At 41.2% G+C, this 59,300-nt stretch overlaps 1 protein-coding gene across 1 annotated transcript; it reads left to right on the top strand.

Moving 5' to 3' along the window:
* The first annotated feature begins 10,701 nt into the window (after positions 1-10,701).
* LOC112068368 (uridine diphosphate glucose pyrophosphatase NUDT14-like) lies at positions 10,702-49,167 on the top strand. Its single transcript, XM_024135509.2, has 5 exons — positions 10,702-10,858; positions 26,647-26,690; positions 30,198-30,262; positions 32,659-32,965; positions 39,735-49,167. The coding sequence occupies exons 1-5, from the start codon at positions 10,778-10,780 to the stop codon at positions 39,982-39,984; spliced, it is 747 nt and encodes a 248-aa protein (XP_023991277.1). The 5' UTR covers positions 10,702-10,777; the 3' UTR covers positions 39,985-49,167.
* The last annotated feature ends 10,133 nt before the right edge of the window (positions 49,168-59,300 follow it).

Genomic DNA, 59,300 nt, shown 5'->3' with positions numbered 1-59,300 from the left:
CTACAACCAGTAAGAATTTCCGGCTCTCACAGACCTGTTAGTTTTTTCTTTAAGAAGCCCTCCTGTTCTCCACTCATTACCTGTATTAACTGCACCTGTTTGAACTCGTTACCTGTATATAAGACACCTGTCCACACACTCAATCAAACAGATTCCAACCTCTCCACAATGGCCAAACCAGAGAGCTGTGTAAGGACATCGGGATAAATTGTAGACCTGCACAAGGCTGGGATGGGCTCAGGACAATAGGCAAGCAGCTTGGTGAGAAGGAAACAACTGTTGGCGCAATTATTAGAAAATGGAAGAAGTTCAAGATGAGGTCAATCACCCTCGGTCTGGGCTCCATGCAGAGTTCTCACTTCGTGGGGCATCAATGATCATGAGGAAGGTGAGGGATCAGCCCAGAACTACAGCGGCAGGACCTGGTCAATGACCTGAAGAGAGCTGGGACAACGTCTCAAGAAAACCATTAGTAACCAACTACGCCTCATGGATAAAATCCTGCAGCGCACGCAAGGTCCCCTGCTTAAGCCAGGCATGTCCAGGCCGTCTGAAGTTGCCAATGACCATCTGGATGATCCAGAGGAGGAATGGGAGAAGGTCATGTGGTCTGATGAGACAAAAATAGAGCTTTTTGGTCTAAACTCCACTCGCCGTGTTTGGAGGAAGAAGAAGATGAGTCAACCCCAAGAACACATCCCAACCGTGAAGCATGGAGGTGGAAACATCATTCTTTGGGGATGCCTTTTCTGCAAAGGGGACAGGACGACTGCACCGTATTGAGGGGAGGATGGATGGGGCCATGTATCGCGAGATCTTGGCCAACAACCTCCTTCCCTCAGTAAGAGCATTGAAGATGGGTCGTGGCTGGGTCTTCCAGCATGACAACGACCGACACACAGCCATGGCAACTAAGGAGTGGCTCCGTAAGAGAGCATCTCAAGGTCCTGGAGTGGCTAGCCAGTCTCCAGACCTGAACCCAATAGAAATCTTTGGAGGGAGCTGAAAGTCGTATTGCCCAGCGACAGCCCCGAACCCTGAAGGATCTGGAGAATCTGTAGGGAGGAGTGGGCCAAAATCCTGCTGCAGTGTGTGCGAACCTGTCAAGAACTACAGAACGTATGATCTCTGTAATTGCAAACAAAGGTTTTCTGTACAAATATTAAGTTTGCTTTTTTCTGATGTATAAATACTTATGTCATGCAATAAATGCAAATTAATTACTTTAAAATCATACAATGTGATTTTCTGGATTTTTGTTTTAGATTCCGTCTCTCACAGTTGAAGTTACTAATGATAAAAATACAGACCTCTATCATGCTTTGTAAGTAGGAAACCTGCAAAATCGGCAGTGTATCAATACTTGTTCTCCCCACTGTATGTGTAACAGACCTCTACATGCTTTGTAAGTAGGAAAACCTGCAAAATCGGCAGTGTATCAAATACTTGTTCTCCCCACTGTATGTGTGCTCTACAAATGGTTTGTCGTTTCTTTTGGATGCAGAGAGAGAATTCTGATACGTTAAAACAACCTGATTTGCGAAGTCCACGTCTTTAGTCTCAATCAATCACACACAACACAGAGCTACAGCGGTGCAGTACAGTTACCGGTTACATTGGTGCCTTCTAGACCCAGTCATCGCGACGCTGCTGCTCTAGAGATTGTTTACAACATTGAGTTACGCAAAAAGCGGAACTGCAGTCTATTTGTGTGAAAAAAAGTTCTGAATTGGGCTATCTGTGTAAACGCAGCCCTCAGCTGGGGAAGCTGAGGCTATTTGTGACGATGGTGATGGGCTTGTCCTGTCTGCGGTGAACGGCCAGCTGGATAAGACACTGCCTAAAGTGGCAGAATATTTGCTGGTACTGCACATCTCTACACTTTGTAGAGCCACCTTTTGCAGCAATTACAGCTGCAAGTCTCTTGGGAAATGTCTTTATAAGCTTGGCACATCTAGCCACTGGGATTTTTGCCCATTCTTCAAGGCAAACTGCCAAAACTGCCAGCTCCTTCAAGCACTGAAGTTGTGGTCCGGGCAATTCATGGACATCATTTACATTCAACTTCGGCAACTTCGACCCAATCGTTCAGTCTTTTTGTTTTGTATCGAAACACGACACATCTACGACACATCTACTACACACATCTCTTCACCTCAACACCTGCTGAGAATACCAAGTTTCCTGTAAGTTTAATAGCAGACACACTTATCCAATTTACTCCTCTCGTGTACCGAGTTCCAAACTGCCTCTGGAATCAACGTCGGCACAATAACTAGCTGCTAGTTAGCTGCCTATCAAGCTGCTAGCTAGCTGCCTAGCAGGGTTTTGTGGCTGGGACCGTGGATGTCACTGAGTAGGCTGATACCCGGACAGGCTACTGCATGGTCGTCTGCGAGTTTGCAGATCTCTGCCGTGGCTGCATTCGCTGGCACCTCCATGATGGAGGCTATTTGTTGTCATTGATACAGTGTGATCCATGTGTGCTGATGGCCAGAGAATTGATCTCTGCCTGTCTGCCTGTCTGCTCCCCGCCTGCCCTGGTCTGTCTCTCCCATTCTTGTACAGGTGCCCTCGCCACTTTCTCTCTCTCTCCCTAGACCTTTGTTCGCCTACATCGCTGACTTTTTATTGATCAGCGGTTGAACTATTTGATTAGTGACTTTTAGGGCATTTAACAAACATGATGCTGTTGTTCATTTTGCTGGTGTCTACTCTTGGCTTTTACAATGTTGGCGATACTTTTGGAGCCCGTTGCACTGTGAATGAGGAAATATATGATTGTTTCTCCCTCGAGTATTGTGAGAAACCCCACGCTTGCTCCGGAAATGCACATGAGAACTATGCACATTTCTCCCGAACAATTTGGGAGAATCGTACTCTCTGCGCTTACATGTTCAGGTCTGTCTCCTTGGTACTTAACCATGTCTCTGACTCTCACACCATTCGCCTGAAATGTTTGTGTTAAAAGACTTACTGGTGACTAATGGATTCTCCTTGTTCAAGTGCTGTCGTGTAAGTCCAATTGTTGTAACCCCTAGAATTTCGTAGACTTGCCATTATCTTACTGCTTCTATTGTCTGGAAATGTCCAGTCTTTAATCCAGGTCTCCTGACTATTCTTACCGTCTGCCTGTAATTTATAGTAGTCAAAGTGCCTGTTAGGTTGCATAATAAATGTATTAGGAAGTCTTTACTGCACGAGCTGACTTTTGTGATATAGGATAAAAACTGCCGACCCATGGTGTAATTTAATGCATTGTGAACACTGGCTTTAAAAAATCTATTAATGACAAAAATATTGGCATAAATGGTTTACAATGTGTTTCGTACTAGATCGTAAACTCTAAGGTTGTGTGGGGTTGCTGTATAAGGGTAAAAGACAAGTTCCTCGGTTGGTCGTTCTGAACCTGTTATCTTAAACCTAAGCAATTTAAATTATCTGTCTTTGAACCTAAACCTTGTCTTATCTTTAAATATTGTTGTTATCTTGTTGTTTTTAGACCTCCATCCTGCTACTGTTGCGCTCCTCTGGATTGTAATTTTCAAAATCTGTTAATCACAGAATAGTCAGTTTCTAAGTTTGTCCTGATGGGTGAATCTGTAATCAGGACTGGCGGTAAGCATCTTAGCTCGATCCAACTCAAAAGTCTGTGCAATAGCCTATAATCTCACTCAGATTGTCAACAGTGTAAGCAGGTAGAATATAAAAAATATCCCTGAAATCCTCTTTGATTGGTTTGATTCTTAACCAATACTCCTTCATCATTTCAATGCTTCTGGTATTTTTCGCAATGACCATAAGTCTGATCGACTGGTGCTATTGAGCCTGTGTGAGAGACTAGGTAAATATTCCCGAGAAATCTCCACCGTGTTATTACGAGGAAAAGGATAAACTGATAGCGGTTTGATCAGATCCAAAGGTCTTGTTACTCATTAATATGTTCTAAGCATTCGATGGAATAGATGGAATTAATCCCTGATGTGAAACTAGCCTTTCTTTATCTTCAAAGCGCATTTCCAGGATGTAGCAATAGGCATGCGCCCGTTAAAAAAATTCAAGGTGTACGATCGTCTTCTTGAGAGAGATTGAACCAAGGCGCAGCGTGTGCAAAATACATCTTCTTTTTTATTAAAGAAGAGAGAAAAACCAAGTAAACACGAACTAACCTAGTACACAAACTAACAATAATATTTCAAACTGAACGACTCGGTGATAGCTATATCATATAGGAATATTGTGACCTGACTACCAAACCTTACACATAGACAATTACCCACAACCAGCTAAAGCCTATGGCTGCCTTAAATATGGCTCCCAATCAGAGACAACAATAACCAGCTGTCTCTAATTGAGAACCAATTCAGGCAACCATAGACTTTCCTAGACACCTACACTGAACACTAAACCATCTACTCTACTTAACCCCCTAAACCATACAACACCCTAGACAATACAAAAACACATACTACACCATGTCACACCCTGACCTAACTAAAATAATAATGAAAACAAAGATAACTAAGGCCAGGGTGTGACATCAGGATTAAGGGCAGAGAGAACCCTTGGTTTACTAAGGAACTTACAAAAATGGGAACAAAATGCTATGTGGGCTAAAGCAAGAGGGACTGGTTTGGCAGATGATTGGAAGGCTTTTAAACATCTTCGAAATATGGGTGTGGCTATGATCCGTAAATTGAAAGCAGACCACCACCTGAAATCTACATCACAAAATTTAAATAAACCATTCAAATGTTGGCAAGTAGTGAAGGGTGCAAAAAAGATACACAGCTTCCCAAACAATTGTTGGTCGATACACAGATTGTAACTGAGAGAACCTCCATTCTGAAAGCCTTGAATCAACATTTTTTAGATGCAGGCCGTTTCTTTGAAAAGGTCAAAGGTATAATTGAGCCCCTATGAATTTACCTGACACCCCTGTGCACTCCTTCACCAGGTTCTCCTTTTCATCCTTCTCTGTTTCAGAAGTATGTAAAGCCCTGAAAGAAATTGATTTGAAAAAAATTCCCTGGCCCTGATGAACTAGACCCCCGCCACCTACACCTAGCTGCAGACATCATTGCTCCCCCTTAACATGTATTTTTAACCTCAAGCTTGATGTTAAAATCCCCAAGTTATGGAAATGTGCTTTTGTACTGCCTCTCCTGAAAGGTGGAGATCCTTCACTACTTGACAACTATCGACCCATATCAAAATTGTTTGTACTGTCAAAGGTACTGGAGTCCTTAGTTAGTAGGCAGCTAAAGGTCTACTTCCAAGAAAACAACATCTTAAATGGATTGCAATCAGGTTTAAGGTCTGGCCACAGCTGTTTCAGCAACATTGAAGGTTTTAAATGACATCCACTGTGCTCTTGATAAGAAGTTGCATTGTGTGTCTGTTTTTATTGATTTGTCGAAGGCTTTTGACACCGTGGACCATGCTGTGTTAGTGCAAAGGTTAAAATGTTGTGGAATTACTGGTCATGCTCTAGATTGGTTTATAAATGACCTATGAAATCGTACACAATGTGTAATGGCGGATGGTTGTAAATCTGAGTCCATAGAGGTGTGCTCAGGTGTTCCGCAAGGTTCTATTTTGGGCCCACTTTTGTTCATTTTGTATATCAACAACATTGGGGATCTTATTGAAACAGCAGATGTTCATTTTTATGCAGATGATACTGTTCTTTATTCAAGACATCCTGTAACTCATATAGCCTCCCCAGTGCTCCTTGCGTGAGTTTCCCTGGCAACAACATTTTAATGAATCTAACCTCCCCCTGACAGCAGCAACCATCTTGTCAGCAATTAAAGGCTCAGAAGTGGCTTTGACCGAAACTTGACCTTTCATCACAAGAATAGAGTCATAACAAGGTGAACAAGTCTAAGCATCTTCTGACAGGTGGCTGTTTTCATCAGGCCTGCGGCAGCCTTGTGTTCAGAAAACCAGTCGTATTCTCAGAACCTCAGACAGCCAGGTGGGGCCCAGACAGGAGGAGTCTGAGCATAGGCGGTTTCCGCCTTCTGATAGTGTCTGAAGGGCTCAACACTCAAAACAGGTGTTAACTTCTTTGGGACAGGGGGTCAGTATTGAGTAGCTTGGATAAAAAGGTGCCCAGAGTAAACTGCCTGCTACTCAGGCCCAAAAGCTAGAATATACATATAATTACTAGATCTGGATAGAAAACACTCTGAAGTTTCTAAAACTGTTTGAATGATGTCTGTGAGTATAACAACTCATATGGCAGGCAAAAACCTGGGAAAAAATCCAACCAGGAAGTGGGAAATCTGAGGTTTGTAGTTTTTCAACTCTTTGCCTATCCAAGATACAGTGGAAATGTGGTCATATTGCAGTTCCTAAGGCTTCCACTAGATGTCAACAGTCTTTAGAACCTTGTTTGATGCTTCTACTGTGAAAGAGGGGGGAATGAGAGCTGAATGAGTCAGAGGTCTGCCAGAGTGGAATGAGCTGATCATTCGCTCTCACGTGAGAGTTAGCTGCATTCCATCGCATTTCTACAGACAAAGGAATTCTCCGGTTGAAACAGTATTGAAGATTTATGTTAAAAACATCCGAAAGATTGATTCTATACTTCGTTTGACATGTTTCTACGAACTGTAATATGACTTTTCGTCGGAAATTTTGCCTGGACTTGCCCGCGCCTCGTGAGTTTGGATTGTGTACTAAACGCGCAAACAAAAATAAGGTATTTGGACATAAATTATGGACTTTATCGAACAAATCAAACATTTATTGTGGAACTGGGATTCCTGGGAGTGCATTCTGATGAAGATCATCAAAGGTAAGTGAATATTTATAATGCTATTTCTGACTTCTGTTGACTCCACAACATGGCGGATATCTCTATAGCTTGTTTTGTTGTCTGAGCGCTGTACTCAGATTATTGCATGGTGTGCTTTTTTGGTAAAGCTTTTTTGAAATCGGAAACAGCGGTTGCATTAAGGAGAAGTGGATCTAAAATTCCATGCATAACACTTGTATCTTTTAGCAATGTTTATTATGAGTATTTCTGTAAATTGATGTGGCTCTCTGCAAAATCACTGGATCACTGGATGAACTACTGAACATAACACCCCAATGTAAACTAAGATTTTTGGATATAAATATGAACTTTATCGAACAAAACATACATGTATTGTGTAACATGAAGTCCTATGAGTCTCATCTGATGAAAATCATCAAAGGTTAGTGATTAATTTTATCTCTATTTCTGCTTTTTGTGTCTCCTATCTTTGGCTGGAAAAATGGCTGTGTTTTTCTATGACTAGGTACTGACCTAACATAATCGTTTGGTGTGCTTTTGTCGTAAAGCCTTTTTGAAATCGGACACTGTGGCTGGATTTACAACAAGTGTATCTTTAAAATGGTGCAAAATACTTATATGTTTGAGGAATTTTAATTATGGGATTTCTGTTGTTTTGAATTTGGCACCCTGCAATTTCACTGGCTGTTGTTGAGGTGGGACACTTGCGTCCCGAATATCCCAGAGAGGTTAACACACACACACACACAGAGGTCTCCTAAAGAGGAGACCTTACGGTTTATCATAACACAATTTATTAACCCTTTAAAAGGTATGAGGCCTTGGTTTAACTCCTTCACAACTAATCATAGTCTTAAATCCATCGGACCCTGCACTCAAACCAGCCCTTGCAGGGAAAGATTGCCCACCCCTTACAGTAGGTAGACATGGGGGCTAGGAGTTGATTGGGGATTGGTCACACCTTATGCCTTTTCACACTGAATTTTTCTAAGCCCTGGGCTATCTTAGCCCAAAGATGGAATGGCCCTGGGCTAGATTAGACTGTGTTCCCACAAGCATTTGTTAACCCTGAAGTAAGCTTTAGCCCTGGGCTAAGGATTCACACTTTCCAAAGCCCTGAGCTAACGGACAAACACAACATGCGACCGATGTTATAAGCATTGACATTTATCAAGACATTATTTCTCCTTGCTTCTAGTCTAGCATTTGATTTCCAACAGTGATGATTTGCATAAACCTTGTGTCTGCCTGTCTGACCTTTTGAAATTCGATCTCTCCCTTTTAAAAAGAATGCTATGCATGTTTTCTGAATCTCCGAATCCAATTAAATGTCAATGGAAAAGCTATGAAAACAGACAAACATGTAGTGCTCATAGAGATCCTATAAAATTATTACTGGGCTATTTTAATTCTATGCGTTTGCTCCCCTTCCAGCTGTAGAGTTTTTGTAACTTTAGTAGGATTTTATTGAGACGACATTAGCCAGCCTGCATAGCAGCTATTTTTGAAAGTCATAGCAACCAATGTTTTTGCACAGAATAAATTATTTTGGTTGGAAGGATGAAAGTATGAATGCATCACAGGCATCACGAGCATATGTAAATTAGATAACAGTGTAGCTTTTGTGATTGGACAGTGAGCACTCTAGGCGTTGTGAACACTCGCTTAGCGCCGATCTAAAATCTTCCTTAGTCAAGGGCTAAGGTTTGAGGCTCTTAGCTCTGGGATAAGGTGCAGTGTGAACGCCCTTGTTTACCCAATGCTTACCTGCACCTCCTGTATTCTGTTCTCTGTTTTCCAGACAAAAGAAGTCAAACTCTTTCGGCATGCAGTCGGGGAGGGACTGAAGCTGGCTGGCTAAACAGGGGGCGATAACAGCCCCGGACAATGACCTTGAGGTCCTCGAGGTCAAGGCTTCGGGAAGGACCTGGTGGCCACGACCACTAATGGTCCTCCATCTAGCTCAAGTTGTCAAAAGTATGCATCCATCCTCCCCCTGTTTCCAAGTGACAAACAAACCCTAATAAATGCTTCAACATTGAGTCTTAGGGGTCTTTTCAATCCATATCGCGGAAGTTCAGCTTCACAGCGTGATTGAAATTTAAAGGCAATGTTCCCCCATTAGCGGAGACTGCATTCACGCTAAATGCTGTAGATGTCGGCTCAATTGGAAAATACCTTAACATTTCTTTTGCATAGTAACACTTCAGCGATACAGATTGAATAGAGCTCTTAATTATGCCAAAAGGAAACAGAACAGAACTCGAACACCTCTCTGCCTTATTCCACGACTACTTCTACCATTTGTCAACACAAATGTAATTCCAAACAAAATATGTAACAGAATGTATTTTATTTATACTTTTATTTTATTTATTGGCTCATTACATTTTTTTCCCTGTATTATAGCATGCTTTCTCTCTTCTCTTTGTTTTATATTACTGATGCCTCCGGAGCGCTTGAGTGATCTGCCCACACCTGTAACGCTCGTCTGAAGAAGTAGACCAAGGTGCAGCGTGGTAAGTGTTCATGATCTTTAATACTCAGAACACCAAACAAAAACAACAACAGGAATAACGAACGTCACGTTCTGCAGGCTTCACAGAGCTAACAAAAAAAACAAGATCCCACAACATAGGTGGGAAAACAGGCTACCTAAGTATGATTCCCAATCAGAGACAACGATAGACAGCTGCCTCTGATTGGGAACCACACTCGGCCAAAACCAAAGAAATACAAAACATAGAATGCCTACCCCACATCACACCCTGACCTCACCAAATAGAGAAATAAAACGGCTCTCTAAGGTCAGGGCGTGACAACGCCAACCCTCACCACCCAATAAATAAAACCTGTGTTGAAAATCTGACATGCGTTAATAATGAGCTCAACTTACTATCTTATTCTAATATAAAGCATAGGTGCATAGCATAGCATGACACGCTTTATGGGGCAGTTTCTTTAGGACACAGATTAAGCATAGTCCTGGACTAAAAAGCTAAATAGAGAATCTTCATCTGAAGTAATTATATATATTTTTGGCCTAATCTGTGTCTGGGAAACTGCCACTGATTTTTGTTAGTCCTGTCGTGGAAATACTACACAGGTACACTCAAAGTCAATATTAAATTAATCATCCTTTATTGTCAGTGCGTTGGAGAGGTTCCAACCAACTCAATACACCAAGTGCACATGTCGATCAGGAGCTCCGACGGGAATGTCCCATTAGTTCTCTTATATATTGGTTATAGACACGTTACATAGACATAGTTCATAGGGTTGGTTCCGGCATGTCTGGCTCCGTCTCCTATCTTAACTTCTGCCAGATGGTCCAAAGGAGGAGGTCATGACGGCCTCCCCTTATATCTTTACCAGGCTCAGGCAGGAACCAAAGATTGGTTATGACACCAAAGTCAAGATGAACATTTTCAAGATGCCAAAAACTGATATACGTTTCAGTAAGATTGGATTTTTTGCATTCATAGCAATGGTTATCAGCTGTACTGGAAGTCGCAGAAAATTGAGGTTGTGATGGCAGATGCAGAGAGGTATTTGGGTGTGCAAGACTTGACATCAGAAGAGTTACAGGGTGTGTTAAGTGGTGATGTCCTATCCTTTCAGAATGATGGCATGAGGTAGGAATAAATACATTTAATTAGTGGAGAAGGGTGGTGTTAATTTTATTTGATATAATTTAGAAATTAGTGAGTGTAGTGTTAGATGGTAGGGTATTTTTTTAGTACATTTAAATTTTTCAAACAAAGTATAAGGGAGTTGTACTCCAGTCTAGTACGTAGCGGTAATGCAACAAATTGGATGCCAACCGCCGTTAAATCTCATAAAAGAAGAATAAGAAGACTTCCAATTAAAAACGAGTGTATTTTGTCCTTACTAGGGAACCGTAGGCATTTGTCTCATTCTCCACTACTACCTGTGGTTTGTGCTATTTGACGTGAGATAAGCACCGGTGGAAAGCTAGCAGTCTGAACTATGGAGCAGATAAACGATATCCAGGTCGTTCCGTGCACCAACTCCAATTATCTGAAACCATTCAGGGTGCAATATAGCCAGGTGAGTCAAAATAGCTCACTAGCGTTATATCTAGTCTGAATTCCCGGACACATTCATTTCTTTTGCTAGTAGCCCAACCCCCATTCATTTTCCCATTGCTTTATTGTGCAGCATCAACGGCATAAGCTTCATAAAAATACAGTACACCATATTTCAGTGATACTTATGGACTTAGCTATTTTAACTTTGCTTCACCACTGCCACTAAATATGTTCTCTTAGCATAAAATGTAGATATTCAGGCAAGTAGCTAACGTTACTGTCTCATGAGCACATGCTTTACATTAACGTTAGCTAACTAGCAACTGAAGTAATTGGCAAGCTTGTTGGAAATGTACAACCTGTTACCTAGCTAAAATATCTACATTTCCCCCGTGGTTGTTGTTGAAAGTTGAGCGTTCGCTAGCCAAGTCATGTAATGTCAGGCCTTGTTGGGATGTGTCGAACTAGAGTGGCCTTGCTAGTTTGATAGTGATTTTATGAGGTCGGGTGTTGAGCGTTTGGTGCTGAGCTTGCAAACCCATTTTAATTTCAGTGATGTATTTTAATATATCTATGGAACCCACACAGGTCCATTTATGTATAGAACCCACCAGTATTTTATGGCCCACAAATCATCTTGTGAAAATGTTAATCTACCTGAGTATTTAATCTAAAGGGCAGCTAGCTATGTAGCTAGCTAAATTCCCTCGGGAGATAAAATGCATGTTAGGATAGCTTTCTAGTTAGCTATATTGATTCCACTAGTAACTGTCCTCTTAGGGTACGTACAGTAGCCATTTGTTTGGAAGATGGATACACTTGAACTAATTGCCATTAGCAATGTGATGTTCAAGATGACTGTACTTTTATGGTTGATTGTATGTTTGTTGATTAGGAAATAGTTCTGGTCACAGGCAATTAGGCTATGCATATTTGGCTACTTATAATAACACAATTGGAACCAGATTTAGCTGTCGTTGCCATTCTTGAATTAGGCTGTTACCACTTTCTGGATCGAAAGCTATGCTCAGGTCAATCAATGACATGCATGCAGGCTTCTAGAGGCTGGGCTATTGCCTCCTTTGACACTTTCCTAGAGGAAATGTGGAATTGTTCTGCTGTGATTTCTTTGGCAGTGAGACCCTTTGGGGCGGGCAACGTTTCATCACATTCACTCAACCTTTCCTGAGATAATGACATTTCTCCTAATGTGGATTTCATGAAGAGCATTAGGCACTGTTTTGGCAGGAGGGCACCTGTAGATATTTCCTTCCCAAGTGTTCTCCCCATTTGGGCTTGTGGTCCTGGCCTAACGCTTCCTGTCATTGAGTGTGGAAGTGTTCTGCTTCTCTGACCCATTGTTGCTCTTTAGGTGTTTGTGAGTCATAGGCTGAATGACCACTGCTGAGCCCTATTGGTATGGCATTTCTTCCCCATCTGTTATTATAGCAGAGACTTGATACTTTAAGTAGGGTGTTAAAGGACTAAATTAAACTCTAGTTCTGGTGTTATACTTTGTATTGTTATAGAGAAGCTTCTCATAAACACAACACTTTTTTTGATTTCATGAAGATAGGACTTGCCATTGCTGAGATCTTATTTTCAAGTTATCTGAAAAGATCAGCAAGGTTGCGGACAGGTCAATGTTAATCCTAGTTAATAATTTCACCATCACCTGTCTGGATTTTTTAATTCAACATGTTTTGTCCAATATCTCAAGATAGGGTGGTCATATTGTAATTAAATTGATTCAAATTAAAGTACAATTTATTAAATAAAAAGGCTATATTATGCAAATTAGTGGCACTACAGAATACATATTTACAGTAATTTAAGCCCAATAATTTGAAGTAGGGTGGTCATATTAACAGATGTTCATGCTTTATGCAAAACTGAGTTTGTAACAATTCATTAAATTTGATTAACTTGTTATACAACTTTGCAAATTATATATTTAATATGCTAATTAGTCTGTACGGAATCAAAGGAAAATACAGCATGTTAAGCCCATTCATTTAAAGTAAGGTGGTCATATCATTAACATATATTGATGTGTGTGCGTGTGCGCACACACACCAGGGGTACTAGCAGTGTACATATAATTGCCAGGGCTCTAGAAGCACCTTTTTTACAAGGTGCCCGTGGGTTTCCGTAAGCCGGTAATAGCCGGCTTTTGGCTGTAAAAATAAATAGAAAAGCTGATAAATAAAATTGGCACCAGCCAAGTGTCCAGGATGAGAGGGAAAATCCCATTGTGAAATAATGCTTTTTAGCCTATTCATTGACGGGAATACCAGTTGATGTAAATACATTTGACTGGTTATGCTTATTGTTCTATTGGTTCATTTGCATCATTTAGTGAAATTAAATTGGCGAGTTTGTATTTTCTTTATCTTATTTATCAGATGTACATAGCGTACAGAGATCCTTTGAGCAGAAAATCATTGCTCAACAATTCTAAATGCGATTGTGTATTAAAATAGTTTTGTCAATTATTAAAAAGAGCTAGTTTTATATAAAAAAAATATAGCTAGTTTATAAATTTAGCAACGTATCAAGAAAGAAACCTGTATGTTTTACTCCATATTATGAACCATGTTTTACCTTGCTTCAAAGTAGCCTAGGCAAAATCCAACCATATCCATGGAGGAAGTAAGTTTTATAAAGACTTCCATATGCCTTTGAAACCAGTAGCCTATTTCTCTCATGTTCTGTTGCTTTTCAACTTCTTTCGTTATCCGATAGCAAAATTCACATTTACATGTAGCCTGTTGCCTTTGCTGCGCTAATAATGTTAAGAAATAGTTTATCAACATTTTAAGCAAATTGTTCTGGTCTGTTGCATCAGAATCATTGCTTTTTAAATTTGTATGTAGCCTAGGCCTACTGGTTGTATGAATTTGTGATCTATTGTCCCACAACTGTCCCGGAGTCTGTTTGGGCAATTTTTTTATCGACAAGCTGACCAATAGAATAGTTAAACTTTTCTACTATGGGGGATAGTAGATTGACATAGGCGGCGTGTCCATAATCTAGGGAAGCTTTCCCTAAATAAATTGAATTAAATTGCCCAAATTATATAGCCTACTGCTGTCTATACAGATTTTTTATTTATTTTTTTAAACAGGCTACTAAAGCATGATTTGGACAGAGAATCATTAGCTTACCCTAGCCTTAAAAAAAAAAAATGTGGATTCTAAATTGCAAGGAAAGGCAGCGCGTGTGGGAAATACCAAATAGATGTTGAGTTGTGAAAAGTAGAGTCCCAGCCAGGCACATTGCAATATTTCTAAATTAAATTGCGGGAAAGCAAATGGCTGTAAAGAGAAGACAAGGAAAATACTATAATCTGTCTTTTTAGTTACCAAAATTCTCAACTTAATTGACCTAACAGTAGGCCTATAACTTTTCTTAATGGCACCAGTAGAGAGCATCGGCTATATCTCAATCCCGTGAGCACTGCGCATATTCAGTCTTTATCATTGTTGGGTCAGTACCACTTAAGTTTTTGGACAATAATTTCCTCCAGTTTAGATGGATGTCATTCTATTTGTCTCACCTTTTCGTAGGCCTATTATATGGACAATGTTTTTATTGATCTGTTTGTCATTGTCAGCAGAGTAGGCTACCTTGTAAATTGTTAATGTCTCCAATCATAAAGTGTAGTAGAATTACATGAAATGTGTTTTCCACATACAAAGAAGAAACGTGTCTGATATAGGCTGTAGCTCAGGCCTCTACCCTACAAGGGCTCAGCCAAGCATTGAACGGTCTTTGCATTGAACAAGTAAAATGGTCGCACTGTAGAACCCTGTTTGGGATTACATAATAATGAACAAAAAGCAGGGTTACTATTTACCAATTAGTAACTGTTAGTTTGTATATAAAACTATTTTGCTGTATTTTTTTCACAACTGTAGCCTAGGTTGCGCGGTCTGCAAACATGTCCACTCCTACAATGACAACGGTAAGACTGTAATAATAATATATTGAAGGCGGAGAAACAACAGGCCCGAGCGACGTCCAGCCACAGGAGCTGAGAAAGTTCAAATTTGCGTTTTCCCCTTAAGTTCGTGCCGAATTGAGATTTGCTTGCTAAGCATAGCCACCTCATTCCCTTAATCCTCCGCGAGCAAACAATTTCCGCATTAAATCCGGATTGTCAATATTGTTCCGGGAACAAGCGTGTAATAAACACAGCTTCTACAGCGCTTTAAACATTTGTTAGCTGTTCCAGGCGAAGCGGGCTCTAGCTAGTTGGTAACAGGTGTTGACACACAAAATAAAATAAAACTTCAGAAACAGGCTGAAGCAACAGGTCGAGGCGCAGGAGGTATCAGAGTTTATAACAGGAAATTACGCGTCCAAGATATCAATCAAAATAGGGGTACGGGTACACTGTTATTTTTCCACATTTTGGTTATTTTTCCACATTTTGGTGTTACAGACAGAGTTTAAAAGGACTTCATTGTTTTGTCACTTGCCGTGGAATTGTTTAGAAATTCAATGAAAAGCTGAAATGTTTTGAGTCAAGTATTCAACCCCCTTTTTATGGCAAACCTAAATAAGTTCAGGTGTAAAAATTTGCTTAACAAATCACATAATACATTGCATGGACTGTGTGCAATAATAGTGTTTAACATGATTTATTAATGACTACCTCATCTCTGTACCCCACACATACAACTATCTGTAAGGTCCCTCAGTTGGGCAGTGAATTTCAAACACAGATTCAGCCACAAAGACCAGGGAGGTTTCCAATTGGTAGATGGGTAAAAAAAAAAAAAAAAGACATTGAATATCCCTTTGAGCATTGTAAATTATTAATTACTCTTTGGATGTTGCATCGATACACCCAGTCACTACAAAGATACTGGTGTCCTTCCTAGCTCAGTTGCCGGAGTGGAAGGAAACCGCTCAGGGATTTCACCATGAGGCCAATGTCGACTTTAAAACAGTTTAATGGCTATGTTAGAAAACCTGAGGATGGATCAACAACATTGTAGGTACTACACAACACTAACTTAAATGGCAGAGTGAAAAGAAGGAAGCCTGTACAGAATAAAAAAATATTACAAAAATATTTGTAATAATGCACTAAAGTAATACTGCAAAAAATGTGTCAAAGCAATTAACTTTTTTGTCCTATGTTTGGGGCAAATCCAGCAATGCATCACTGAGTACCACTCTTTATATTTTCAAGCATGGTTGTGGATGCATCATGTTAAGGGTATGCTTGCAATCATTAAGGATTTGGGAGTTGTTCAGGGTAAAAAAAGAAACGGAATGGAGGTAAGCACAGGCAAAATCCTAGAGGAAAACCTGTTTGTCTGCTGGGAGATGAATTCACCTTTCAGCAGGACAATAACCTAAAATACAAGGCCAAATATACTTGAGTTGCTTACCAAGACAACGTTGAATGTTCCTGAGTGGCCTAGTTTCAATATTGAATCAAATCGGCTGAAGTCTATGGCAAGGCTTGAAAATGGCTGTCTGGCAATGATCAACAACCATCTTGACAAAGCTTGAAGGAAGGCCGATTTGCTTGTTTGAATTTGATCACTTGGGGCAAAGTCAGACTGCTTTTAGAGGACGTTTCTATCTCATCAGCCAAGTGTTGCAAGCTATCATCCTCAGTGGCAAGGGTCTCCTGCTGGGTCTCTGTCGCTATTGCTCTGAAATTCGTAATGCTCTAAGTGACCACAGTCACTAGTTCTAGATTCCTGCTCGCTTTCAGAATCTCCCATTGACTCGGTTTCTCCATTACACTCTTGTCCTATCAACAAGGACCCGGAGGCGACTACAGTCTGGACAGACTGCAGTTCTCTGGTCATCACTGCCCCCATCCACATCTGGTAGTGGGTTTGGTTTCATTGTTCTGGCATCTGCAAAACTCTCCTCTGAAAGGATGGGGGGAACAGTTGTATCCTTTTCAGCCTCTCCAATCAAAAGAAAGTTCACAGGAAGTAAGAAGTTGCAGTGTACAACCATGACCTTGTCTGTGGAAGGGTTGGCTACTCTGTAGATGTGCAGATCTGGGTTGCTCCAGTTGAAGACATAGATGGTAGATTCCCCCACACCTGCCAATTTCCGTTTGCCCCGTTCTTTCTTGTTGGCTAAGAGAACTTTGTCACCGACCTCCAGGGTGCATCCTCTCACCTTTGTCATATGTTCTGGCCTGCTTTTTTCTGTGCCTTTTGATGTGTTTGTCTGTGTAACACGCATGGCCTCCTGAAGATCTCTTTGAAAGGAGTCTACAAATTTGCTGTAACCCAAAACGGTCTCGTCTCTCAGAACATTCCAAACATGGTGTCGACCGATAGCTGTGCGGTCCACCCAAACATTAAGTAAAAAGGGGCGAACCCCGTCATCTCATCTACAGTTATATGCAAACGTGAGAGTTTGTATCATCTGAGGCCATTTCTCTTTAGTCTGTGGAGGCAAGGTTCGAATCATATTCCCCAAAGTACGATTAAATCTTTGTTTGCACATTGGTTGATGCCGAGTTGTGTGAGATTTCTTCACTCATGCTAGGTCCATTAGCTCTATCAGCTTGCTCTAAAAGTTAGCCCCTTGGTGACTTAATAGACGCTGAGGAAAACCGTAAATACAGAAAAAGTTGTTCCAGTTTCTGGGCAACTTGTTTTGCCGTCTGAGTTGTACAAGAGAAGGCGTGAGCTACTTTGGTAAAATGGTCTGTTACTATTAGTACGTCAATACTCGCTCCCTCCTACGACCGAACAGAAATCGATACAGACCAACTCTAGTGGCGCACTTGTCTTAATCGATTGAAGAGGAGCTCTTGCCTCAAGTCTTCTTGACTTGCTCACAACACAGCGTCTACAACTCATGACCTAGTCTTTAACTTGTTCATCCATACCAACCCAAAATAACCTCTGTCTGAGGTGTAACTTTCTTGCTTGACCTTGGTGTGCAGCATCATCATTGTGTTCCTTTCAACACATCTGCCTTCAGGGACAAAGTTACAATGAACTGATAGCTCTTATTTCCGGTTTTATCCTTTGATTTCCTGTACAGTTTTCCATCCTTGTATTCCAACTTCTCCCAAATGTTTCAAATTTTTCTGCACGTCCACTGTTTCATGTTCTCTTTCACAATGTATTGGTCTCCGTTTCCTTTCCACATAATAGGTAGCACGAGCCAATGTCTCATCTGTTTGCTGCTTTTCTTTGAGATCTCCTAGTCCAAAAGCGTGTAGCGCTGGGTAACCTCCCTGCAGCAGATGTAGGGATAGCTGCATCAGAGGGACAGTGCACATGGATATGATCCCCTTTCGGTACAAGCGGTTGTCTAGGAGTGCCTTCACTTCATCAGAGATCTCAGCAGACTTTGTACCTTGATGGGACCCTGTCATGCCACTGTTTGGTGGGGCTTGGCAATTCACAGACAGCCGGAGTGTCTCTTGTACGTTCTCTGCTGTGACGGGTTGAGTGGTACCATCCCTGACGAACGGTACACGGCTGAGTAAGTCGACGGGTATGTTCTGTGGCCCAGGTATGTATTTCAGATCAAAGTCATACGGGGCTAGCTTCGCCACCCACCTCTGCTCACAGGCATCAAGTTTAGGCTTTGTCAGTATGTGAGGGAGTGGGTTATTATCTGTCAGGACAGTAAACCGGTCACTTTTTAGCAAGTGACAAAATGTTTCACATAAGGCCCATTTCAATGCAAGAAACTCTAGACGGTGGGCTGGATATCTTGCTTGGGATTTACTAGCAAACGCAATGGGTCTACTTTTACTCTCACCCTCTGCGATCTGGCTCGGAACAGCATCTAGGCCGTCAATTGAAGCATCAGTCGAAAGTATGAAGGGTTTACTCAGATCTGGGTGAGCTAAAACTACAGCCTTTATTACAGCTGCTTTTAACTCATCAAAGGTGTGTTGACACTCACTCGTCCAGTCTTCGGGTGTCATGCTCCGGGACAGCCTACTCTGAGTCTTGCCATTTTATCTTTTTGTTTGGTTTTCGGTCCCGCTGTTAAACAGTAGTGGCTTGGCGATTTTGAAAACCCTTGGCGTGGGAGTAGTAGTTCAACATTCAGAGAAATGACTGGACCCTCTTCAGTCCAGTAGTTTTTCCATCAATCTACATGAGATCAGTGGCTGTCATCTCACTGATGTCAGATCCATTGTGCTGAAAAGGCAGTTTCCGGCCAATGACGCCAGTGCTTCGGCTTGATTTGGTAGGGGCTAAGCATCCTTCTCAGTTCTCGTGTTGAGCCATCGGAAATCTGTACAGATTCTGAGTTCACCATTTGGTTTCCATACAAGAACGAGAGGGGATGCACACTCACTATTCGATTTCCCGAGGATTTCGTGTTCTTCCATTTCCTCAAGTTTGTTTCAGTTTTTGGACGTCACATGGTGGCACTCTGCTGTAAGGAAGTCTGAAAGGCCTCATCTTTCTTTCTATTCTATGCACAGTCTCTTGCTTCGCCACGGTCCAATTTCCCTCTGGAAAATATGCTGTCATATTTCACAACCAGGTCTGCCATCTTGTTTTTCCATTCATCTGATACCCCACAAGAGGCAATGTCATCATCAGTTAGACCCATGTCTTTCAACACATCAGCATCTGAGCGTTTTTCTGCCTGTTCAGTCGTGGTTCCAACGACGTTCTGTGCAACATCGTGTTAGTCACCACATTGACCGCAGCTGCTGTTTAACTCCAGGTCTTCCAATGCTATACAGGGGTATACATCTGCCAGTTTTGCATTACACTTCAGTGTAACTGGGCGATCTTGGAGATTAACCACCTTCATGCGGATCCATTTGTCACCCAACAGTGGGCATACAGTACGACCCACTAACACACTGTGCCTCTCGGGATGTTGTGGGATCCACAATAACAGTACTGCCAATGGAAAATTGCCCTTTTCCTTTCAGTCTACCTCAAACTAAGTGTTCATGTTTTGGGGATAGTGTCACACAGTGGCAACTTTTTCCCCAGGCATTTTACGTCCTTGCCAATGGTCAACGTTTGCCAGTATGCTTATAAATGTATCTGATTCATCAGAAAGGCCATTGGCTGGTTGTGATATTGCTTTCCAATATCCCTCTACTTTTTTTAGTTGGAGGATATGTTTCAGTACATTTGTTCCAATGATCACTTCATCAGTTTTCCCTGGCACAGCTAATACTGGCACCAGCATCTTGCAGTTCATTCATTTGATATGGAGCTCATATTCACATTTGGGATTGACCTGTTGCCCTCCACATCCGACGAGTACTACAGGAGTGGACATTTCGAGCTTTCAGTTAAGACTTGTTTTCGACGCAATGTATGCTCAGCAGATTCAGTTAACGTACAGGCCATTGAACCACTATCCTCTTAGTTCTACTGAACCTTGCACGGTCACTGGTGCGTAGAACAGACTTTCATTTCCGGTTATTCTCTGAGTAGGTTGATATATCACATTTTTGTTGCCTTGATTTTTCTCTTTGTATGAAGACAGTTCTATTTCAGGATCAATGTCATTTATAGGGGCTGAGCTTTTAGCTGCACCTTTCCTCTCAAGATGCAGACCTATTAGTTTAAAGCTGGACCTTGATTTTGTGGCCGCTGCCCGACTGGTGCCTCTCTTCTAACCTACTGCTTTTGTGGGCAGTCTATAGTTTGATGGCCAGGATTGTGACATTTTGAAGCACAGGCGGTCATTAAGACAGTGAGACCGAGTGGAGTGAGCCACATCTTTTACATTGCACATGGGAAGGAGGGAGACAGCTGTGCAGTTCTGCTGGGCCCTCTTGTGTTGCGGGGCGAGCAGCGTTTTGGTTTATAATAAACCGTTCTAGCAGTGTTACAGGTTTTGTCATTGCCACTCTGAACTGCTGAGGTAAGGATGGGGAGCTCTGAGCTCTCCTCTGTTTTTTGGATGTCTTCCTGGGGTGTCAATATGTTTTGTTTCCTCCTTGTAGCACATCTATCATTTTAGTGGCTGTCTATCAATTCCTGAACTTCACCCACTGTCCATTTCTCCCTAGGCTTGCATCCGAATGCTGTGTACAGTTCAAGATTGGGGCAGTGCTTCACAAACATCATGGTGACCGCATGACCCGCGTCATCCATCTGTCTGCCCTGTCTTTGTAGACATTCATTAGCTAGATCTGCTACTCGGTTAAGGCACACCCAGTAGTCTAAGCTACTCTCCCCCTGGATAAGGTTTGGTTTCATAAAAATCTTGAAGTGGCATAGTAGGGGAGATGGCCTCACCAAAATGATCTTTCAAAATCCTGAAAATAACCTCAGGGTCTCGGCTGATGTTTACAAGGGGGTTGCTGTGATTTTTATCTTGACTAAATCCTTTGCCTTCCCCATGAACATTTCCATGATTTTATTACCTTGCTCTGGCGTTTTGTAACCTTTCTTTACCAAGTAAGTCTTCATCATTTCCTGCCACTCATACGCAGTACATTTATCTGTTCCATCACCTCTGAAAGTGGGTGGCTCACGCATATCAGATTTCATGACAGTTTACCTTGTACCAGTCTGGCATGCACAATGGGACTACCTTGAATGGAGTGGTATTACTTGCTGACAGACTGGTCACAGTATTGTTTCAAATCTCTTGACCCATCTGTTTGACTAAATCGAGCATTACGTTTTGCTGCGTATGGTATTCATCATCATTGGAGTGATTATCATCTCCATCACTCTGACCTGTTGTTTGATCAATAACATCCTCTTGTTCATTTACTGACGGTACACCAGACTCCCGGTAAAAGTATGCTCTACCATTCTAGCTGTCTGAGCCCCCTACCAATACTGGGTTACCAATACCAATACTTGAGTTACAGTATCACAGTTAACTCCCCTAAATTGTAAGTCCTCACTCACCAGGGTTGGAATCGGCTAAACTTTGAACATTTAGGTATTAAGTAAATGATAGATCAGAAGCATAGAATATAAGGAGTGAAAGAGACTGAGTTTTATGTCAGAAGTTAATGGTTCTCTGTAGAAAGACAGATGGTTTTGGATTGTGTTGGGTGGACGGGAGGAGATCAAAGGATTGCTATAGGGGAGGCAGATGGACATATGTGGATTAGGTGAAGGAGGAGTTGAGGTCAGGAGGTCAGATCCCCTGAAGGGAGTAATAAGGGTTTATTACTCTATTACCCTCTTACTGTGGAACCATAAGATGAGAGGAGTAGTGTCTAAAGTGGGATATATATATCTGTGATGGTGAGATGCTTTTTTTTGTCTGAATACAGCTGTGTTGACCCTTTGGGAAGAATTAAACTTGGTTAAGCTTCTCTCGTGTCCGTGAGTTATTTACTCTGAAAAATAAGAACTAACACCAGTAAAAGTGGTGTATCACCATTGGGCTTGACCAGAGTACCTGGATTTTTTTGGTGTGGACATGTTATTCATGACGAATATTCAAATTGACTGTCTCTTGAAGTTGACGGCAGGTGTAGTTTTCTTCTCTGGAGCACTGCTGTATTCCCGGTGATCGGCGACGGCTGATCTTGTAGATCCGGGTCACGGCACCAATTTTGTAACCAACTTCACACAGCCCCCCCCAGAAGAAAGGCACAAAGACACCCACACTTCAGGTTGACTCGGGTTTTAATCTGCAGTAAAAGATATCAAACAGTGATGACAGGCATTGACAGGACGGTCACAGCCACACGTTCACTGGTTAGGTAGGACATGAGATATCTTTAAGATAGGAGCAACAGTAGTGATACATGCCTTCAATGTGAAGTGATATTAATCCATAAATACAGAGCACAAGTACAACCCTTTTTATATGAACCTTTTTAAGGTAGTAAGAAAATAAACATTCACTTAATATTTCAATAAATCACAAGCTAGCAATAGCTATCGTGACATTGTAGTGCAGTGACCAACAGTGCAAGTTATCTCGTCGTTAACATGGCTAGCTAAGCCAGTAAAAACTTGGTTAACTTGCCGAATTAGGTGTTAAATACATAAACTGTGTATATTTATTTTGCCGTTAAAGTCGGAAGTTTACATACATGTTAGCCAAATACATTTAAACTCAGTTTTCCACAATTTCTGACATTTAATACTAGTAAAAGTTCCCTTTCTTAGGTCAGTTAGGATCACCACTTTATTTTAAGAATGTGAAATGTCTTATTTCTTTCATCAAATTCCCAGTGGGCCAGAAGTTTACATGCACTCAATTAGTAGAATTGTTTAACTTGGGTCAAATGTTTCAGGTAGCCTTCCACAAGCTTCCCACAATAAGTTGGGTGAATTTTGGCCCATTCCTCCTGACAGAGCTGGTGTAACTGAGTCAGGTTTGTAGGCTGTAAGGTATGTGTAACTGCAGGGAAGTCAGGCGCAGGAGAGCAGAATTGGGTAGCAAACGGAGTCCTTTATTACTGTTGTAACTGAGTCAGGTTTGTAGGCCTCCTTGCTCGCACATGCTTTTTCAGATCTGCCCACAAATGTTCTATAGGCTTGAGGTCAGGGCTTTGTGATGGCCACTCCTATACCTTGACTTTGTTGTTCTTAAGCCATTTTTGTCACAACTTTGGAAGTATGCTTGGGGTCATTGTCCATTTGGAAGACCCATTTGCGACCAAGCTTTAACTTCCTGGCTGATGTTTTGAGATGTTGCTTCAATATCTCCACATAATTGTCATTCCTCATGATGCCATTTATTTTGTTAAGTGCACCAGTCCCTCCTGCAGCAAAGCACCCCCACAACATGTTGCCACCCCGGTGCTTCACGGTTGGGATGGTGTTCTTCGGCTTGCAAGCCTCCCCCTTTTTCCTCCAAACATAACAATGGTCATTATGACCAATGAGTTCTATTTTTGTTTCATCAGTCCAGAGGACATTCTCCAAAAAGTATGATCTTTGTCTCCATTTGCAGTTGCAAACCGTAGTCTGGCTCTTTTTTATGGCAGTTTTGGAGCAGGGGCTTCTTCCTTGCTGAGCGGCCTTTCAGGTTATGTCGATATAGGACTCGTTTTACTGTGGATATAGATACTTTTGTACTTGTTTCCTCCAGCATCGTCACAAGTTCCTTTGCTGCTGTTCTGGGATTGATTTGAACTTTTCGCACCAAAGTACGTTAATCTCTAGGAGACAGAACGTGTCTCCTTCCTGAGCGGTATGACAGCTGCTTGGTCACATGGTGTTTATACTTGCGTACGATTGTTTGTACAGATGAACGTGGTACCTTCAGGCGTTTGGAAATTGCTCCCAAGGATGAACCAGACTTGTTGAGGTCCACATTTTCTTATCTGAGGTCTTGGCTGATTTTATTTTGATTTTCCCATGATGTCAAGCAAGGAGGCACTGAGTTTGAAGGTAGAACTTGAAATACATTTATAGGTACACCTGCAATTGACTCAAATGATGTAAATTAGCCTGTCAGAAGCTTCTTAGCCATTACACAATTTTCTGGAATTTTCCAAGCTGTTTAAAGGCACAGTCAACTTAGTGTATGTAAACTTCTGACCCACTGTAATTGTGATACAGTGAATTATAAGTCAAATCTATCTGTAAACAATTATTGGAAAAATTACTTGTCATGCACAAAGTAGATGTCCTTACCGACTTGCCAAAACTATAGTTAGTTAACAAGAAATTTGTGGAGTGGTTGAAAAACAAGTTTTAATGACTCCAGCCTAAGTGTATGTGAACTTCCGACTTCAACTCTACATAGTCACATTCGCTATTGACTTTAGGATATATGATCCCGTTTTCCAACGACACTTGTTATGCAGTTTATTTTTAATATACAGAGGAAGGAGACGCGAACCTGCTCTCAGAATATCTCTGACTGAGGAGCAGACCAACTTCCCAAATACGGGAGAAGCACTCAAAACCCAGTAGTTGTTCTTTCAAAGAAAATAATACAAAAATGGTAAGTCCGAAGACCTCTTCTATTACCAACCTTACTACAATGGAAGCAAATATTCGTATGAATTCAGCAACACATAATGAAAGGTAACTTTATTTATTTCACCCCTTTTTCCTGAAGTGAATGGTTTCACCCACTACTCTACCTGCGAACTGCGGCGTTCTTTGATGTCTACATTGCGCGCGAGGTTGATGGAAACTCTACATTTTCATTTTGTCACACTAAGCCAGACAGAAAATGCTACCTGCTCCCATAAGAGGCGATCAACAATTAATACTAACTTCAATCTACTAGCCCTATAATGAATTTTATTTTGAAATTTCATCTGATGGGTTCTTTGAAGCAGTACACCACACACACGATATCTAGCGGTATACAGTATGACCGCCACCTAGCTAGAATTGACATGCACCCCTACTGAAATGTCAAAAGCTAACTAGCTAGCATTGGCAATTATCAATAGATTTGCGCTACCTGCTCCATAAGAGGTGATCAGCAATGTATACTAGCTTCAATCTATCTCTGTAATGAATATAGTCTATATAATTTTTTTTCCCGACATTCGATGGGTTCTTTGAATCATTAACGTTACACCACACACACAATCTCTAGCCAGCTGACCGCACCCGTACTAAATTGTCAAAAGCCTGCACCCTCTTTTTCCAGTTGAGCGCACACACTCGTTAATAATAAAGTGCCTTCAGAACGTATTCATACCTCTTTTGACTTATTCCACATTTTGTCGTGTTACAGCCTGATGAAATAAAATGTAAATCTCACTCATCTGCACAATACTCAATCATGACAAAGTGAAAATATATTTTTAGACATTTAATTGTGTTTTTTTCCCGTTTTTTTTCCCCCATTTGATTTACACAACATACTTAGCACTTTGAAGGTGCGTAATATATGTTTATTAGAACCCCTTGTTGGATGGGGATTTGATTTGAACAGACCTCCAGGCTGTGTAATGGCTATTTGACCAAGAAGGAGAGATGGAGTGCTGAGTCAGATGACCTGGCCTCCTCAATCACCTGACCTCAACCCAATTGAGATGGTTTGGGATGAGTTGGACCGCGGCGTGAAGGAAAAGCAGAGGGAACTCAGTGGGAACTCCTTCAAGATTGTTGGAAAAGCATTCCAGATAAAGCTGGTTGAGAGAATGCCAAGTGTGCACAGCTGTCATCAAGGCAAAGGGTGGCTACTTTGAAAAATCTCAAATATTTTGATTTAACACTTTTTGCTTACTACATGATTCCATATGTGTTTTGTCATAGTTTGTCTTCAGTATTATTCTACAATTTAGAAAATAGTTAAAATAAAGAAACCATTGAATGAGTAGGTGTCCAAACTTTTGACAAGTACTGTATGTAAATGCTTCTTATTGTAGTCTTTGCTCGGCATCAGACAAGTTTTGTGCTTCAGTTGCACTTCTAAACTCGGATGAGAATTCACCAACAGGCATTCCATCAGTAGACGGCGCTCTTACTGATGTGTAGCTACTTTTCTCCAGTACTTTTTGCTTGTAAATGTCCAAACTCACCAAAAATGACTTTCAGTAGCTACTACTTATATAACTTTTTGAGCTAGATTGCCAGTCTTTGTAATTTGTTTATCATTTGCGCTCGTTAGCATATTTAGCTAGCAGTCTTCATATTGAAATATGCTATTAGTTTGTGCAAATGTTGTTAGCAATCTGGTAACAGATGCCCAATTAGCTTTTTTTTTGTGCCCCTTGTGTACTAAGACGGCAATACTGTAAATCCTGCGATGAAAAAGGCCGGCACGACTAAATGAAAATCTGGATACCGCCCTATCCTAGTTAATGGATGATTTAATATCCATCCGAGCCCACCAACATGTAGAACAATTAACTAGATCCTAGCACAATTCTTTCAGAATGTGAATGTCATTCATGTATTGTTTTTGTGTCGTTCACAGAATGGGACAAAGAAATCGTGGGACTTCATGCGAACTCATGACAGGTGAGCTTCTATCTGCCATTGACCCGTTTCATTGTTAAGAGATTGGGTGTACTCACATGAACACACTCAAACACACACTCGTTCAACTACCTCATTGGCCTCGCTGTCAGCTGAGAGGAGTCCCTAAAGGTCAGATGTGAAGACCTTCAAAACCCCACATGCCCCCCCCCCCCTTCCCAACGCTTTCCTATACCCTTCACTTTGACTTGCTACCTAATAAACTAACAAAATATAATAGAGGCAATTTCCTTGAACTTGGGAGAGCCCAGACAATTTCTCCCTTCAGTCAGTATACGCTCTAGGCATTTCTTGTGGAGATTTTAAAATCTGAGGTATGAGTTGACACTATTGTACCTAGGGACATTTTTGGCCAATACCGATATTTTCCTTGCCAAAATACCCGATACCGATTATTAAAACATTTAGCGGCCGTTTAAGCATTCTAGTACAGTTAAATAGTTGAAACACACAAACTGACCAAAAAGTTATTTTGTTGGCATATCCCCATTACCAGTAAAACATAATCAAAACCTATTTCTTTCATTTGCTGTGCTGTTTCGTTGTTCATTTGTAAAGTCGTTTTTATTCTCAACCAAGATTTCGTCAAGCAGTGAAGTTTCAGCTCTGTCCGTGGCCTCTTTTCCTCGGTGCACACTGTCACTGTGTCCGTTTCCATCTTGTCCAGCTGTATCTGTAACATTTCACGTAAACCCTGTTTCTTGTCTGCATCGAAGTTGCGGTCCTTGTACCTAGCATCGAACATGGTGGCGACACAGGAAAGCGGCTCAGAGAGAATGCCACCGACTCGCTTGTTCACAGCCTCTAGTAGAGTACATTTGCAAGTTTTAACCCCACGGTCTGTGTCGGCAGTTTTGTTGAGCAGGCGTTTCGTGAAGCTAATAGCAGTGACACCCATAGCAAGTAGCTCATGGATGTGCGTTTCAACAATACTGTGTAACTGTGTAACTAGCGCCTACTTGGTAGTGTGTACCGGGGCCCGAGGTGCTCAACCAGTCGGCAAAAGCCAACATCATCCACGACAGAGAGCGGTTGATTGTCAAGGGCAATGAATTCCATTATCTTGGCGTTAATGGATTTCGCGTTTTGAGTTGTCTCACTAAAATTCATTGCAAATTACAAAAAGTTTAAGAACAAATTTACTCACCTACTTTGGATATTCCAAGAATCATTAAATAATATAAAGTCAACTTGGAAAATCATCAATCAACTGTTGGAATAGTTGTAGATGGAGTTCTTGTTTATCTCAATTGTTGGAAATAAGACCTATCGTGTTCCTGGTGTTATTTCATGTGACTTTTCTGTAACTTTTTTGGTGAATGTGGGTTCCTCTGTCAAAGAAAATTGAGAATACTTTTGGAAATCCCTTAGATTACATTAAGGGACATTTCCCTTGTCTGCTTCCTTTTTGTCTTCCTGACGTTATGGAGGTGAGTGCGGTAATTGATAACTTAAAGATTTCATCAAATGTTATTAGTCACTACCCTAAAGCATACTTTGACATTCAGAGACTTGTCCTGTACTTTGCTTCATTTATCTTTGCCTCGATCCTGACTAGTCTCCCAGTCCCGGCCACTGAAAACCATCCCCACAGCATGATGCTGCCACCACCATGCTTCACTGTAGGGATGGTGTCAGGTTTCTTCCAGATGTGATGCTTGGCATTCAGGTCAAATAGTTCAATCTTGGTTCAATCAACTGTTGGAATAGTTGTAGATGGAGTTCTTGTTCATCTCAATTGTTGGAAATAAGACCTATTGTGTTCCTGCTGTTATTTCATGTGACTTTTTTGGTGAATGTGGTGTCCTCTGTCAAAGAAAATTGAGAATACTTTTGGAAATCCCTTAGATTACATTAAGGGACATTATTTATATATATATATATATATATATATATATATATATATATATATATATATATATATATATATATATATATATATATATATATATAAAACTTGCAGCAGCACTATCAAGGTTCTTATTAGCAATTTCCAGCCTTAGCTGAGACGACGAGCAAATAATTCGTTTTTAGATTTTACAGCACCTTACACAACATGTATCTGCTCATTTCCCTAATCACCCCATTCACTCTGTCCAATTTGAAATATAGTTGAGTAGTGGAGACCAGAGTCTATCAAACCTGGGCTGTCTCTTGCAGAGATCATAAGTGAGCTTTTCAAGAGGGAGAAAGTCAACAATCTGGTCAATCCACATTTTAAATGTAGGAGAGGTATTAGAGGCCCACAATAGAATAATATATTTCTTAGCAAAGTATGTAATAGTCATAAGCAAATTTTCTCTGTCAGGATCAAGAACAAAGTCCTGCTGGGCATTAAGAAGAAAGATACACGGGGTCATATCAAACTGTACATCCAGTATTTTCTGTGCAGCACTATGTATAGATTGCCGAAATTATGCTCTAATCTATGGATTTCACATGACTGGGCAGAGGGGCACAGTCATGGTTGGGCCTGGGTGGTCATAGGCTCGCCCACTGGGTAGCCAGGTCCAGCCAATCAGAATGAGTTTTCCTCCATAAATTAGTATTACAGACAGAAATACTCCTCTGTTACATCAGGTGGCTGGTCTCAGTCGACCCCTTAGGTGAAGAAACCAGAGATCCTGGGCTGGCGTGATTACATGTGGCCTGCGGTTGAGAGGCCGGTTGGACGTACTGGCAAATTCTATAAAACGACGTTGGAGGCGGCTTATGGTAGAGAAATTAACATGCAACAGCTCTGGACATTTTTGCAGTCTGAATGCCAATTGCGCGATCCCTTAACTTGAGACATCTGTGTCATTGTGTTCTGACAACTGCATATTTTAGTGGCCTTTTATTGTCCCAATAACGAAGTTCACCTGTAATGCTGTTTAATCAGCTTCTTGATATTTCACACCTGTCGGGTGGATGGATTTTCTTGGCAAAGGAGAAATGCTCACTAACGGGGATGTAAACAAATTTGAGCACAAAATATGAGAGAAATAGGCTTTTTGTGCATATGGAACATATCTAGGATGTTTTATTTTAAAAAATGGGACCAATACTTTACATGATGCGTTTTATATTTTTGTTTAGAATTTGAGGACTATCCATGGACATATTACACTGCCAAAATGTATGGCTTGTGTTAGTGATTTCATACCAAAATTAGAATACAATCTCATTTTGTGGAGTAAACGCTCAACTATCATCAACACAACAGGGCGACTTCCTTCTTAATCTAGAACGATGTAATTCAAATAGCATATTTTCAAGTTTGTGCCCTTCTGTAGCTACATTAGGAAGAAGGAATTAGGGCAGTCTGGGCAGATATGTATTTTGTAGTTGATTTCTGTAAGCAGGAAATTGGTGCACTGTGTGTGATGTCATGTATTATAGTTAATTTAGTTTATTAACAATATTATTACTTCACTTTTGCTTGTGCCCCAAAAAATTATAAATTAAACAAACTGAATAATTTTTCTCTTCTCCCCCTTTTATTTCCAGTGTTTCGGTGCTGATCTTCAACACCACCTCACACTGCTTCATCTTGGTCAAGCAGTTTCGTCCAGGTAAAACTCCCTATTTCATTTCTCCTCGACCAATCAAATCATGTTTCCTCCGTAAGAACAACCTTGTTTTCTAAGGACTGGGAATTCACATTCCTTTTCATATTTTTCATAGTTATTTGACAATGAAGAGGGACAGGAAATGAAAGTAAGGTGGAGAAAGTGTTAAAAGGGCGTGGGTCAGAATCGAACCCACCACAACCTTTCTTCATCCCTGTCGGGAAGTGCTGCTATTGTCACATTGCAAGTTTCTTAGCCAGCACCTGTGTATTATATCGGATTTTGCTGAACTGCCACTTGAGCCTGTCAAGTGGAACAATATCCCCCGTAACACGTGGCCCGGGATCGGTCTGGCACTGTCGAGGCTTGTCTGCTTCTGAGAAAGTGCTAACATGCTCTCTCCTCCCGGCCTCCAGCCACCTTTACTCCTGTGGTGTTCACTAGGGTCCGGTTCAATGTTGTATCTGCCAAAGCAGCAGCTACTCTTCCTGGGGTCCAGCAAAATTAAGGCAGTTAAACAATTTAAAAAAACATTACTATACATTCACAACCGATTTCACAGTACTTTAAGTGTGTGCCCTCAGGCTCTTACTCTACTACCACAAATCTACAATATAGTGTATAGTGCGTATGTTATTGTGTGCATGTGTCTGTGCCTATGTTTGTTTGTTGCTTCACAGTCCCCGCTGTTCCATAAGGTGTATTTTTAACTTTTTTTAAATTTTGATTTGATTCTACTGCTTGCATCAATTGCCTGATGTGGAATATAGTTCCATGTAGTCATGGCTCTTTGTAGTACTGTGCGCCTCCCGTAGTGTGTTCAGGATTTGGGGATTGTGAAGAGACCTCTGGTGGCATGTGTTGTTGGGTATGCATGGGTGTCTGAGCTGTGTTCTAGTAGTTTAAACAGACAGCTCGGTACATTCAGCTTGTCAACACTTGACGTCAGTCTCTCTTCCACTTTGAGCCATGGGAGATTGACTTGCATATCATTAATGTTAGCTCTTCGTGTACTTTTAAGGGCCAGCCGTGCACACCCTGTTCTGAGCCAATTGCAATTTTCCTAAGTCCCTCTTTGTTGCACCTGACCACACTACAGAACAGTAGTCTAGGTCCGACAAAACTAGGGCCTGTTGGACCTGCCTTGTTGACAGTGTTTAAGAAGGCAGAGGAGTGCTTTATTATGGACAGACTTCTCCCCATCTTAGCTACTATATTCCATGGCTACATCAAGCTTGTGACTTTACAAACTTGTTGGATGCATTTACAGTTTTTTGTTGTTGTTTTGTATTATGTTTAGCCCAAAAGGAAGTGAACGGTGAACGATGTATTGTCATTTTGGAGTCACTTTTATTGTAAGTAAGAATAGAAGATGTATCTGAACATATCTACATTTATGTCGATGCAACACTGATTATGGATGATCATGAATGAATTGTGAATAACTGAGAAAGTTAGAGGGACCAAGATCATATCCCCTCTAAAATACAATGCTAATCTCCTCTGCTATTGATAATGGGTTAGAGGTTTATTATGTTTTGTTGTAGCCTCAACTTTCTCACTCATTATTCATGATTTTTATTGTATTCAGGGTTATTTAGGACTGGTGTTCAGAAACATCTTATCTACTAACTTATACAGAAAGTTACTCCAGTCATTATTCACCGTTCAGTTACTATTGGGCTAAACGTAATCTGAAACCCAACCAAAACAAGCTGAAAATACATCCAGCAAGTGCGTATAGTCAAAAGCTTGACGTAGTCATTGCTTGTTAGGAATATGGGACCAAATACTAAACTTTGGACTACTTTAATATACTAAGTGTTTTTTGTCCAAATAGTGACGTCTTCAAATATGTATATATAAAGTCCTTTAATTTCTGAGCAGTAAAACATATGAATGAAAATACCCTCAAATGATAGGTGACATTCTGTACTGTCGCCTCATATGAAACATTTGATCTCAAATCCAAATGCTGGAGTATAGAGAATTTTAGCTTCAATGTCGATGCATACGGAGGGAAGTGTATCTGTGTCCCAATTGTATTTTTATTTTTTTAATAAAAAATCTCTTATTACGGTGTTGACTTCCACCAGCAAGGTTTTTACAATTTCAGGGGTGTGTAGAGGTATGTGTGTAGTGATTTTTATAGGGGTACAATTTTACTATACAAAGTTTGTCAGACGCTTATTATATAATTTCAATTTTGGCCTATTTGAAGAATAAAAACGTAGACTTAGATTTTTGTATGAACTGCGCAATCCCTATTGTTGAGAAGTGAAAGGAATGATACCTTTTTCTCAGTGATGTATCTGGGTCCCCAGGTCACTATAGTGTAACACATGTTGCTATCTCGCTCTTCCCCATTCACGCTCCCTCCACCCTGTCGCATCCTGCAGCCGTGTACATGTGTGAGTGGGAGAGGACCAAGGAGCCAGCCGTGCAGGCAGCGGCGGGGGAGGAGGAAGAGGGGACTGCTATCCCAGAGACTCCCATCGGCGAGACTCCCCAGGAGGAGGCTGTTGCTACAGCTGGGGGCGTCAAGACCCCCCAGCCCCCGGGCTCGGCGGGTATGACCTACGAGCTGTGTGCAGGCCTGGTGGACAAGGCCGACCTGTCGCTGGAGGAGATTGCCAGGCAGGAGGTGCTGGAGGAGTGTGGCTACGACGTGCCAGTCACCAAGCTGCGGAGGATCACCTCGTACAGGTGTGTGTGTGCGTGCACGTATGGCTCCCGGCTGAAGTTTCCCCTAGGTACAAATCTAGGAGTAGCTTCCCCTCCTGCAATCCTAACCGTATTCATTAGCTGGGAAAATGCAAAACTGACCCAAGATTAGCGTCTAGCTTCACACACATCCATAGCTTCATACAGACACACACATCCATAGCTTCATACAGACACACACACCCATAGCTTCATACAGGTGCGCACACACACTGTCGTGAATAATTGATTTGCTCAAAGTGTGTAAAATGCTGAACCCAAAGATGAGGTGAATGATTTCTATATTTAAAGATTTAATAGACAAACAGTAGGCATATTTTATTTATTTCACCTTTTATTTAACCAGGTAGCCAAGTTCTCATTTACAACTGGCCAAGATAAAGCAAAGCAGTTCGACACATTTAACAACACAGTTACACATGGAGTAAAACAAACATACAGTCAATAATACAGTAGAAAAATAAGTATATATACAATGTGAGCAAAGGAGGTGAGATAAGGGAGGTAAAGGCAATAAATAGGCCATGGTGGCGAAGTAAATACAATATAGCAATTAAAACACTGGAATGGTAGATTTGACAGTAGATGAGTGTGCAAAGTAGAAATACTGGGGAGCAAAATATATCAATACAGTAGGGAAAGAGGTAGTTGTTTGGGTTATTTATAAATGGGCTATGTACAGGTGCAATGATCTGTGAGCTGCTCTGACAGCTGGTGCTTAAAGCTAGGGAGGGAGATAAGTGTTTCCAGTTTCAGAGATTTTTGTAGTTCGTTTCAGTCAATGGCAGCAGAGAACTGGAAGGAGAGGTGGCCATAAAAGGAATTGGCTTTGGGGGTGACCAGTGAGAGATACCTGCTGGAGCGCGTGCTACGGGTGAGTGCTGCTATGGTGACCAGCGAGCTGAGATACGGCGGGACTTTACCTAGCAGGGTCTTGTAGATGACCTGGAGCCAGTGGGTTTGGCCACGAGTATGAAGCGAGGGCCAGCCAACGAGGGCGTACAGGTCGCAGTGGTGGGTAGTATATGGGGATTTGGTTACAAAACGGATGGCACTGTGATAGACTGCATCCAATTTGTTGAGTAGAGTGTTGGAGGCTATTTTGTAAATGACATCGCCGAAGTCGAGGATCGGTAGGATGGTCAGTTTTACGAGGGTATGTTTGGCAGCATGGGTGAAGGATGCTTTGTTGTGAAATAGGAAGCCAATTCTAGATTTAACTTTGGATTGGAATTGTTTTATGTGAGTCTGGAAGGAGAGTTTACAGTCTAACCAGACACCTAGGTATTTGTAGTTGTCCGCATATTCTAAGTCAGAACCGTCCAGAGTAGTGATGCTGGACGGGCGGGCAGGTGCAGGCAGCGATCGGTTGAAGAGCATGCATTTAGTTTAACTTGTATTTAAGAGATACAGACCAGATAAGGACCAGAGCTACGGTAATCGGGCTGGCTTTGTAGTGCCTGTCCCGAATGGCTCGTTCATGTGAATGGGCATATTGGAAGACTCCATGTCAGTAGGGATGGGATTTTGTAAATGGGTTATATTGGTATATTGTATCATGAAAAACATGTTGCAATATATGTAATTCATTATGTTTAGCTGAGTGGAAAATGTAGGCTTTGATGAAGGTAATTGCTTAATTAATTAGTGCTGGGTATGTTCTGATGGGAGGGGCTTCCCCTACAAAAGGAGCCTCTCTTTCAGTTCCAGGGGGGAACCATTTTGGATTGAGCATAATGGATACTTTGGATGGTTTTACTGTTGTTTTTCTTCCCGGATTCACTACATAAATAAACACCCTTGCACAGAAATACTTTTGCGGCTCCGCCATCTTTTAATTTGATAGAGGTTAGGGTTTTCAGTTTAGCCTTCTGGCTTGCTCTACGTGACAAATCACATTTTATTGGTCACATACACATGGTTAGCAGATGTTAATGCGAGTGTAGAGAAATGCTTGTGGTTCTAGTTCTGACCATGCAGTGTATCTAACATGTAATCTAACAATTTCACAAAAACTACCTTATACACACACGTGTAAAGGAACGAATATGTACATATAAATATATGGATGAGCGATGGCCGAACGGCATAGGCAAGATGCAGTAGATGGTATAGAGGAGAGGTCGACCGATTGATTTTTCGATACTGATTATTGGAGGACCAAAATAAGCCGATACCAATTTTTATTTATTCTTTTTTTATATATTTTTATTTATAATAATGACAATTACAACAATACTGAATGAACACTTTTCTTTTAACTTAATATAATACATCAATAAAATCAATTTAGCCTCAAATAAATAATGAAACATGTTCAATTTGGTTTACATAATGCAAAAACAAAGTGTTGAAGAAAGTAAAAGTGCAATATGTGCCATGTAAGAAAGCTAACGTTTAAGTTCCTTGTTCAGAACATGAGAACATATGAAAGCTGGTGATTCCTTTTAACACGAGTCTTTTTAATATTCCCAGGTAAGAAGTTTTAGATTGTAGTTATTATAGGACTATTTCTCTCTATACCATTTGTATTCCATATACYTTTGACTATTGGATGTTCTTATAGGCACTATAGTATTGCCAGTGTAACAGTATAGCTTCCGTACCTCTCCTTGCCCCTACCTGGGCTCGAACCAGGGACACCGACAACAGCCACCCTCGAAGCATCATTACCCATCGCTCCACAAAAGCCGCGGCCCTTGCAGAGCAAGGGGAACAACTACTTCAAGGTCTCAGAGCGTGTGACGTCACCGATTGAAACGCTATTAGCGCGCTCCCCGCTAACTAGCTAGCCTTTTCACATCGGTTACACCAGCCTAATCTCAGGAGTTGATAGGCTTGAAGTCATGAACAGCTCAATGCTTGAAGCACAGCGAAGAGCTGCTGGAAAAAGCAGGAAAGTGCTGTTTGAATGAACGCTTATGAGTCTGCTGCTGCCTACCACCGCTCAGTCAGACTGCTCTATCAAATATAAAATCATACACTTAATTATAACATAATACACAGAAATACGAGCCTTATGTCATTAATATGGTCAAATCCGGAAACTGTCATTTTGAAAACAAAACGTTTATTCTTTCAGTGAAATACGGAACCGTTCTGTATTTTATCTAACGGGTGGCATCCCTAAGTCTAAATATTGCTGTTACATTGCACAACCTTCAATGTTATGTCATAATTATGTACAGTTCTGGCAAATTAATTATGGTCTTTGTTAGGAAGAAATGGTCTTCACAGTTCGCAACGAGCCAGGCGGCCCAAACTGCTGCGTATACCCTGACTCTGCTTGCACGGAACGCAAGACGCAATTTCCCTAGTTAAAAGAAATTCATGTTAGCAGGCAATATTAACTAAATATGCAGGTAAAAAAAATATGTGCTTGTGTATTGATTTTAAAGAAAGGCATTGATGCTTATGGTTAGGTTCACATTGGCGCAACGACAGTGCTTTTTTCATGAATGCGATTGTTAAATCATCACCCGTTTGGTGAAGTAGGCTGTGATTCGATGAGAAATTAAAATTAGGCACCGCATCGATTATATGCAACGCAGGAGAAGCTAGATAATATAGTAATATCCTTAACCATGTGTAGTTAACTAATGATTATGTTAAGATTTATTGTTTTTTATAAGAAGTTTAATGCTAGCTAGCAACTTACCTTGGCTTCTTGCTGCACTCGTGTAACAGGTAGTCAGCTTGCCACAGTCTCCTCGTGAAGTGCAATGTTATCGGCCACAATCGGTGTGCAAAAATGCAGATTACTGATTGTTATGAAAACTTGAAATCGGCCCTAATTAATCGGCTATTCCGATTAATCGGTTGACCTCTAGTATAGAGTACAGTATATACATATGAGATGAGTAATGTAGGGTATGTAAAGATTATTAAAGTGGCTAGAGATATGTCAGTATGTTGGCAGCAGCCACTCAATGTTAGTGGTGGCTGTTTAACAGTCTGATGGCCTTGAGATAGAAGCTGTTTTTCAGTCTCTCGGTCCCAGCTTTGATGCACCTGTACTGACCTCGCCTTCTGGATGATAACAGGGTGAACAGGTAGTGGCTCGGGTGGTTGTTGTCCTTGATGATCCTTTTGGCCTTCCTGTGACATTGAGTGGTGTAGGTGTCCTGGAGGGCAGGTAGTTTGCCCCCGGTGATGCGTTGTGCAGACCTCACTACCCTCTGGAGAGCCTTGCGGATGTGGGTGGAGCAGTTGCCGTACCAGGCGGTGATAAAGCCCGACAGGATGCTCTCGATTGTGCATCTGTAAAAGTTTGTGTGTTTTAAGTGACAAGCCAAATTTCTTCAGCTTCCTGAGGATAGGGGGGTGCTCCCTCTGCTGTTTCCTGAAGTCCACGATCATCTCCTTTGTTTTGTTGACGTTGAGTGAGGTTGTTTTCCTGACACCACACACCGAGGGCCCTCACCTCCTCCCTGTAGGCGGTCTCGTCTTGGTCGGTAATCAAGCCTACCACTGTAGTGTCGTCTGCAAACTTGATTGAGTTGGAGGCGTGCATGGGTACACAGTCATGGGTGAACAGGGGGTACAGGAGAGGGCTGAGAACACACCCTTGTGGGGTCCCAGTGTTGAGGATCAGCAGGGTGGAGATGTTGTTTCCTACCCTCACCACCTGGGGGGCGGCCCGTCAAAGTCCCAGGCCCAGTTGAACAGGGTGGGGTCGAGACCCAGGGTCTAAAGCTTAATGATGAGTTTGGACGATACTATGGTGTTGAATGCTGAGCTGTAGTCAATGAACAGCATTCTTACATAGGTATTCCTCTTTTCCAGATTGGATAGGGCAGCGTGATGGTGATTGCATCGTCTGTGGATCTATTGGGGCGGTAAGCTAATTGGAGTGGTTCTAGGGTGAACGGTAGGGTGGAGGTGATATGRTCCTTGACTAGTCTCTCAAAGTACTTCATGATGACAGAATTCCGTGCTACGGGGCGGTTGTCGTTTAGCTCAGTTACCTTAGCTTTCTTGGGAACAGGAACAATGGTGGCCCTCTTGCAGACTGGGATAGGGATTGATTGAATATGTCCGTAAACACACCAGCCAGCTGGTCTGCGCATGCTCTGAGGACGCGGCTAGGGATTTCATCTGGGCCGGCAGCCTTGCGAGTGTTAACACGTTTAAATGTTTTACTCACATCGGCCACGGAGGAGGAGATCCCACAGTCTTTGGTAGTGGGCTGTGTTGGTGGCACTGTATTGTCCTCAAAGTGCGCAAATAAGTTATTTAATTTGTCTGGGAACAAGACGTTGATGTCCGCGATGGGGCTGTTTTTCTTTTGTAATCCGTGATTGACTGTAGACCCTGCCACATACCTCATGTCTGAGCCATTGAATTGCGACTCCACTTTGTCTCTATACTGACACTTTGCTTGTTTGATTGACTTACGGAGGGAAAAACTACACTGTTTCTATTCGGCCATGTTTCCAGTTGCCTTGCCATAATTAAATGCAGTGGTACGTGCTTTCAGTTTTGCGCAAATGCTGCCATCAATCTACAGTTTCTGGTTAGGGAAGGTTTTAATAGTCATAGTGGGTACAACATTTCATACACTTCCTTGTTAACTTGTTCACCGAGTCAACGTATATGTCAATGTTATTGTCTGAGGCTACCCGGAACATATCCCAGTCCACGTGATCGACGCAATCTTGAAGTGTGGAATCTGATTTTGTCAGACCAGCGTTGGATAGACCTAAGCATGGGGGTGACCTGTTTTAGTGTCTGCCTATAGGAGGGGAGCAACAAGATGGAGTCATGGTCAGATTTGCCAAAAGGAGGGCAGGGGAGGGCCTTGTATTCATTGCGGAAGTTAGAGTAGAAGTGGTCGAGTGTTACTCGCTCGTGTACTGCAATCGATATGCAGATTAGAATTTAGGTAGCCTTGTTCTCAGATTAGCTTTGTTAAAATCCCCCGCTACAATAAATGCAGCCTCAGGATATATGGTTTTCGTAATGTCCAGTGAAGTTCCTTGATGGCCGTCTTGGTATCCGCTTGCGGGGGGATATACACGGCTGTGACGATAACCGAGGAGAGTTGAGAGATACTATGGTCGGCATTTGATTGTGAGGAATTCTAGGTCAGGTGAACAAAAGGACTTGAGTTCTTGTTTGTTTTAGCTGCCTGTGGATGGTGTACAACTGATGTGCTATCTTCGGTAGCAGAAGCAATGGCTGTTGGAACTCTTGGATCCCAGCCAGGGTCTGGGGTGAGTGTTCCCGTAGGTGCAGGTCTAGGATCAGCTTTCCCTCCCGAATTCAGATCAGCATCTAGGGGCAACGTCACCCTACACCTCCCACCGAACCTTTTACAGGATGATTTCCTGGATTCCTCAATCAGGATTAAGGGACCTTACTTGGTCCCTAGCTGTGGGCTCATTTTAGATGCCTGTGGATGGTGTTTTGATATGGCTGTCATGTGGGGAGAATTGAGGAATCTAAGTGTAGAGGGGAAGCCTGTCATGGGGATCCTCAAGCCCCAAAGAGGATCATCATCATCGCCCTATAGACACACTACACTCACCACTCCCTCTCCACCAACTCCACGCTGGTGGTGTTTCACCTGGGATTGTCATGGTGATCTCTCAAAAGCTTTGGCATTGGTTTGGGACAATCTTTGATTTTGAACTGACTGCTAAAACCCTCCAAATTTAGCTGGATAACATTTGCTGTGTGAAATACTAAACAGGCTTACATGCCAGTCACCTGACCTTTGACCTCGTGTGTGTCACCTCTCTCTCGACAGCTCCGGCGTAGGCGTGACAGGAGCCAAACAGACCATGTTCTACGCCGAGGTGTCGGACGAGAACTGCGTGGGCAAGGGCGGAGGCGTGCCTCAGGAGGGGGAGCTGATTGAAGTGGTCAAAGTGCCCCTCCACGAGGCCATGACCTTTGCCTACGACGAGAGCATCCCCAAGACCATGAGCGTCATCTTCAGCTTCATCTGGTTCCACAACAACATGTCGCCCAAGTACAAGATCTCCACCAACGTGTAACCCACCCAACCCCGTCCTTGCACTCTTGAGCCTGAGGTAGAAGTTGCAGTTAACAACAGATCTGGGATCAGAAGACCCTAACCCCAAGCCTTATCTTTACTATTAAGGGTATGGAGAAAAATATCTGACCCTGTGTCAGTGGTTAGAGACAACTTCAATCTACTCCCAACACCTTGCCTCTGACAATTTCCATATAAAATGGCCCCATGGCAACCATTTTTGTCTTGTTACTAACTGTGTTCTTTTTTGGGGGGTTGTCAAATTTTTGGTCTTAATTCCTTTTCCTCTAAAACTTGCCATATTCACTTTTTGTTTGTAACTTTTTCCTCAGAGGTCACGAAGATGGCAACATCACTCTTGTTCAGAGCTGCTCGTCTGCAGTTGATTTGATTACGTTCCAGGAGTGCAAAAATGTTGTTTCTTATTCAGTGCCAGAGCTTATCACATTCGACGGTCGTTGCTGAGTCTGTTAAATTACCACAGCTGTTCCAGGCACGCCTTGCTTACTTTCTCTATGATCTACACAGCCTCAAAGCCAGTGTTTACCTGTCTTGGGGGAGCGGGGGGGGGGGAATTTTTTATCCCAGCCAAGCACTAACACTCCTAATTTAACAAATTAATGACTTGAGTAACTGCCGGGCTAGAAAAAAAATATTCTCCCCTTTTGGGTCCCTCACGTCCAGGTCTGGGGGACACTTCTCTAAGCAATACTTTGATAGTTGGTTGTTTGATCATGGTCTAGAAACAAATCAACATTTCAGTTTGCTTAGGCGTTTAGATATGTTGTAAGCATTGCATTGAATCCAGGGATGTCACTACAGTAGTGCGTGCTCTGAGGTCACAAGAAATTGTGCTTTCGATAGAGGCTTCTTTTAACTACCACAGGAATATCACCTACCTCTACACTGATAAGCTTTATTTCAGTTACTAATGTCACAATACCAGTACCACAACACTCCGTATCACAATACTCAGAGGTATTGTAATATCGTGATACTACACAATACTCATCACGATACTGCGATAATTCTGAGTATCGTGATACTGCGCATTGTGATAACACTAGTAACCACCATATGAATAATTGTGATATTGTGAGAACCTTCTGGTGGACAATTGCTCTCACACTTATACATGTGTGTTAACAGGAAGGCTTCACCGATATTGGCTGAGAACGACAGCGTTTTTATATATCTCAGACAGTGTTTTGTTTTTTCCTAATGAAGGAAAGTGATGTCGAGCCCCTATGACCCTGCTCCATTCTACGGAGGCTCAATGGGAGTTTTGTTTTGGGAAATTGAAAACCTAGCTTGTGACATGTCGGAGTAAGTTTAGCATGGTACTTAACCCAGCTTCCTGGAATAGCACCTCGAGCCCATAGTGCTGTTTTGTGATGTTTTTTTAACCTGACGCGGGGGGAAAGTTTTTTTTTTTTTTTTTTGATACCTGCACTGTGTGAGGCTCGAAGGAAAATGGTTGCTCTTTTTAACTTGGGCCATGTCTCTCAGCTTCACAACAGTTAAACCCCCCCCTTTCCCCCATGGCTGTTTTGGCCAGACCACTTCAAAACACCCCAATTTCCACAGAAATCGACAACAGCAGCTATCCAAGTCTATAGTGGTTTGAAACTAGGGTTGCAAAACGTTCCCAGGTTTTCAGTAATCCCGGATAGAGGATTCCCAGCTGTAGGATTCCATCCTCGAATATTCCCTTTTTTTTTTTTACTATAAAAAAAAGTTTTACTATAAATTTTTACTATAAATCAGTTTTACTATAAATCTTTCAAGCGGAATTTCTGAAAAACCTCTGAACTTGGGGAAAGGTTCCGGAATTGTGCAACCCTATTTGGGAAAGAAAGAGCTTAAGACAACAGTCACTTGCTTAACGTCTTAGGTCGAAACGGTTTCCCCCTCTCAATGAGGTGACATTCAGGGATCCCCATTCTGCACCTTTTAGCCATAGGCTTTTTAACCCTTGGGTATTGTACTGATGACAAATATGTCGTAACATTTCTATGTAGTTTGCCAATATCACGGACTGCCAAAGTCCTAAATGGTTTATTGACAAATCTTCTCAAGAAAAACCTTTCTTTTGGCAACATATTAATGTGTGGATTCATGGCCCCTTCTGCTAAAACTTGGTAAAGATCAGTGGTACTATACTGAACAAAAATATAAACGCAACATGCAATCATTTCAGATTTGACTGACTTACAGTTCATAGAAGGAATTCCGACACTTGAAATTAATTCATTAGGCCCTAATCTATGGATTTCACATGACTGGGAATACAGATATGCATTTGTTGGTTATAGATACCTTTAAAAAAAAAAAAAAAAAAAAGTATGGGTGTGGATCAGAAAACCAGTCAGTATCTGGTGTGACCACGATTTGCCTCATTCAGCACAACACATCTCCTTCTCATAGAGTTGATCAGGCTGTTGATTGTGCCTGTGGACTGTTGTCCCACTCCTCTTTAATGCCTGTGCAAAGCTGATGGATATTGGCAGGAACTGGAACACGCTGTCTTGCACGTCGATCCCAAACATGCTCAATGGGTGTCCATGGCTGGTGAGTATGCGGGCCATGGACAAACTGGGACATTTTCAGCTTCCAGGAATTGTATATAGGTCCTTGCAACATGAGGCTGTGCATTATCATGCTTAAACATGACGTTATTGCGACGGATGAATGGCACGACAATGGGCCTCCAGGATTTCGTATGCATTCAAATTGCCATCGGGTTAACTGTCCATGGCTTATGCCTACCCATAACTTGTATTCTCCCTAACACAAGGTGCGCCTGTGTAATTGTTTTATTTTATTTAACCTTTATTTAACTTGGCAAGTCAGTTAAGTACAAATTCTTATTTACAATGACTGCCTACCGGGGAACAGTGGGTTTAACTGCCTTGTTCAGGGGGCAGAACGACAGATTTGTGTCTTGTCAGCTCAGGGATTCGATCGAGCAACCTTTTGGTTACTGGCCCAACGCTCTAACCACTAGGCTACCTGCTGTCCCGTAATTATCATGCTGTCAGCTTCTTGATATGCTACATCTGTCAGGTGGATGGATTATCTTGGCAAAGGAGAAATGCTCACTAACAGGGATGTAAACAAATATTTGTAAACAACATTTGAGAGAAATAAGGTTTTTGTGCGTATGGAACTTTTCTGGGATGTTTTATTTTAGCTCATGAAACATGGGACCAGCACTATACATGTTGCGTTTATATTTTTGGTGTGTACACACACAGTGCACTCGGAAAGTATTCAGACCCCTTCACTTTTTCCACATTTTGTTATTAAATCGTTTTTTGTCCCTCAATCTACACACAATATCCCGTAATGAACAAGCAAAAACAGTGTTCAACATTTTTGCAAATCTATTAAAAATAAGAACTATTTACATAATTATTCAGACTCTGTACTCTAGGAAGTCTTGGTGGTTCCAGAAGTCTTCAATTTAAGAATGGAGGCAACTGTGTTCTTGGGGACCTTCAATGTTGCAGAAATGTTTTGGTACCTTTCCCCAGATCTGTGCCTCGACACAATCCTGTCTCAGAGCTTTACAGAAAATTCCTTCGACCTCATGGCTTGGTTTTTGCTCTGACATACACTGTCAATTGTAGGATCTTATATAGACCGGTGCGTTGTGTGCCTTTCCAAATCATGTCCAATCAAGTTGTAGAAACATCTCAAGGATGATCAATGGAAACAGGATGAGCTCAAGTTAGTCTCATAGCAAAGGGTCTGAATACTTAAGTAAATAAGGTATTTGTGTTTTTTATTTTTAATACATTTTCAAAAACCTGTTTGCGCTTTGTCATTATGGGCTTTGTGTGTAGATTGCTGAGAATTGCTTTTAGAATAAGGCTGTAAATGTAACAATGTGCAAAAAGTCAAGGTCTGAATACTGTTTGTGTGTGTGTATATATATATATATAAAGTGTTTAACAAATACGTATATTTTATATTTGAGATTCTTCAAAGTAGCCACCCTTTACTTTGACAGCTTTGCACACTTTTGGCATTCTCTCAACCTGCTTTACCTGGAATGCTTTACCAAACGTCTTGAAGGAGTTCCCACATATGCTGAGCACTTGTTTGCTGCGATCCAACTCATCCCAAACCATCTCAATTGGGATGAGGTCGGGTGATGGTGGAGGCCATGTCATCTGATGCAATACTCCATCACTCTCCTTAGTCAAATAGCCCTTACACAGCCTGGAGGTGTGTTGGGTCATTGTCCTGTTGAAAAACAAGTGATAGTCCCACTAAGCGCAAACCAGATGGGATGGCCTATCGCTGCAGAATGGTGTGGTAGCCATGCTGGTTAAGTGTGCCTTGAATTCTAAATAAATCAGTGTCACCAGCAAAGCACCATCACACCTCTTCCTGCATGCTTCACGGTGGGAACCACACATGCGGAGATCGTCCTCACAAAGACACGGCGGTTGGAACCAAAAATCTCAAATTTGGACTCATCAGACCAAATTACAGATTTCCACCGGTCTAATGTCCATTGCTCGTGTTTCTTGTCCCAAGCAAGTATCTTCTTATTGGTGTTGTTTAGTAGTGGTTTCTTTGCAGAAATTTGACCATGAAGTCCTGATTCACACAGTCTCCTCTGAGCAGTTGATGTTGAGATGTGTCTGTTACTTGAACTCTGAAGCATTTATTTGGGCTGCAATTTCTGAGGATGGTAACTAATGAACGTATCCTCTGCAGCAGAGGTAACTCTGGTTCTTCCTTTTCTGTGGCGGTCCTCATGAGAGCCAGTTTCATCATAGAGCGTGATGGTTTTTGCGACTGGACTTGAAACTTTCAAAGTTCTTGACATTTTCCGGATTGACTGTCCTTCATGTCTTAAAGTAATGATGGACTGTTGTTTCTCTTTTCTTATTTGAGCTGTTCTTGACATAATAGGGCTATCTTCTGTATACCACCCTACTGTGTCACAGCACAACTGATTTGCTCAAAAGCATGAAGGAAAGAAATTCCACATTAACTTTTAACAAGGCACACTTGTTAACCTGTTTGGGCGCATGAATCGCTAGCAGGACACCTACGACAACATCCGGTGAAATTGCATAGAGCGAAATTCAAAATCCAAAAATCGTAAACATTCATGAAAATAAAAGTGTCATACAACATTTAAAAGCTTCATTTGATAATCCAACCGCGTTGTCATATTTCAAAAAGGCTTTACGGCGAAAGCATACCATGCGATTATCTCAGGACAGCGCCCCACATCAAAATACTTTTTCAGCCAGCACAGGCGTCACAATCACAAATAGCCATTAAATAAATCACCTACCTTTTGAAGATCTTCCTCTGTTTGCAATCCCAAGGGTCCCTGCTACACAATGAATGGTCGTTTTGTTCGATAAAGTCCTTCTCTATATCCAAAAAAGTTTAGTTGGGGCCAATGATCTCAGTAATCCACTCATTCAACATGCATACAAACAAATCCAAAAAGTTACCTGTAAAGTTCATCCAAACATGTCAAACGATGTTTCAAATTAATCCTCAGGTACTCTAATATCTAAATAAACAATACTATTTAAGACGGAGAATAGTATGTTAAATAACGAAGAGTGCGCACCTCATTCATACGCCTTGGAAAAACTACAACTACTTGCTAATTTTTCAAAAAACAAGTCTGAAACCCTTTCTAAAGACTTAACATCTAGTGGAAGCCATAGGAACTGCAATATGGGTCCTATCTATTTGTATTTCCCATAGGCTAGCATTGAAATGGCCTGTGACCTCAAAGAAAGGTCTGGATGTATTTATCTCGGATTTTCGCCTGCTATATCAGTTCTGTTATACTCACAGACATCATTTTAACAGTTTTAGAGACTTCAGAGTGTTTTCTATCCAATGCTACCAAGTATATGCATATCCTAGCTTCTGGGTCTGAGTAACAGGCAGTTTACTTTGGGCAGGTCAGTCATCCGTAATTCAGAATAATAAAGAGTATGCTAATGAAGAATTTAAATGCATTCCAGGTGACTACCTCATAAAGCTGGTTGAGAGAATGCCACGAGTGTGCAAAGCTCTCATCAAAGCAAAGGGTGGCTACTTTGACGAATCTCAAATATAAAATATATTTTGACGCATTTAACACTGTTTTTGGTTACTACATGATTTCATATGTTCCATAGTTTTGATGTCTTCACTATTATTCTACAATGTAGAAAATGGTAAAAATAAAAACCCTTGAGTAGGTGTGTCCAAACTTTTAAGTTGTACTGTGTGTATATATACAGTTGAAGTCGGAAGTTTACATTCACCTTAGCCAAATACATTTAAACTCAGTTTTTCACAATTCCTGACATTTTATCCTAGTAAAAATTCCCTGTTTTAGGTCAGTTAGGATCACCACTTTATTTTAAGAATGTGAAATGTCAGAATAATAGTAATTTATTTAAGCTTTTATTTATTTCATCACATTCCCAGTGGGTCAGAAGTTTACGTACACTCAATTAGTATTCGGTAGCATTGCCTTCAAATTGTTTAACTTGGGTCAAATGTTTTGGGTAGCCTTCCACAAGCTTCCCACAATAAGTTGGGTGAATTTTGTCCCATTCCCCCTGACAGAGCTGGTGTAACTGAGTCAGGTTTGTAGGCCTCCTTGCTTGCACACGCTTATTCAGTTCTGCCCACAATAATCTATAGGATTGAGGTCAGGGCTTTGTGATGGCCACGCCAATACCTTGACTTTGTTGTCCTTAAGCCATTTGGCCTCAACTTTGGAAGTATGCTTGGGGTCAATGTCCATTTGGAAGACCCATTTGCAACCAAGCTTTAACTTCCTGACTGATGTCTTGATGTTGCTTCAATATATCCACATAATTGTCATTCCTCATGATGCCGTCTATTTTGTGAAGTGCACCAGTCCCTCCTGCAGCAAAGCACCCCCACAACATGATGCTGCCACCCCCGTGCTTCACGGTTGGGATGGTGTTTTTCGGCTTGCAAGCCTCTCCCTTTTTCCTCCAAACATAACGATGGTCATTATGGCTAAACAGTTCTATTTTTGTTTCATCAGACCAGAGGACATTTCTCCAAAAAGTATAATCTTTGTCCCCAGGTTGTTGCAAACTGTAGTCTGGCTTTTTTATGGCGGTTTTGGAGCAGTGGCTTCTTCCTTGCTGTGCGGCCTTTCAGGTTATGTCGACATAGGACTCGTTTTACTTTGGATATAGATACTTTTGTACCTGTTTCCTCCAGCATCTTCAAGATCCTTTGCTGTTGTTCTGGGATTGATTTGCACTTTTTGCACCAAAGTACGTTCATCTCTAGGAGACAGAACCCGTCTCCTTCCTGAGCGGTATAACGGCTGCGTGGTCCCATGGTGTTTATACTTGCGTACTATTGTCTGTACAGATGAACGTGGTACCTTCAGGCATTTGGAAATTGCTCCCAAGGATGAACCAGACTTGTGGAGGTCTACAATTTTTTTTTTCTGAGCTCTTGGCTGAATTATTTTGATTTTCCCATGATGTCAAGCAAAGAGGCACTGAGTTTGAAGGTAGGCCTTGAAATACATCCACAGGTACACCTCCAATTGACGTCAATTAGCGTACCAGATGCTTCTAAAGCCATGACATAATTTTATGGAATTTTTCAAGCTGTTTAAAGGCACAGTCAATTTAGTGTATGTAAACTTCTGACCCACTGGAATTGTGATACAGTGAAATAATCTGTAAACAATTGTTGGAAAAATGACTTGTGTCATGCACAAAGTAGATGTCTTAACCGACTTGCCAAAACTATAGTTTGTTAACAAGAAATGTGTGGAGTGGTTGAAAAACGAGTTTTAATGACTCCAACCTAAGTGTGGGTTAACTTTTGACTTCATCTCTAGATATTCAGAAAGTTTTCAGACCCCTTGACTTTTTCTACATTTTGTTACCTTACAGCCTTTTCTGAAATGGATAATAAAAAAATACAAATTCTCATCAATCTACACACACAACGTGTGTAACCCCATAATGACAAAGCAGAAACCGGTTGTTTGAAATGTTTGAACACTAATTAAATATATCCCTTTACTCAGTACTTTATTGAAGCACCTTTGGCAGAGATTACAGTATTTAGTCCTCTTGGGTATGACGCTACAAGCTTGTCACATGTTTTTTGGTGACTTTCTCCTATTCTTCCCTACAAAGAAGCGTCGCTGCACAGCTATTTTCAGGTCTCTCCAGAGATGTTCGATCAGGTTGAAGTCCGAGCTTTGGCTGGACCACTCAAGGACTTTCAGAGACTTGTCCCAAAGCCACTCCTACATTATCTTGGCTGTGTGCTTAAGGTTGTTGTCCTGTTAGAAGGTGAACCTTCACCCCAGTCTGAGTTCCTGAGCGCTCTGGAGCAGGTTTTCATCAAGGATCTCTGTATTTTTCTCTGTTCATCTTTCCCTCCATCCTGACTAGTCTCCCAGTCCCTGCCACTGAAGAACATCACAACAGCATGATGCTGCCACCACCATGCTTTACTGCAGGGATGGTGCCAGGTTTCTTCCAGACGTGACACTTGGCATTCAGGCCAAAGAGTTCAATCTTGGTTTCATCAGACCAGAGAATCTTGTTCATCATGGTCTGAGAGTCCTTTAGGTACCTTTTATGGCAAACTCCAAGCGGGCTGTCATGTGCCTTTTACTTCCGTCTGGCCACTCTACCATAAAGGCCTATTGGTGGAGTGCTGCAGAGATTCGGGTTCTTGGTCCCCCGATTGCTCAGTTTAGCCGGGCGGCCAGCTCTAGGAAGAGCCTTGGTGGTTTGAAACTTCTTCCATTTGAAGAATGATGGAGGAAACTTGGTTCTTGGGGACCCTCAATGCTGCAGACATTTTTTTGGTACCCTTCCCCAGATCTCTGCCTCGACACAATCCTGTCTAGGATCTCTACGGACAATTCCTTTGACCTCATGACTTGGTTTTTGCTCAGACATGCACTGTCAATTGTGGGACCTTATATAGACAGGTGTGTTCCTTTCCAAATCATGTCCAATCATTTGCATTTACAACAGGTGGACTCCAAGTTGTAAAATCATCTTAAGGATGATCAATGGAAACAGGATGCACCCGAGCTTAATTTGTGTCTCATAGCAAAGGGTCTGAATATTTATGTAAATAAGGTATTTCTGTTATTTTTAATACATTTGCAAAAATGTCTAAACCTGTTTTCGATTTTTCGTTATGGTGCTTTGTGTGTAGATTAAGGAAATGTTTTTATTTAATCTGAGTCTGAATACTTTCTGAATGCCTGTGTGTGTGTGTATAGATAAATGTGCCTGGCTTTATAAATAATCTAACAGGTAGTCAATTTATTATAGACCTAATTAAGTTGGGGTTTCCTCTCCTCACTTTTCTTAGACAATAAAGGCAATGGCTGTTTTCGCGTCTCCTAACTCCGCAGCTGACTGCCGTATTGTTCGCCACACCAAAATGCTGGTTAACTTTGCTTTTATGCATATAGCAACATGGTCTAGGAAAAGGTGCCAATTCAACAGCGCAATGTTTCAGAACCCTGGACAGTGACCGCTGTCTAACGCGGGAGAAAGTGAATTTGTTATAAAACAATATTATTTTTATTGGTGTTGCACCATTGTTCTTACAAAATATAACAATATACAATTTCAGTAGCACATGTCTTAAATGGAATAGTCCACTTACACACTTTTATTTTTTATTTTTTTTACTGCTCGACTAAAGAAATCTCGGTCTACCAACAGCCTATCAATCAACCAGTCGACTAAGTGGGGCCAGCTCTAATCCGCATATAGATGACATTTAAAATTGAACAGATTGACCAATAGCATTTATGTAAATAGTAAAAAGAACAGGTCCTAGTATCGACCCCTGCGGAACACCTTTATGTATTTCAAGAATTTCGGACTTGACCCCATCAATTACCATGGCCTTAGTTCCGTCACTAAGATGTTCATGAAAGCATGAACAGGTGTCAGAGCTCAGGCCTATCGAGGACAACTTATTCAATAACGTAGCATGATCAACGGTATCAAAAGCTTTTGACAGGTCCACAAACAAAGCAGCACATTTAATTTTAGAGTCTAAAGCATTGACAAGATCATTAACAACCAAAGTGGCTGCTCTAATAGTGCTATGACCAGGCCTAAACCCTGATTTGGTTTACATTCTAAATACATTTCTCAGATAAAAAAAAAAGGGCAAAGTTGTACATTTACCAATGATTCAAGAATCTTAGCTAGACAAAGAAGCCTTGAAATTGGGCACTAATTATTTTGATTACTACTAGCACGAGATGATTTCCATACTTTTGGAATTTGTCCTGACAACGTCAAACAAAAAATATGGGTTATTGAGCCAACAATGATGGGCGCAGCACACTTAAATGATTTGATACTTAGAGGGCTACATTGGACCTTTTAACTAAGGGTGAATGCTTTACCGTAACATTCTAGATGTGAGGGACTTGGTCAAATTCCTTTCAACCTCAAAAGGACTGGGCTGCTGTCTTCCAGCACCGAGGCGGGCCCTTTCCTCTGAGCATGGAGTTTTCCCAAACGTCCTCTATTTCGAATCAAGTATCAGGATTGCATGGTTTTTGATTTTTTTTTTTTTCCAAGAAAAAAAGATGACCCTACTCATGCTAGTTAGTTAGATTGTTCAGCTACTTTGTGTAAAGTGTAAAACGGACACATTTTTCTCGCTCTTGGAGGTTTTAACATGTAGGAGTTTCTCTTCCTTTGCTCCGCTGATTGAATCATGATAAGTATTTGTGAAGTTGGGTGGGCTTCGAAGGCTGAAAGAGAATTAGAAAAAGTAATTGTCCATTAGGTTTGCACAAAAAGGAAAATTTACTTTGGCGCTCTTGGCATTGAAAGGATAAAAACAGACATAAAAATGCACATTCCACACATTGAGCTTTTCCATGTCAGTTCACCATAGAGGATTGTCACTGCAAGAGGGGATGAAAGATTGTATTGTAAACTTTATTTTTTTTGCGTGGCACCTTTTAATCTCCGACCGGGCGGAAACATGTTGAAGGGTGCGTGCTGTGTGTGGGTCTTTTCGCTGTAGACCTAGAGTTTTCCTTTTTTAGTGTTCTATATGTGGAATAAGTCAAGGGGTATGAACTCTTTCTGAAGGCACTGTCGGTCACAAAGGCATATCAGTAGCAGGTGAGGTTGCACTGTGTTAAAGGCTGAGGAACTTCATTAATAAGATCCTGACATTATCTTCTCACCTTAGGTGGCTTCACTCCTACGTGATGCTCGTCCCTCAACAGATCTGTCTTGTAGGACATGGAACTTTTAACGTTTTGATTTTGCTCATCCGCCCAACACTAGTTCCTGATTCTTAAAATCACTCCGCTCTCGGTAGCTATTATGCACTGGCTACTACGGCAGACCATGTTTGATTAGCTGATCAAGAGGGGAGGAGACGAAGCCACTCTCGCTAAAATCTGTCCAAAATTAGCCAAATTCTATGGGCTTATTTCTTTAACCCTTTATTTTACCATGTAAGTTGACTGAGAATACATTCTCATTTACAGCAATGACCTAGGGAATAGTTACAGGGGAGAGGAGGGGGGATGAATGAGCCAATTGTAAGCTGGGGATGATTAGGTGACCGTGATGGTATGAGGGCCAGATTGGGAATTTAACCAGGACACGGGTTAACACCCCTACTCTTACAATAAGTGCCATGGGATCTTTAGTGACCACAGAGAATCAGGACACCCGTTTAACGTCCCATCCGAAAGACAGCACCCTACACAGGGAAAGGTCCCCAATCACTGCCCTGGGATATTTTTTTAGACCAGAGGAAAGAGTATTGCCTACTGGCCCTCCAACACCACTTCCAGCAGCATCTAGTCTCCCATCCGGGGACCACCCAGGACCAACCCTGCTTRGCTTCAGAAGCAAGCCAGCAGTGGGATGCAGGGTGGTATGCTGCTGGCAAAGCCTAAGCAGCATTTTGACCTAAGCTTGTCGCTTCCTACCTTTGGGACAACGACTCCCATTGTTAGGGCAGAGACATGATCATATTGTCATTGCCTAGTGCAAGCTTGTTTGAATGGCCGTACAGTAGCTAGTTTGCCAGCTTGTTGATGAAGTTGTACAGCACCAAATTTATGGGACTGTTCTCAGAAATCGGCATGTAACTGACTCTTGACAGCTGGCACTGTGCCTCGCTACTTTGTAACATTTGGCCAACGCGATAACGTCGCAGTCAGCTGTGCTGTATTACTAGGCTCACTAATCACGGCAGAACCGATATCATGAGAACTAGCTAGCTAGCTAGGTAGTTAGTGAGTATTCAGCATTTTGTGCTAACTGGCGTTGTTAGCATCCCTTTTGTTTCATATGGATTAATTTGAGACGGATTCAGCCAGCAAGCAGACACTAGCTAGCTAATGCGTTAGCTAGCAGTTATTTTGTTGCACATTTTGAATTTCATAAATACAGATTCCATCACAAGCACCTTAGCTAGATGTAGAAGTGGGTGGTGAAGACTTGCTCCTGAAAACAAAATTCTTAGCTAAAGGTTTATAGTTTTTGGGAAGATTTAACTCTGACACTTTTGGGGATGAAAGGAGGTTCAGTGGACGATGTCACCTTGGTTACATTTTCGAATGTTAGGACAGCATATTGTAGCAGTATCTGATATGATACATGTTAACTTTGTCCAGGAGAGTTCGTGTGGCATCTTCTATCTTTTACACCCAGGTTTGTCTAATAAACAAACTGAAGAGGTTCTGTCTTTCCATACACTTGCTGAGTAGTGCGGTCAGGGTAATGGGTCTATAATTATTGAGGGATTTGTCATGTGGTATCTTAGGCACAGGAATTATAGTAGACACCTTCCAGTAGGGCTGTCCCTGATTTAAAAATCTTAGTCGAACGAGAGTCGTTTGTTCTTTCGACCAATCGTTTGGTCAAAATTTGGAAACGTCTATTTTTCCATATATAGACACATCCTATGTGTTAATCAAATCAACTACATGCACTGAGCTTGTCTGATGCTTTAAGCGCACTGTTTGATTAAATAAAGAAGAGAAATGAGTCTGACGCAATTGATTTGATTGTGACTGTCCAGGCTCAGACTTGCTGTGTTTAAAAAAATTATTAAAAGACAAGTGACACTGTGACTAGCACCTGTTGTCTCTCTCTCCCTGCTGCAGCGACGACCACAGAACCGCAAAAGTGTTTATCATGCTGTCCGTGTTGCTGAAGCTGCAACATAATTACAGCCAGTTCTGACTGAAAGGTTTGATTACCGAAATCGCACATTTGTTTAGGAAAACCATTCCCTATTCCCTCAACCCCTGTTCTCTTTACTTGTATGCATCGCATGCATGTGACCAATAGGGCCTGACCTATAGCATATCATAATCAAATCAATAAATTGGTTATAACAAACTCTGAACATGTGACCGCAAAATGGATGCAGAGGTCATGACAAATAAACTTGAAACGGTAATGTTTACTGGTTGCGCACGAGGTAAAAGGGAAGTCAGATGTGTGGAGTAAATGTGACTTAAGTTGTGGAAAATACTAGAGATCAAGAAAAAGAAGGTAAGGAGCAAGTGCTACATGCATATTGTGTCCCAAACAGGTGCTGTTAGACCGTTTTGGAACAATGTAAACAACACTAAATATATTATAAGCGTATGAGAGAGTAAAGTTTATTTTTTTATTTTTTTTATTTTTTGTAAAGCCTTTCTTACAGCAAAGATTAAAGAGTCATATTCAATCGTGAATGCAATTTCCCAAAAGGAAATGGTTAATTTATTATTTATGGTAATTATTTTGCATTTCAAATCATGAATGACTCGTATGCTCTGTGATGACATTAACGATGATGATAAAAACAAAAGGAGGTCAAGAAAAAAGTAGCGTTATTATGAATATTGTTTTTATGAAAATTTGGAAAAGTGTAAACTATTTATAAACTAATTATAAATAATACCAGTGGCTGTTTTAACTAAAGTCTTAAGCCTTTATTGCAGTATAGCAAAGATTAAAAACAGACGATTTTTATAAAATTGTTTCATCTGACATGTGGTTGTGTGATGCTTGGTGCTCACGGAATCAGTAGGCTATTAAAGAAACATTCAAACAGAAGCAGGATCTCTCTTCTGTCGATGTATATGGATGATTTATAAAGCCAAGCACATTTGATTGATTATAGACCTAATTAAGTTGGTCTTCTCTCTACTCACTTTTTATAGACAATTAAGGCAAGAGCTGTATTCTCGCCTCCGCCACATTGTTCTCAACACCAACATGCTGGTTAACTTTGATACTGTGCACATAGTGGTTGCTCAATAAAAAGTTTTGAGATTATGCTGCTGGATTTAGAGGTAATTTGTGGTTTAGTACAGTACCCTGCGTCACTGCTTCATTGCTCCAGACCAGCGCAAGAGGGAGTTAGAGCACTGTTTTTATGATTTTGGGTCCCAAGGCGCTAATGTGTCTAACTGACAATGAATGGGTGACATAAACCTAAATAGAAACTGATAATTGTGCACAACTTCAAAATTGAATTTCAATGAACTGAATGATGAGGATGAAGAAGGTGATTGAATTTAAAACAATAGTGTAAGAATTGCTATTCCTCTGTCCTGCACGCTCACACCTGGAAAAATACACCTTTTTTTTGTTTCTACTTGTCAGTATTACTTAGTAAAACTGTTGTTATGCTGTTTTTATTCTAAGAGGAACGAAAATGTTAAATTCCATGATATTCTTAAGATATGTGTTGACTGAAATATAAGCAAGTGATGTCTGCTAAGTAATCAAGTTAACGGCGCAGTCATATGGCCTTGGCACCTACATAAAGCCGAGTGACTCACTTATTCATGGCTTTGGATCAAAATAAGTACCAACATTCCTTCTGATAGTCTTTTAATAAAGAAATGTTTTGGTTGTCCTGACCTGGACGCCATGTATTATAGTCTCTAAAAGGAAACATATTACCACCTTCTCTTGCATATGTCATTTTCCGTATGGATCCATAATGAAGAAATATCACTGAATGACAGAAATATTGAAATAAAGTAGGTTAATGTATGTAAACATTGTTGCTTACTGGAAAATACTCTTTCAAAATTAATGGAAGAGGGGGGAAAAGACAGGATTCAGAGGTCGAGACAAGCATGGGGACTGGTCTTGATAAATCAATGAGATTTTTATTTGCCCTGAATCTCCGTTTGGGTATTTTGTTAGATTACAATTAGTGTGGAAATGTGATAAAGGATTTTATATGTTTAAAGTAATAATAATAGAATCTGAATGACATTTAAGAGTAATGACTAAAGTATTTCACCCTAATAGTTACAGAAGCTTAGACAATGTGTTTAGACATAATACTAGAATATTGTGAGACAGTGGGAACATTGTGTTTTGTGTGTGATAAAGAGGAACTGACAACAGACATGTTTTGGTACTGTGAGACCAAGGACAGGAGAGGAACAAATGCACTTGTAGGTGCTTGTAGGCGTTATATAAAAGGCTGTGCGCATTATATGATTTTTAGAACGTTCTCTGAGTCTTTGCCTAATTCTTATTAACCATAGCTTTACAATCTAGGGGGAATTGGTCAAAGCTATAGTGATTGTTATCATCATTGGGATTGAAAATTCTCGTGACAAAATGTAAGGATTATTTTGTTTGTACTGTAGCCTACTCCCAACCGGTCACATTGTACAGCGCTATTAGCATGACAATATATTCTTGCTATGAAGGAGGGTAGGGAGAGAATTGTATCGTCAAATGTATTTCTTAGGTTAGCTGTATCACAACCGGCCGTGATTGGGAATCCCATAGGCCGGTGTAGGCCGTCATTGTATATACGAATTTGTTCTTAACTGACTTGCCTAGTTAAATAAAGGTCAAGTATATTTTCCTGAGGGTTTCGTTTTTCTTGGAATATTAATCTAATTAATTAAGCTACATTTCTTGAAATCAATCTCATATACTATATGTAGGAATTTAAAATAGGTTTTAAATAGGCATTTTGAAAACTTGTTTTTCACTAGTGTACTCTAGCAGGTGTTGCCCATCATGCAACCAATGTTTCCTATTAGCGGGACAATACTCTTCACAGCCCGGCTGCTGTAGGTGTAAAAATCCCCCAATTTGGCCCTAACAGTTCTTCATCAACATCTTTATGCCTTCATGTAATAAATTGAGGATAAATATTTTTATTATTTAAACTACATTTTAGTTGCACTTCCCCCCAGCTCCACAACCACGGGTAAAACCTTGCTGAGATGCTCGATGTATTTGTTGTATTGTCAATTTCTCAAGCCAAAACGTCTTGATGGCCTACATCAGTTCATCTTTGCTTGTTACTGTAGGCTTGGCAAAGTTACGGATTAATGTTTTCAGTTGATGCCAAACAAGTTCGATCGGGTTTAAATCAGGAGACCTAATACATGTAGAGATGGGAAAAAAAATATTTGTAGATATACTGTAGGCCTACCATAGGTGTTGTAGGTATTTTTTATTTTACTACATAAAGGTCTACTTACTCTGCTGGCGTCTTCACCCAGTTTATGCCCTCATTTACAGTGCAAACCTGGGCGGCAGTGTGTTTTGGGTCGTTGTCTGCATTTGGAGAAGAAAAAGACATTTAGTCTAACAGCCAACATTAGGTACAATACTAGAAATATACATGTAAATAGGCCTAAACATAACAAAATATTGCTATAATCTTACCTTGAAAGAAATGTGGTCCCAGAAACACCTCTCTGACATAGGGTACATATCTTCAAAGAAATCTCGAGCCATGATACCTGAAAAGAGGCATCTGTGAATTATTGTTGAACACATAGCAGTCCGTGAGGTGTAGGCTACAATATTTGATATACCTTTTGCTTTGTAAATGCTAAACTTACGATCAAAAATCAAATATGGGCCTGGTCCCTGGTGAGAAATAGTCCCCTTCCTCACATTTAGTTTGATGGGATGCTTGGGACTCCGATTGCTTGATCATCTTCCTTTTTTTCTGTAGCAATTTTGAGCAAATTGCTCAAGGGCCACAGTTGATACATCTGTGAAGATGGCGTCATTGAATGTCTCGCCAGCTTTGATCCATGCCTGGGCCTGCAGGACGCGAAGGTAGTTGTCAGATGAATCATTGGGTCGAAACTACAGAACAGTACAAAACAAGAGAACACACATGGTTAATGTCCTGATGTCTGTGTCTGTGTCTTTCTGTCTCCTTTCCTCCCTTTCTTCCTTTCTTCAAGTCGAGGCAAGTTTCTTCAACTGTGTTCTGACTGTGATGTAGATGTGCCGTGATGCCAGCCGATTACAGATGGCCTTTGCCAAGCGCTCTTCATCCATTAGTGAGTCAATCGCTTGAATTGTCTTGCTGGAAATAGAATGCAATGTAAAAATGTGCAGCCGACATTAAAGACCAGCAGTCGATTTATTTAACCATTATTAGGCCTACAGTATTTTAGCCTACTGTACCTGATCATTTTCCTGGGCTTTCGCATTCAGCGTAACACAGGCATCTGATGATAGTGTTTGCGAATAGCACTGTCTGTGACCAAAATCCCAAAGTCTACCAGTATTTTTTATGTCTTCAGTAGATGTTCCCTTCCTCCTTAAAGCCCTAATCTGCTCACTTAAATTAATAGAGATCCTGGTCATGGTGCTACAGTATGCTACAGCATAATCAAACTGAGGACAATTGGCGATCTGCTGTATACTTATGGCCTATTGTAACTTGAAAGTCACACCTTTCCAGTACTCCTCACCACGCCCCAAACTCCCCCCTTAACAGTTACCATTCAAAAACTAGTTGTTTATCTATAAAAAAAGACATTGCAACCAAAGAGAACAAACTAAATGGACATCGTTTTCATCAAGCCAGCTTCTTTCTATGGTGCTACCCAATCGCTCACTTTTGGTTATTTGAAAACGAAATCCTCCAAAATATCGTAATTTTTTAAACAAGCCATTGAAAGTTGGTTGCAATTTCAGTTTAATCCACCAGAAAAAGCAGAACAAATAAATCAACAAATATTGTGGTTAAACTCATATACTAATAGATTTTAAAAAATTATCAATTGGAACCTAACGAGTGGAAGGGGGAAAAATTATTAACCCTGCATTGTAATTATATAAAAGCCCCTTAGATATTGTTTTTATTTACAGTAGTGATGGACAGCTGGAGGCATTTTGTGTTTGACAAGCGTAGCATGCTGTGATTTATGCAAACCAACGTTTATAGGGTGGGCTATTAGCAGGACTATATTTTGTTCATGGCTCCAGAGTGGTGCAGTGGTCTAAGGCACTGCATCTCAGTGCAAGAGGCATCACTACAGTCCCTGGTTCGATTCCAGGCTCCAGCGAGGGTATTGTCTTCTTAGCAAGGGAGGAGAATTCTCGACCTGGGTGGACTGTGAGAGGATCACGTACAAACCCAATGATATCCTTGGGCGTGCAGTAGTCTTCAAATCTGGTGGATAAGTTATCCCTCAGCTGCTTGATGAAATATTCTATCACCTGCGGCTTGGTCCCTCTGCCTGTCGTTTCTTCAGTGTGCTGAAGTGCAGTAGCCTTCCAGAAGTCCAAATTCAACCTTCCTAGTAAAGGCCTCAAATTTCTCCACCTTGTCCGCGACTGTTTCCCTCTTCCTTGTAACTGCAGATGTAACCCGTTTAAGTTACAGAATATGTCCATAAAAAAAGCTGTGTGCAGCTTGCAGTTAATGATTCAATGTTTCTGCGTCAGGCCTCGATATGGGGCGACAATACCACTGAAAGTTCTATGCTTAGATTCATAGAAGATCTGAGATTTGAATTATTTGCAAACAGCGATATTTTCATTGCAACTAAGACACACTGGCTTGGCATTGGGAGAAGATGGAGAGATGAATGCAAATCTCTCTACATTAATTTATCATTAATCATTCATTAATCATCTTTCTACTTGATACATTTTGAGAGCGACATTTTATCTTGCTATCCAGCAAATTGTTCTGAACAAATGTTGACGTTAAAAAAAGAAGTGTAGCCTACAATATCAAATCAAGTTTATTTTATATAGCCCTTCGTACTTCAGCTAATATCTCGAAGTGCTGTACAGAAACCCAGCCTAAAACCCCAAACAGCAAGCAATGCAGGTGTAGAAGCACGGTGGCTAGGAAAAACTCCCTAGAAAGGCCAAAACCTAGGAAGAAACCTAGAGAGGAACCAGGCTATGAGGGGTGGCCAGTCCTATTCTGGCTGTGCCGGGTGGAGATTATAACAGAACATGGCCAAGATGTTCAAAATGTTCATAAGTGACAAGCATGCTCAAATAA

Source organism: Salvelinus sp. IW2-2015, unplaced genomic scaffold (assembly GCF_002910315.2).
Source record: "Salvelinus sp. IW2-2015 unplaced genomic scaffold, ASM291031v2 Un_scaffold467, whole genome shotgun sequence".
Lineage (NCBI taxonomy): Eukaryota > Metazoa > Chordata > Actinopteri > Salmoniformes > Salmonidae > Salvelinus > Salvelinus sp. IW2-2015.
The sequence above is the reverse complement of the archived record's forward strand: the minus strand, read 5'-3'. Positions and strand labels throughout refer to the sequence as shown.

Excerpts from the sequence above, each read along its gene's own strand:
- LOC112068368 (XM_024135509.2), top strand. The coding sequence starts at position 10,778 with ATGGAGCAGATAAACGATATCCAGGTCGTTCCGTGCACCAACTCCAAT. Across the intron at positions 30,263-32,658 it reads GGTCAAGCAGTTTCGTCCAG|CCGTGTACATGTGTGAGTGG; the intron begins GTAAAACTCCCT and ends CGCATCCTGCAG. Across the intron at positions 32,966-39,734 it reads CGGAGGATCACCTCGTACAG|CTCCGGCGTAGGCGTGACAG; the intron begins GTGTGTGTGTGC and ends CTCTCTCGACAG.